At 42.0% G+C, this 72,089-nt stretch overlaps 2 protein-coding genes across 17 annotated transcripts in view; both read left to right on the forward strand.

Moving 5' to 3' along the window:
* The first annotated feature begins 4,173 nt into the window (after window positions 1-4,173).
* On the forward strand, window positions 4,174-49,219 carry CAPRIN2 (caprin family member 2). 15 transcript variants are annotated; one of them, XM_054718485.1, is made up of 19 exons: window positions 4,174-4,362; window positions 5,963-6,025; window positions 17,379-17,465; window positions 21,665-21,903; window positions 22,475-22,528; window positions 23,843-23,925; window positions 25,923-26,084; window positions 27,335-27,378; window positions 28,324-29,001; window positions 31,816-31,938; window positions 33,092-33,173; window positions 34,468-34,523; window positions 37,068-37,172; window positions 38,449-38,595; window positions 41,786-41,954; window positions 43,970-44,152; window positions 44,913-45,013; window positions 46,993-47,056; window positions 48,297-49,219. In XM_054718485.1, exons 1-19 carry the CDS (start codon window positions 4,189-4,191, stop codon window positions 48,863-48,865), a joined length of 3,183 nt encoding a protein of 1,060 aa, XP_054574460.1. In that variant the 5' UTR covers window positions 4,174-4,188; the 3' UTR covers window positions 48,866-49,219. The 15 variants fall into 15 exon arrangements, with proteins under 15 accessions (XP_054574460.1, XP_054574461.1, XP_008138750.3 ...); XM_054718486.1 differs by lacking the exon at window positions 22,475-22,528 and having other exon boundaries at window positions 23,810-23,925; XM_008140528.3 differs by lacking the exon at window positions 22,475-22,528.
* Window positions 49,220-69,752: 20,533 nt separating this feature from the next.
* Window positions 69,753-72,089, forward strand: part of IPO8 (importin 8) — a 59,665-nt gene continuing 57,328 nt past the window's right edge. For both annotated transcript variants that reach the window (XM_008140526.3, XM_054719183.1), the window contains exon 1: window positions 69,753-69,905. In XM_008140526.3, the coding sequence (XP_008138748.1) occupies window positions 69,822-69,905 (84 nt within the window). In that variant the 5' untranslated portion in view covers window positions 69,753-69,821. The remainder of the gene's footprint in view (window positions 69,906-72,089) is intronic.

Raw genomic sequence — 72,089 nt, forward strand, 5'->3', positions numbered from 1 at the left:
AATGGGGATAACAATAGTAACTAATACATAGTTGTCATGAGCATTAAGTAATTAAGTACATGAAATAAGTACATAGTGCTACTTTTGCACTTGCTATTTTACCGTATTATATAGCAGGGCAGATGTCACCTTGTTATTTAGTTTTAGCAGGTCAGTAAGTTTATTTGAATAATTGCTACTTTTATTTTTTTATTTTGCTGATTTCAGAAAGGAAGGGAGAGGAAGGGAGGGAGGGAAAGAGAGAGAGAGAGAGAGAGAGAGAGAGAGAGAGAGAGACCAGTGATGAGAGTTCCATTGATCTGCTGCCTCCTGCACACCTCACACTGGGGATTGAACCCATGGCTCTAGCATATGCCCTGACCAGGAATTGAACCATGACCTCCTGGTTCATAGGTTGATGCTTAACTACTGAGCCACACTGGCTGGGCAATAATTGCTACTTTTAAATTTATCAGATTCTTAGAAAGAAAAAATTGGTCTACATAAGCAACATGGAAAAGCATGTTATCTAACTCAAAAGTATTTTTAAAATTAAATTAGTAATTATTTTTAAGAAAAAAGAGGACATTGTCAGCTTTTTAAAAAAGGTGTGTGTGTGTGCGCGTGTGTGTGCAGGTGTGTGTGTGTGTGTGTGTGTGTGTGTGTGTTTAATACAGTGCAAAGCAACGTGCCTGGCCCATCTCAACTCCTTCACTGCCTGGGGGGGAAGGAGTGGGGAGAGAGGCGAGGGCGAGATGCGTCATTTCTCAGCCTTCTCCTTGTCTGAGATGACCAAGATATAAAAGTATCTGCTGCATTCAGCTTTAAACTTCACATTAGTCTTATTTTCCTTAATCTCAACAGACTTGGCATCCTTTCGCTTGGCTGCGAGCAGAAAGTCCTTGATTTCCTCAGTTTTTCGCGGATGGCTACGAGGGGGAAGGAGAGCAACATCTACTGAGACACAATCTCCTACAAATGTTATGCTATGCTTATACAGACTGCAGCTTATTGAGGCTGAAATTTATCTTTGCTTTTACATTCTTTTTTTTAAATATGCTTTTATTGATTTTTTAGAGAGAGAGGAAGGGAGAGAGAAGAAGAGAGAGAAACATTGATGAGAGAGAAACATTGTTTGGCTGCCTCCTGCACGCCCCCTACTGGGGATCCAGCCCATAACCAAGGTACGTGCCATGATCAGTCGATCCATTATTTGGGGCACCTCTTGGTTCAAGGGTGGGCGCTCAATCACTGAGCCACACCGGCCGGTCTTTCTTGATTCATTTCCATGTTTGGAAATAAATCTGTATAGATTTATTCAGAATTATTCTATGTAGTGGAATATCTAGGGTCCATGGCTAGATCTATATGAATCAAGGGGTAGTTTTTTCTGGATTAATTAAAAGGCAAACATTTCATGATTAATATGACTGAAATACCTTCTTTAGAGTCATTATTAAATCAGGCTACAATAGGTATAACCTGTGCTGTGAGTTTGTGCTTACTCATTGATGAGAGAGTTGTCTTTCACATTAAAAAAATTTTTTTAAGCTATGCCCACTGTTTTGGTTTTCCTCAAGGGTCAGAGTACAGCTTTCCTGTCCTCATTCTCATTATCTTCACTTCTTTCTCTGGTTATAAACAATGAAACAAATCAACAATCTAATATTTGCCTGGCCCTCAAGGGCACATCTGGGATTCAAAGCAAAAATGCAACATTAAGGTACGTTATATCACTAGGGACTGAAAAGAACACAGATAATAACTGGAAAAATACCGTATCAAGAAATGTTAAAAGTCATGATGATTTTTGTGTGGGCTCAGCCAACACTTTTGAAACTTGGACCTTTGTTTTCTTGATTATAGTTCTGAGTTTTCTCTGTTCTTCTCTTGCTAGTCTAAATAATTTTTATCAGCCTCAGGGACAGAACCAAAACAATTCTATTTGGTGTAATAGCTGGACACATATTGGGGCCCAAGTATTGCTGGGTGGTGCTTCCTCCCTCCCCCTCTTATTCATTCGGTATGAGAAACACCATCCCTTCCTTCAGAAACACTGATGTATTTCCAGACTTTCTCTTAATTTTATGCAACCTTCACAAGATTTTTATCAGTTTTTTTTTTTTTCCCTCTGAGTGCCAATTCCTCTGTTTCAAAGCAGCAAATGAAACGGCCTCCCACTCCGTGTTTATGGCAATATTGGGGCATTCTGCTCTTGGAGGCTGAGTCTTTTCTTTGGACACGTGGCTTTCCCCCATCCTACTGTCAAGGATGGACTGACGGGGGTGGTGGGGGGGTGGGGGTGAGGGTCAGAGGTGGGGGCAAAGGCACCCTTGCGTTTCAAGAGTGCCTACCTACACCACCAGAGGCTCCAGCTCGGTTTAACTGGCAATTCCTCAAAGGGCCTGCGACCTTTATCGAGTGATCGAAATCACCTGTTCAAGGTCGCACATGCAATTATTCCTGTTTGCAATCAGCAAGGTCCCACAGGACCTTGGCGGGGAGGGGGGGTCTACGGCGGGTCGGCTCTTGGCTTCACACCGGCTCTACCTCGCGCCCCGAAACCTGCGCAAACGCGGGGAGACCGCGCCCTCTCGCGATCGCGTCCCCGCCGCGGCTGGACCTGGAACCAACGCTCCCCCCCCCCCCCCCCACCCGCCCAGGCTGCTGCGGCGGCCGCGGCGGAGGCACCAGAGGAGGTGGTGTCGGACCGCACGGGGCTGCGCGCGCGGGCGCGTGGGGGGCGCGCGCCTACATAAGCCCCGCGCGGCTCAGCGCGCCGGCCTGGGAGGGAGCGCTGAGTCGGCGAGCGCCCGGCGCCGCAGACGCCGCCAGCTGGCCCGGGAGCCGAGAGGAGGGAGCCGGTAGGAGACGCCGGGGCGGGTGGCGCCGGTCCACGGACAGAGCTCTCCTGGCTCCCGCCCGTCTTCGAAGGCCGGCCCGGGCTGCGGCACCCGCAGCGGCCTGCGGAGGTGAAGCCGGGCTGCGGCGGCTGGAGGAGGCGGCTGGCCGGGCCGGGTGGGCAGGGCTGGGCGGCTCCAGCCGCTGTGAGGTCGGGGGCGGCTCGGCATCCCCCGGGCGGGGCCCTCTCGGCGGTGGTCCTGGGTTTTTTTCTCCGGGTGCTCCCCTGGTGGGGCGCCTGCAGGAGTGGCCCGGGCTGGTGCCTGGGCGTCCCGAGAGCTGGGGGGAGGGCGGGGGTCGGGGTCCCCGGGGCGCCTGGCGGCGGCGGGTGGAGGAGCGCCTCGCGCGGGCCCCCGCGGGGGTTTGGGATCAGCGCCGACGTGCCTGCGGCTGGTGATGCCCTGAGTTTGGGGATGCTCCTGGGGGTGCAGACACCTCCGATGCGCGGGGCGAGGCGTGTGCGAAGGCCACTGACCGGGGCCGCGTCAGGCTCCCCAGGATGACCCCGGGAAGCGGAGGTTGGGTGTAGTTATGGGTTCGTTTCTACAAAGCAGAAAACCAACTTGGGGCACTCGTAGCCCGAGAGAGTCAGTACCTCGCTGCAAAAGTGCGGTGGCGGCGGACTTGCCTGGCTGGCCCCAGAGCAAGCAAAGGGAAGTTAGCCTTGTTCCAGAAGCCACTTTTCAGTTAGGGAGTGAGAGCTCTAAAAAAATTGTGTGTTGTGGGTTGTTTTTTTTTTTTTTTCGGCCTTCCTTCCTTCCTTCCTTCCTTCCTTCCTTCCTTCCTTCCTTCCTTCCTTCCTTCCTATATTGTCAGTGACTGGGCTTCAGGCTGGTGGTGGGGGATAACGTGAAGAGGGGAAAGCCCGTTTTCTTTGTGTCATTAGAAAGTCTTCAGAATGCAGACTGCTGTCCTGAGAGGAGGAGCTCTTGCTTGAGCAGCACTTCTTCCTCGCGTGTGGAGAACTGAGTTTCTGGAAACGTTCCCCGTGTTGTCGATTTTGCTAGTAAAAAGGTGCCGGTCCTTGGCGCTGATTGCCTTCGGCGCAGGGAGACGGAGGCACCCACGGCCTCTGAAGCATCCCTGGGCGTTGGGCTCGCTCGCTTCTGTGGAGGAGAATTTCCAGGGAGTGGGTCCAGATGTTCCCGGGAGGGGAAGGCCCGGATGTGCCCCTCTCGTCCCAATGTACTGCTTAACTTTCCCCCCTTCCCTCCTTCAGGATCAGCTGTTTCAATGGTGCAGTTCTCTTCGTCGCCTTTTGGTTACCAGTCACCTTCGGGCCATTCGGAGGAGGGAAGGGAGGGGACCATGAAGTCGGCCAAGCCCCAAGTGAACCACAGCCTTGGGGAAAGCCAGCGGGCTCTGAGCCCCTTGCAGTCTCCTCTCCGGTCCGCGGCCTCTCCTTCCCAAGCATATGAGACCTACATTGATAATGGACTCATATGCCTTAAACACAAAATTAGAAACATCGAGAAAAAGAAGGTAACTTTTTTTTTTTTCTTCTTTCCTCCTCCTAGCCAGGCATATGCACCATTTCAGATAAGGGTTAAGGAACTGGCATTTTGGCTTTTAATCAGGGCTCATAGATTCCTTCCCAGAGACTTAACCTTGGGATCTAGCTGGCTGAAAACATAAAAGCAGGCTAAATAATGGATATATTAAACATGTTCTGTTTGTCAGCATGACTGAATACAAATATTCTTCATAGTAAAATTATGCATGCTACTGTTGAAATATTGGAAGAGCTAGCTACTTTAAGTCAGATTAATTCCTTGAGTGTAGTAGTAATGTTTCTTTTCGGAGATTGCCTGATTTTTTTAGCTCGTTTCCCGTGTGACTTTCTGCAGCAGTGGGCATTGCAGTATAGATGCTGCAGCCACTGGAAGCTTTAACGATGGTGGAGCCAGAAAATGTTTCAGCACTAATTTTTGTGTTGCTAGGTGATCCTTTAAGATTGGTAGGTGAAAGCATTGTAGAGAGCCTTGCAAAGGGACTCTGAGGTTATACTCAGCCTCACGTTACAATAGATGCTGATGTAAAGATCTCCACATCATTCCTCATTTCCTGAGTCATGTAGCCTGTGGAACAGTTGCTTTGTTGTGTCATGATTTTCTTTGCTCGTGATGATAAGGTGAGTCATTCACTCTCTGACCTTGGCATCAATATTTTTATGCCAAGACCTAGTTACACCTTAGGAAAGTTGTTTGTAATGGAGGAGTGAGAAGAGATTTTTTTTTTTTAAAAAAAAGAGTCTGATTGACTTTGTTTCTTTTCCTTCTAAAAATGTTTTTTATTTTAAAAAATATACCAAGGAACGAAGTGAAGAAGGGCCAGTTATGAGTAGCTTCTCTGTAGCCCTAGCTCTTGCCAGTTGTCCTTTGAATGCATCGAGTTGATCCCCCGTGTGATAAGGTGAGCGTGCCTGCGTCAGCACAAGCACAAATTCCCTGCCACAAAACTCAACAGGTGACTAACGGTTTAAGCATGAGGTTCGAGCAGGGTTTCTCAACCTCAGAACTATTGAGTTTTTTTAAAAAAAATATTTTTATTGATTTCAGAGGGGAAGGGAGAGGGAGAGAGAGATAGAAACATCAATGATGAGAGAGAATCATTGATCAGCTGCCTCCTGCACACCCTATACTGGGGATTGAGCCCACAACCCGGGCATGTGCCCCTGACTGGAATCGAATCTGGACCCTTCAGTCCGCAGGCCGATGCACCATCCACTGAGCCAAACCAGCTAGGGCCAGCACTTTTGAGGCTGGATAATTCTTTGTTGTGTGGGTCTGTCCTGTGATTGACTAGTTAATTCTCTGTAGTCTAAATATGTAGAGAGGCTATTAAGAGAAAAAACTTTTATTACTTAACTTTTGTAATACCAGACAAATGTTCATTCGTGTGTGATATTTTTCCCCCTAACTAGAACTCATGTACTCAGTTGCTGCGTGCTTTGTAGTAAAGTGATATTTTTGCAGATTGATGGATTACTTTAGTAACTGTTTTCATAAGAAACAAAGTCTAGTATTTATTTCCTTGAGAATTTTATATCAGACTATAATAGATGCAAGTTTCTCTTTTGTAGCTCAAATTGGAAGATTACAAGGATCGCCTGAAAAATGGAGAGCAACTTAATCCAGACCAATTGGTAAGCGATTTTATGATACTTTGGTCAGACTTGCTGGTTTCCTTTTCTAAATAAAACTGTAGATAGACTTGATGAGACCAAACATTTGATAGGCCAAAAATGATCAGTGAAATCTGGCTTTTTTTTTTTAACCTAACTATAAATATTAGACTATTTATAACTTTTTAAAATATTGTTTAACTTGTCCATGGTATACTTGGTAATTGCAAGTTTTATCTAATTTAGAGGAGGAGACTTTTTTGCAATATGGAAATAAAAAAAAAACCCACAAAAAATGTTTCATTGATGTTTACCATTTTGACTTGATCACATCTCCTGGCTAAGAAGGGACAAATTAATCTAAAAGTTATTTGCCTGGCTAAGAAGGGACAGATTAATCTAAAAGTGATTTGATCTAGCTTGTTCATCTATTGTCCTTTATCTTCTCCACGAAGGTTTTTGGTTGTGTGTCATAGATACTGGCATTCAAGGACTTCTCCCTGGCCACACTGACTTTTCTTCACTGGCTTGAATTTTTGTGATGTAGTAGATTATGGTTTTGATGAGGCACAGATTTGAATGGTGTGAGCTCTGACAATGATGTGCTCATGTACTATAGCTGGTGAGAGGACTTAGCTGGACATCCAGCATCTCAACACGGGTTTAAGTAGTCATAGTATGTTCAGTAACGTTTAGAGTGATAAACTTTTTCTTTGTGTAAATAGCTGTAAAGAACGTGTTCTGATAAGGTAGGGTTGTTAATTTGGGGGAAATTTGGGGGGTAAGGATGATGGTTCTCATGATAGCTCTCTATACAATATCAAGGACATGGTTATATTTCAGAGCTCCAGCCAGACAAACTTGAATTGCAATAATTCTTACCATCTTTATTTTTCTTTTCTTTTTAAATTTCTTTATTGATTAAGGTGTCACATATTTGTCCTCATCCCCCCATTCCCATCCCACCCCCCTCCCCACGCATGCCCCAACCCCCTGTTGAACTTAACCGTTGGATAGGCTCATATGCATGCACACAAGTCCTTTGGTTGAACTCTCCCCCTCCCCCCCACCCTCCCCTATCCTCCCTCTGAGGCCCGATAGTCCGATCGATGCCTCCTTGCTTCTGGTTCTGTTCTTGTTCCTCAGTCTATGTTGTTCATCATTTCCCCTAGATGAGCGAGATCATATGTCACTAGATATATACTTATGAGAACTGAATGTGAGACGAGCAATAATAGTTATGCTGACAGGCAAATGAATCAGTCTGTAGTGAGTTTCTTTCTGGACCAACAGTTCTTTTGAGACCCAATTTCAATGTCCACCAGTTCCTTATGTGTACATGTCAGCACTGACCCCTCAGCTCTGGATGGTGGACAAATGGTGGTAACGGAGGTCCGACTCCCTCTGCTTTGGTCTCGGCCGGACCCAGGGGCACGGCTTCACCCGGACTAAGGGGCACGTGGCCTCACCCAGACCCAAGGGGCGCGAGGCCTCACCCGGGCCCGGGACCCAGCCTCACCCGGATGGATCCAGGGGCACACGGCCTCACCCGGACCCAGGATCCGGCTTCACCCGTACCCAGGGGCGCAAGGCCTCACCCGGACCCAGGGGCACATGGCCTCACCCGGGCCCAGGGACTCAGCCTCATCCGGGTCCAGTGGCGCGTGGTCTCGCCCGGACCCAGGGGCGCGTGGCCTCACCCGGGCCCAGGGACCCAGCCTCACCCGGGTCCAGGGGCGCAAGGCCTCACCTGGACCCAGGGGCGCGTGGCCTCACCCGGGCCCAGGGACCCAGCCACACCCGGATCCAGGGGCGCGTGGCCTCACCCGGACCCAGGGGCGCGTGGCCTCTCCCAGACCCAGGGGCGCGTGGCCTCACCAGGACCTAGGTGCGCGAGGCCTCACCCGGATCCAGGGACACATGGCCTCACCCGGACCCGGGGGCGCATGGCCTCTCCCAGACCCAGGGACACATGGCCTCACCCGGACCCGGGGGCGCGTGGCCTCTCCCAGACCCAGGGGCGCGTAGCCTCACCCGGACCTAGGTGCGCGAGGCCTCACCTGGATCCAGGGACACATGGCCTCACCCGGACCCGGGGGCGCGTGGCCTCTCCCATACCCAGGGGCACGTGGCCTCACCCGGGCCTAGGTGCGCGAGGCCTCACCCGGATCCAGGGACACATGGCCTCTCCCAGACCCAGGGGCGCGTGGCCTCACCCGGACCTGGGTGTGCGAGGCCTCACCTGGACCCGGGACCCAGCCTCATCTGGATCCAGGGACACATGGCCTCACCCAGACCCAGGGGCGCGTGGCCTCTCCCAGACCCAGGGGCACGTGGCCTCACCCGGACCTAGGTGCGCGAGGCCTCACCCGGATCCAGGGACACATGGCCTCACCTGGATCCAGGGGCACGTGGCCTCTCCCAGACCCAGGGGCGCGTGGCCTCACCCGGACCTAGGTGCACGAGGCCTCACCCGGATCCAGGGACACATGGCCTCACCCGGACCCGGGGGCGCATGGCCTCTCCCAGACCCAGGGGCACGTGGCCTCACCCGGGCCGAGGTGCGCGAGGCCTCACCCGGATCCAGGGACACATGAATTCTTACCATCTTTATAACCACTTGTTGCTCTATAATATTAACTTTGATTTCTCTTTTGAGAAATATGCTGCCAACTGCCAATTTTATATTTGCCAATAGATTAGTTTTGTGAACTCTAGATTTCTTTGTCCAGTTGCCTGTTTGACATCGGATTTTACCCTGCCCGCCAAAACCCATATCCCCTTTATCTTAGCTATGTCAGTTAATGGCTTGATGGACTAGAAGGATGGAGTTGCCAGAAAACCCTGGAGAATTTATCATCTTGCTCTTTATATTTTACATCTAGCCCATTAGCAAGTCTGATTAGTTCTTCAAAATAAATTTAGGGACTGACCATTTTTCATAAATTCTGCTTCTGTTATCCTGGTCCAAACCACATCATCTTTCATCTGCATTACTGTAATAGCTTCCTCAGAGGTTCTTCTGCCCTGCCCTCTCTCTTCAAATCTCTTCTCAATATCGTAGCTTCTGTAATCCCATTCACATGCAGGTCAAATGGTCATTCCTCTGCTTAAAAGTCCCCATTGGTTCCCATCAGGGTGGCAGCGTGTCCTTGCTGTGGCCTGCAAAGCCCTATAAAATAGGCTCCCTGCTTCCTTTTACATCTATTGCATCTCCCATCCTTCTCTCCCTAGTTACCTTCAACCCAGTTACACTGGCCTTCTTGCTGTTCCTCAAACATCCCAGGCACACATCTGCCTCAGGGCTTTTGCATGTGTTGTTCCTTCTGCCTGGGATATTCCCCCCCCCCCCCCCCCCCAGATGTCTAACTATTGGGGGTAAGGATGGGGAGCTCAGTTCCCACCCTCCTTCCGCTTTTGGTTGGAAGGTCATCCAGTAAGCCTGTCTTGACAACACGATACCTCTGTTTTCCCATTCACATTCCTTAGCTACTTTCCTTTCTTAAATTTTCTTCATAGAAGCACTTCTCTGACGAGCTGTAAAGTTTTGTTTGTCCTTCCCTTACAGTGTAATTTCCATTAGAAATTTTGTCTGTTCACTGCTGTTTTCCTAGTACTTAGGATAGTGTGTAGTATATAGTAGGCATGTAGGCATGTGGATTATTACATACTAGAGGCCCGATGCACAAAAATTCATGCAGGAGTAGGCCTTCCTTCCCCCTGCTGCTGGCACCAGCTTCCCTCTGGCACCCGGGACCTGGGCTTCCATCCTCCAGCCACTGGCAGGCACCTGGGACACAGGCTGGCTTCCCTTGGGCCCTGGCTTGGTCAGGGAGGAAGTCCGGAATGACATCCGGAAGACGTCCGGTCTAATTAGCATATTACCCTTTTATTATTATAGATAGATTTACTAAATATAAGATGATTGAATATTAGGTTTCTAGATGTGATTAAGCATATGACTTGTGTTACTTTTGAGAAATAACATCTCATACAAGCATTGTATATTTAAGGTAGAGATTTAGAAAATGCAGATAAGTCAGAAGAAGAAAAACCTATAATCTGACCTCTCAGAAAATAGCTGTCCATAGTGTAGTATTAAGAAGCTCTAAGTTTAGGTTTTAAAATTGGTACTAATTTACATAGTTCAGAAATTAGGAAAGATTAAAAAAGATGCAGTTTTTATTCACCCTGCCCTTCCTCTGTTCAGTTTTCATTTTACAAAATAATAACTGCTAATAGATTCTTATATATCTATTCAGAGTTCCTTTAAGCCTATATAAACAAACATATATTCTTCTTCCTGCCTTCTCTTTTTCCATTTCCTATATAACTTAGTTTAATATAAATACTTAGGGGGTCTTTATTTTTGCTTCTTCCTTAAAAAAAAGTAGACTATTTTTTGAGCAGTTATAGGCGCATAATAAAATCGAACAGAAAGTATAAAGAAATTCATATACCCCTGACCCCATGTTTGCACAGCCTCCTTCACCATCAACATTTCCTTACTAGAGTAGCACATTTATTATAATTATAATTTATTATAATGAAACCTATGTTTATGCCCTGACCAGGTGGCTCAGTGGGTTGAGTGTCATCTCATGCACTGAAAGGTTTGTAGGTTTGATTCCCGGTTAGGGCATATACCAGGTTGTGGTTTCTATCCCTGGTCAGGGCACTTACAGGAGGCAAGCAATCCATGTTTCTCTCTCACATCGATATTTCTTTCTCTCTCTCACTCCCCTCCCTTCCTCTCTCTCTAAAAATCAATAAAAACATTTAAAAAATGATTCAGAGGGAAGGTGGGGGTTGGTGGGTGGGTGGGCAGAGATTAACCAAAGAGCTTCTATGCATATATGCATAACCCATGGACACAGACAATAGTGTGGTAAAGGCCTGGGGGGGTGCAGTCTGGAGGGGGTCAATGGGGAAAAAAAGGGGGACATCTGTAATACTTTCAACAATAAAGATTAAAAACAAAAAACCCCACAAAACCAACCTATGTTTACACATCATCATGACTCCAAGTCCATAGTTTACATTTAGGGTTCATTCTTGGTGTTGTGCTTTCTATGGGTTTGGGGAAATGTATGAAGGCATGTATCCCACCGTTATAGTATTGTACAAAATATTATCCCTGCCATAAAAATCCACTGTGTTCTACCTACTTATTAACCCCTTTTAAATATCATGTCAGTGTTTCCATAATGCATGGTCTTTAAAGTTTGGTTGAATTGTTCTGTGAAACAGCCTGTTTTTTTGGGGGGAGGCATGGGGCTCGAGTTTTTTTTTGTTTTTAATATTCTCTACTTTTTCTTTGGAAATTGTTATGTTTAGATTTTTTTGGAGTCAACTTTTCAAAACTTTCCTTGAAATTTACTTATTTCATTCAGTGTCAAAAATTTATTTGCAAAGACTGGGACAAAGTAATTAAAAAATAAATAAAATTCGGGGGATGAGGAAAGGGCAATGGGGGAAAAAAGGGCATATGTAATAATTTCAACAATAAAGACTTATTTAAAAAATGAATGAAAAGTCATACCTTTAAAAAAATAAAGATGAGTAAACAACAACAAAAAAGAAATGGAATCATAAAAAAATAAAATTATGTTTCTGTGTTACTTTGTGTTTGTTTCTAATTTTTTGTGTGGTTGTAATTTCCTCAGTTTACTTTTAAGTTAGTGGTTTTAAAAAAATTAAGCCAGATTTTAGACTTATTGTATTTGTCTCTTTTTCTCTTATCTTTATGCTTTTCTTGGTTTATTTGCTTCATTTTCTGAGTTGAGTGCTTAATTCATTTCCTTCTCACCCCCCCCACCCCCACTGATTTGTATTTAAGGCTGTAAATTTTCCTTCAAGTATTGCTTTCACTGTGCATTATGGGTTTGACACTATAGTTTCAATATTTTTGGCTAGAAATGTTATAATATTAGTTTGTAATCTTCTAATCCAACAAATATTTGTAATGTTGCAAGTAAAGCTTCCTATAATCTGCATGGCTATTGTAACCTCTTTTGGTAGTGTAACTCTTTTTTTTTTTTTTTAATGAATCTTTATTGTTCAGATTACAATTGTTTCTCCTTTTTCCCCACATATCTCCCCACCACCCAGTTCCTACCCCCACTCTTCCCTTACCTCCCCCCCCCGCTGTCCTTATCCATAGGTGTATGATTTTTGTCCAGTCTCTTCCCATACTCCCCACACATACACCCCTTTGCCCCTGAGAATTATCAATCCACTCCCATTCTATGCCTGATTCTATTAAGTTCACCAGTTTATTCTGTTCCTCAGATTTTTAATTCACTTGACTTTTAGATTCACTTGTTGATAGATATGTATTTGTTGTTCATAATTTTTATCTTTCTTCTTCTTTTTCCTCTTTTTAAAGAATACCTTTCAGCATTGCATATAATACTGGTTTGGTGGTGATGAACTCCTTTAGCTTTTTCTTATCTGTGAAGCTCTTTATCTGCCCTTCAATTCTGAATGATAACTTTGCTGGGTAGAGTAGTCTTGGTTGTAGGTTCCTGCTATTCATCACTTTGAATATTTCTTGCCACTCCCGTCTGGCCTGCATGGTTTCTGTTGAGAAATTAGCTGATAATCGTATGGGAGCTCCCTTGTAGGTAACTGTTTTTCTCTTGCTGCTTGTAAGATTCTCTCTTTGTCTTTTGCTCTTGGCATTTTAATTATGATGTGTCTTGGTGTGGTCCTCTTTGGATTCCTTTTGTTTGGGGTTCTGTGTGCTTCCTGGACTTGTAAGTCTATTTCTTTCATCAGGTGGGGGAAGTTTTCGGTCATTATTTCTTCAAATAGGTTTTCAGCATCTTGCTCTCTCTCTTCTTCTGGTACCCCCATAATTCTGATGTTGGTTTGCTTGAAGTTGTCCCAGAGGCTTCTTACGCTATCTTCAACTTTCTGAATTCTCTTCTCTTCATGCTTCTCTGGAAGAGTGTCCTTGGCCTCTTTGTATTCCAAATCTTTGAGTTGATTCTTGCAATCCTCTAGTCTGCTTTTGGGTCTCTGTATAATATTTTTTATCTCAGTCAGTGTATGTTTAATTTCTAGTTGCACCTCATTGAATTTATCGGCCTTTTCCATGAAATTCTTGAAAAACCTTATAACTGTGGTTTTGAACTCTATGTCCAGTCGCTTGTTCTCCTCCATTTCTTTGGTTTGTGATCTGTTTCCTTGCCTTCTCATATTCTCTGCTTCCCTAAGTTGGTAGGGTAGTTTTGTGTACTAGGTGTCCTATTGGTTCAACGGGTCAGCCTCCCAGTTACTTGAGGTGGACACTCTTGGTGTACCCTTGTGTACTGTGTGTCCCCCAGCAGGAGCTACAGCAAGGGCTAGTTTTCTCCTCCTTTGCTTGGGCGGTTTTGGAGCAGTCTGACTGGAGCTGCAGTTGGTTAAGCTGCTCCAGAACTGGCCATTTATATGAAAAAGCCGCTGTGTGGAGCCTGGGCGGGTTTGTTGAATGTGCGGGGCGGGGCCTCTGGGTGGGGCCTCAGGGCTGGGTGGGGTCTCAGGGCGTCACTAGGCTGGGGTGTGGCCAACGGCGATGGCTGCCGTCAGCCGTCTCTGCCTTTCGTTTCCAAGTCCCTGCGCCCCTCGCTCCAGCGCAGTAAACAATGATTGCTGGGTGCACCACTGCAAAAAAGTCACTCTCACTTTCCGACCCGATGGCCGAGAGTCCAGCTTCTCCCCGTAGGTGCCTGGGTCCCCCGAGTGTCCCCAGAAACTGGATTTCAGAGCGATTGGGAGCTTGTCTCCCTGCGGGTTGAAGAAAAGCCGCGCACCCAGCCGCCCGCCGCCGGCCCGATTCGAGTGCCTCCGTACCTCAGCTTTTCAGCGATTGTGCTTCTTTCTCTTCTTAGTTGTAAATCTTCCACTCAGCCAGCTTTCCCGTGGTTCTGGGTGGTAGACGTTTTTGTCTTTTAGTTGTATTTTTGAAATTGTTGTGTGAGGCAGCAGATTAGTTGTTTAACTATGCCGCCATCTTGGTTCCTGGAGTCTGAGTCTGGTAGTGTAACTCTTAAGTAAACCTATAAAGACTAAGCTATAGACTGTTATGATTTCACTAAGATTGCACACAAGCCTATATTTCTCATTTGAAATAGTAAGAAGAATGTCTTAATGATGTTTTCTAGAGTCCCATTTGTAACTTTAGTATCGATTTTGGTTTTTGTCTGGATTTGAAATGGAGAACCGAGATTCAAGTAAATGCTTGAGCAAAGAGAGGGGTACTTGATGCTTTCGGTTCCGACGAAGTTTTTATTGTTAAAGAATTAGGATTTGGTGACCATCCCTTGCTGCTAAACTCTGACCCTACTTTATATTTAATGCATAATGCTAAGCTCGTTAAGTAATGTGGAATCTTTTCTATAGTCTCACTGCTATTGGCCTAGTCAAGGCAAGCCACCTAAATGTTACATAATCTTCCTAATTAATCTCCTTGTCTTGAGACCTTCTTTTCCAATTCACCAGCTCTCCTTCTCCTAGTGTTCTTTTCTTGAAACAGAAATCTCAGTATTTGATTCTATTGAAACGTTTACATTCTGTTCAGAATTTTTAGTATATTTGAGGCTCTCTGAGATCATGTTCTGAACTACTTTTTATTTATTCAACAACAATATACTAAGTACCTAATCTGGGAGATGCTGTGCTTATTGCTAGGGTTATAATACCTAAGGTACAAATTTGATTGCTTGTCCTCATAGATATAATGTGATGGGGAAGAGAGGCAGGAAATAAGCAAATATACATGTGATGGACGTGAAGGTAAAGTACAGAATGACAGTAGAGTGTAATCAGGAATCTAACCCAATCTGGAGAGTTGAGGACAGCTTCTTTGAAAAAAGAAGTGCTTTAGTTAAGACCTAAAAATTGAATAGCACTTACTTAGCCAATTAAAGTGGGGAAAGAGAAAGAGCAGTGTCGGCAGATGCTAACATGTGTCAAGGCCCTACGAAGGAAAATGTTTTTACAAAGGGCCGTTCTAAGAAGGCCAGTATGGATGGAAGGATGAGCCTGGATGGGGAAAGACATGTTCTGTAGATCCTTGTATGGCATTTAAACACTGCTTTTTCCTAAGGGCATCAGAAATGATATAGATATGTTTGAAGCAGAGAATGAATGACTGCAAGGATCTTTAATTTTGTAGTTAAAAACTTCCCTTTTCTATGTGAAGAATGTTTTAGAGATGGTAAATATGGATGTAAGGAGACCAGATAAGGGTTGGCTGTAGTTTAAGTCAGAGATTTATGAGAGCTGTTTCCTAGGTGGTGGTAGAGGGGTTTGAGTAAAGTTTTGGGATTTGAGAGGTAAAATCAACATAGCTTGATAACTGGATGTATGAGTAGAGGGACGAACCAAGCGTGGTTTGCAAGTTCTTGAACAGTTGGATAGATGACCAAACCATTGATGTATTGGGCTTGGAAATACTAGGAAAGAAGAATGTTTTGGAATGGTGGGATGCAGAGCTCAATTTTGGACCACTGGTTTTTAGAGAGGAGAGAGTGGAAAGGCAGGGAGGAAGGAGGAAGGAAACGAGGGAGGAAGATGAGAGAAAGAGAGAACATCAATGTGAGAGAGACACATTGATTGGTTGCCTCCCACAGGCGCCCCAACCAGGGCTGGGGACTGAACCTGCAACCCAGGTACGCTCCCATGCATGACCAGGAATCAAACCTGAGACCATTTAGCAACAGCTGCCGGGGCTACTTTGATGAATCTTATATATGTCAAGTGAGACACAAGTGCCAGATTTTTTTCAGGGTACATACTTATAATGAACTTCATAGGTAAAAATGGCCAACTGTTTTCCAGAATTATTGTACCATTTAGTCAAATACTGGAGTTCCTATTGCTCTATCTCTTTGTAAAGACTTAGTATTATCAGACTTTTTAAAAACAGCATTAGTGAGTTATCATATACATAACAGAAAATTAACCCATTGTGAGTATAGAATTCAATGAGTTATAGTAAATTTGTAGAGCTATGTAACTGTCCCGACAGTCTAGTTTTAAAACATTTTTATAAACCTTCTAAGTTCCCTTTTGTGCCCTTGTTTGCTTTCTATCTCTCTAAATTTTACTTTTCCTGGGTATTTCTTTCACATCTGGCTTGTTTGACTTAGCATTATGTTTTTGAGGTTCATCCATGTTAGAGCCTGTATTTTCATTTTTTTAAATTGCTGACGAGTATTTCTTTGTATGCTTTATACCACATTTTTGTTTATTCACTTACCAGTTGCTAGATATTTGGATTATTTTTATTTTGGGCTATAATAAATAATGCTGCTATATAAATCTGCATATACATCTTTATGTGGACATAATGTCTTCATTTCTTTTAGATACATATCTAGAAAGGGAGTACTATGCTATTTTGATTATGGAGGCTTTATAATATACTAGAGGCCCAGTGCATGAAATTCGTGCATGGGAGGGGTTTGGGGGAGGTCCCTCAGCCCAGCCTGCACCCTCTTGCAATCTAGGACCGCTGGCTTCTAACCGCTCACCTGCCTGCCTGCCTGATCGCCCCTAACCACTTGCCTGCCTGCCTACCTGCCTGCCTGATTGCCCCTAACCACTCTGCCTGCTTGATTGCCCCTAACCACTCGCCTGCCTGCCTGATTGCCTTTAACTGCTCACCCCTAACCACCTCTGCCTCAGCCCCCGTCACTGCAGCTTCGTCCAGAAGGACATCCGGAATGACGTCCAGAAGGTCGTTAGGCTGTCCGGTCTAATTAGCATATTATGCTCTTATCATTATAGATCTTTCTTTGGTCGGACATGTTTCTTGTTCTGTTTCATATTGGCTCTTAGTTTTTCCATATGGATTTAAGTTTAAGTCCTATGAAAAACCTACTCTTCTAATTATCATCTTTATTCATCTGTGAAATCTTTAAAAAAATTGTCTCTTTTAATTTGCAGTATTTCTGTAACAATCTTACTTAATTTTGCCTGTCATAGGTAATTGTTTACAAGTCTCTTCTACCATAATATACATTCCTTGAAGTTTCTTATCTATCTGTGTGATCCTAGTTTTGCTACTTGTGTAATATATTTGAGTAGTAAAATGAATATTGACAGGAATCCTGTTGGCTCAGTGCTCTTAAAACCCCAAGGTTTCTCTGACTTTATAGATATCATCAACATTATTATTATGGCTCAGATTTCTAGTATAAAATTTGAATTTTTAAATTTAACTTTATATACCTTCTAAATACTCTTTCTACTTTTTAAATTAGATATAGTAAATGTCTAATCCATAAAGTCTTAAATCTCTTACGTTTTTAAGGAACACTTATTTTGACATATGTGTACACAGAAGTTCACAGAATTGGTGTTTTCTTCTCCTATTTGGTAGGAAGCAGTTGAGAAATATGAAGAAGTGCTACATAACTTAGAATTTGCCAAGGAGCTTCAGAAAACCTTCTCGGGACTGAGCCAAGATGTGAGTATGTTTTCCTTAAAACCTGTTCCACCACTGATCTGGAAGAAAATGTCAAGAGTCTGCTGATGGTACTTCGTTACCATCCATCTCATTCCTGCTGATATTTTATTGTGGATGTGGGTTGAGCATAGCTACTCCAGAACTCGTGTTTTCAGATTTCTGGAGCCTCCGGAGCAGCGGTTGCCAACCGGTGGTCCGCAGATCACTGGTGGTCTGTGAGGTCCGAAAGGTTGGTGACCGCTGCTCCAGAGAACACAAATGACATCTGAATGTGAGACACTGTGGATAAAGTATTAGTTATCTGATTAATGTGTATTATTTCACTGTGGAACCATAGAAATCACTGAGAAGGGAATAAAAACTATTTTTATGGGTACATTTATTAAGTATATTTTAGGATTTAGGCCTGTACATTTATACATGATAGACTTTTAAGGTCAGCATTACTTAATGTATTAGGAAACATGGAATTGGTAGCCTCTTCTGGAGACCAGGGCAGTTATTATCAGGAAGAATTAAGATTCATGTTAGAGTTAGTCTGGTCTCACCTGTTAGGTTCTCTATGTTGACAATTCAAACTTTTATCTCTGGCAAATTGAATCAGTAAATAATGTGAAATCTTAAGCATTCATTAATGGAGTATTCTTCACTGTTTTAGAATCTTAGTGAGAAGGCCCTTGTAAGATCATGTTCTAACAATTGAAATTTAAAAAAAAATTTATTTCTGTGTTGGGGAGCATACCGCATAAGATAGTCTCTTCTACTTTCTGGTTATTTTCTTCTTGTACGGTGAACTGAAATTCTCTTCTCCATTTCTCTGGCATCAACCACCAGCATACCCTGCCCCTCCAGAAAAAAACCTGCCAAAACCCCAAAACATACTTTCTAGGCTGAAGACATCTACCATCTTAATCTTTGTAACATAGTCCGGAGTTCTCTCTTCTGGATGTCTGCCTTCATTAACTCTCAGAGGTAGTGTGTAATCTAAAATAGCCTAGTGTAGAGCCACTACCTTCTGTTTTCTGGATATTTCTGTTAATGTAAGCCTAAGATGATATTAGCTCTTTTTGTCAACCATAACATATTTTAACTCATTGTTACTCATGAGTTACTTCATTTTAGTAATTACTGTTAATTCCACAGTTATTAAATATTTATAGTCTATTTTAGATACAATACTTTTAAGTCAATTTGTTTTCTTGTATGATCGATTCTCCACTCCCTCCACCCCCAAATATGTTAAGTTTATTTCGTTTTGGTTCATTTTACTCTAAAACGATCATATCAACCTTCTGTTTGGATGGTTGGAAGTGTACTTTTAATACTTAAAAATTCTCCATTGACACTCTTTACTCAGAGTTACCCTATCAAATTTTAATTTTCCATACAGGAGTTTATTTTTTCAATATATGGTTTTTTGTTTTTAGATATACATCTTTTTTTTTTTAAAATACTTTCCATGTGCCAGGCACCTACAAAAATCCACTTGTTTTTATAGCAACCCAGGAAGTAGATATAAGTTGCCCCCATTTTTCAGATAAAGAATCTGAGAATCAGAACAAAAGGAACTTCTTCAAAGTCATATGGCCAGGAAGTGGTAGAGTGAAGGTAAAGCTCTAATACTTTTCACTCTTAAAAACTGTGTTCTTTACTTTACTTTTATAGATATGGTACCTGTATATTCACTTGTTTTTCCACTGCTATGGTCAAGAGGTAGCTTCCAAACCGCCAGATTTTGTTATGTGTGGGATTATTTTTCTTTATTTGCACTAAAGGTGAGGTGCTAAAAAGTACTTGGGAATGTACCTTAATGAATCGCAACCATAGAAGTGCTTGTCAGTACCTTCCAGCCCAATAATTATTGGGCTCTGCTTTTACTAAAGTGTTTCTTTTGTCAAATCTCTTCTGTGATAGCCAATTTTGCAGCTTGTGTAACATTTTCTTCTTTCCCTTCAGCCCAGCCACACCTCTCTTAGTCTGCGTGATAGGAGCTCTATCCCTTGCTGGGGATTTATCATTTTGCATCATGGTTCAGAAAATAAATTTGATTATTCAAGACTGTTGGTTGATAGCAGTTTATCCTTCTTCTTATTTCCAACCAGTCCCCTACTGGAAGAAGAGAAGATGATGTAACCTGACTTCTTAGCTTCTATATAAATAAGGAGAAAGAGGCTGTTGTCAGTGATGTTTGTGACAGGAGCATCTGATTATAATCTAGGAAACAACATGCTTTCTTACTTGATACTTGATTGACTCAGCAAATGTATGAAGTCTGTCATGTGTCCAGCTCTGTCCTGGGCACTAGTGATATATTGGTGAACAGCGGACATATAGTCTTTGTCATCATGGAGTTGAAGCCCAAGGGAGGGAGGGGGAATGGCAAATAAATAAAAAGATAACCATTTAATGTAATAGATACTTGGATAGAGGAAGTTCAGGGTAGCATGAACCCATAAGAACACCTAATCCAACCTTGGGAGATGGCTAACTAGAGATCTGAGGTTATCTTGTGATACCATCTTGAAGATGCCCTTGGCATCAGTTGCCTTTCCCTACATCATCATGAGACTGTGTCATCATGAGACTTGGATAGTTCGACTTGCATCTGCATATTTTTTCCTCCTCTCAAGCGGAAACGGAAACTACTGTAGTAGTTTGGTTAATTAGTATTGCAGTGAGTCCACATTGAAGTCTTGGGAAAGATTTTCTGAGCCTTTGCCATCCTGAAGAAAATACCCTTACCCATTAACCCCAACCAGCCTGTGCCTCATTCTCAAACTTTTATCTTCATCCCTTGTCTCCTGTCCCTGAGAGTAGCACAAGTCAAGTTTATTAAGTTGCTTTCCTAACCTCTAGAAAGTTAATTAATAATGCCATATGAATATTTTTCCTGAGTTTTTTTCCTCAGTCTTTATCTGTTAGGATTTATGAACATAAACATTTCTTTTGTAGAGTTTTAAATACTGATGCTGTATCAAATAATTTAACCCACCTACAGGAGAAAGTTTTTAGACTTTAGTTGTTGTTGTTGTTCTCTTGATCTTTATATCTTGGAAAATACCCAACATGAAGCAAACATTACAACCAGAAAAACAACTATGGAAAGAAAAGAACTTTTAGGTTTCTTAGTGGAAATAGTACTTTTTATTGTTTGTTGTGTTATTATTATTTTTTAATGGGAAGCCATGTATTATGTCAGACTTTAAGGCAGTGATGGCGAACCTATGACACGCGTGTGTAGCCATTTCTGATGACACGTGGCCGCTGAGGCGGCCGCATGCCGAGGATGAAACATTTGCTGCTCCTGAGGATGAAACATTTGCGACTAGAGTCTTGGAGTTAGTTTTTTCCTCAAAGTGACACACTACCCGAGTTATGCTCAGTTTTTTGGCGAAGTTTGACACACCGAGCTCAAAAGGTTGCCCATCACTGCTTTAAGGTGCTGCAGTTCTGAGCTTTAGAGTAGACAGTAATTTTCCGTATGTGTTTTGTCAGCTAAATATTGGAAGATACAAGCTCCATCAAGACTGGCACACAATTCTGAAAATATCTCTTTACTTTTCAAACAAGCCTGTTGGCTGTGGCTGTTTTCCCCCCATTACATTTGTTAGGCATTTTATTCCTGTTTGGCTTCCAATTCCTCGTGCTTTAGCCAGTTGGTTGTCTTTGGTTGGTTGAAAACTGACTATTATAGTTTAAATATTCTTCTCCTGGAACATGAGATTAAAAAAATAACCCAAAACAGAGTGAAGCATTTTCTTAAAATATTTGGTCTAAGAAGGCTTGATAATACCAAATATGGAAAAGTAAAACCTTGGATTGATGCGGATATCAGCGGTGGGTGCTTGCTTCTCATGGTGATATTGGGAGGTACTAGGTAGAGCCTGGAGTTGGAGGCGGGTAATCTGGACTCCCTGGGCTCTGGTTACCTGAGACAAACCAGTTTATTACTCTGGGACTTCTTCAGCTGAAGGAGGAAGCAGGGTTAAATGAATGTATCAGTTTCATAGTCAGTGCTACAGCCAGGGCTGGGCACAAATAGGTTTACAGTTGTAATATAAATAAATAATACAAGAATAAACTCTGTGTTTTGGGTACTCACAACTATCAACTTACTTTTGCCACCCTGTATATGAGTTTTATCTTCTAATCTCCAGTCTCTGGGATCAGTCCATGTTAATTAGCGTTTGTTTTAACAGCTACTGAAAGCTCAGAAGAAGGCCCAGAGAAGGGAGCACATGCTAAAACTTGAGGCTGAGAAGAAGAAGCTCTGCACCGTCCTCCAGGTTCAGTATGTATTACAGAACTTGCCACAGGAGCATGTGCAGAAGGACTTGAAGGAGGGCTTGAATGGTGCAGTGTGTTTGCCTTTAACAGAACTTGACTACCTCATTAAATTTTCAAAACTGACCTGCCCTGAAAGAAATGAAAGTCTGAGGTAAGCTAATGAAAACATTTTTCTGAAATAGAACACATACCACTTTAGTCTAGCTTTTGTAAATATAAAAAATATACGTATGTAGTAATTAGGAAAACATTAATTTGATTCAACACGGGAAATGTTGGCCTGCCTAGACTCTGACAGGGTGGATAGACTATTAGGAGGAAAGTGAATTTGAATGACCTCATTAACCTACTTCTTTATTGTAACACGGATTTTAAAAAGTAATGACCGATCACCACGTTTTAACCTTGTGCAAGTGTTAACCATAATACTAGTTCTGCATATTCTTTTTAAAAATATATATATTTTATTGATTTTTTACAGAGAGGAAGGGAGAGGGATAGAGAGTTAGAAAAATCGATGAGAGAGAAACATCGATCAGCTGCCTCCTGTACACCCCCTACTGGGGATGTGCCCGCAACCAAGGTACATGCCCTTGACCGGAATCAAACCTGGGACCCTTCAGTCCGAAGGCCGATGCTTTATCCACTGAGCCAAACCGGTCAGGGCAGTTCTGCATATTCTTAAAATTTTTTTTTTAAATTGTTTTTTTAAATTATCTCAGGCTGTTGTATTACCTGAGAGTCTTTGCCTTTTTACTGCTTTACTTAAAGTGGAGGTAAATAAAATTTAACTTGACCAGTATCATTAACATTTTAAAGGGAGAATTATTTGGTGTTTTTGTGCTGCGAATAAATACTGAGAAACAAACCTGATGATTAAAAATACCAAACCAGCAAATGGAGGCTGCTCAGTCTCCGCCCCTCCTACCCCTGTCCCTACAGTTAACCATTTTCTGCTCTTTCTTTGAAGGAATAAATTAGCTAATGAACAGCTCTCTAAGCCTTTCTTTGTTAGCTATAGGCTATTCCAATGTTGTGTCTGTTAGCCATGCTAGCTAGACCCAACATTGGAATAGTCTGTATCTAACTAAGAGTTAAATTTCAACTGCTATAGGAAATCAAACTTGTATCAGGAAACCTAATAAAACTCAATTACCTATAGACAGCCACATATATATATATTTTTAATTCCTATTCTGATAGTCTACTCCATCACCATTCCCTGTTTGTTGTCTTCTTTCTCCTACTTCACTTTGGTGGGTTCAGGGAACGTAGCTTACTTTAATATGTGAAATGCAAGTGATTATAATTTGAAAAATAAGCTGCTCTCTTTAAAGTTAAATACAGCTCTTAATATTTTCATTTCAATGTTCTTTCATGTAGAGCATAGGCTTGATAATGAATGCTATGGCATTGACAATTTTAAGCTCTTTTTGGATTATTCCTTAATAGCTGTATTTGGCAAAAATCCTTATTTTGGTTGTTTTGAGGAAAGGTACTTACAGTAGAAAACCATAAATGGGCAGTTAGTCATCTTTTGTAAAGTTTCCATTTTCCAAAGAGTAAAATGATAAAATGCACATTGAATGTCTTGACTGTTTATGGGTTAATTGTATAAATTGCACTGCTCTCTCTCTCTATATATATTAGAACGCCGGTGCATGACATTCATGCGCTTGGGGATGGGGGTCCCTCAGCCCGGCCTGTGTCCTCTCACAGTCCAGGAGCCCTCGGGGGATGTCCGCCTGCCAGCTTAGGCCCTCTCCTCGCGGGGAGCGTGCCTAAGCCGGTAGGTGGACATCCCATGAGGGGTCCTTAGCACTGCCGTGGAGGCTGGAGAGGCTCCCACCACCGCAGCTGTGCTTGCTAGCCATAAGCCCGGCTTCTGGCTGAGCGGCGCTCCCCCTGTGGGAGTGCACTGACCATCGAAGGGCAGCTCATGCATTGAGAGTCTGCCCCCTGGTGGTCAGTGCATGTCATAGTGACCAGTCATTCCACCGTTCGGTTGATTTGCATATTAGCCTTTTATTATATAGGATATATATGTATCTCTAAAGCCACTTTGTTCTGCTGCTGCTTTTCCTCATCAGTATTGAAGACCAGATGGAGCAGTCATCCTTGTACTTTTGGGACCTTTTGGAAGGTAGTGAGAAAGCAGTGGTAGGAACGACATGTGAGTTTTCTCTACTCTGGACTTTTGCAGTAAATACTAAACTTTATGTGTAGACATTTAGAATGATATTGAGGGCTGAAACTGCGTCAGTCCATCAGAACTTACTTGTCTGCAATAGTATATTCATGGGGAGAATGATCTCTTTGTTTAGTTCTGCTAAAAGCAGCTGTTGTATAATTGCACTCATTAAAACGAAACCTGGAAAGTCACTGTGATTTGGGAACAAGAGCTAACTAGGGTCTAGTGCTAGCTTTAACACTAACCTGACCCTTTTGGAGTTCGGTCCTCTATTCTGAATAGTTGTACCTCTTCTATTTAAGAATTTTAAATCTACACATTGTTAATATCAAGACTTATCTACCAGATTTGCCTAAGATATATATGAATGGTTTGGTTACATAGTCTACTGATGTATTGTTGTCTATTGATCTGGAAATGAGCTGGAGAGAAAGAGTTCTTTTGGCTTCTTAAAAAGATGTTGGCCCAATGCCCAAATACAAATGGCCAGACATGAAATCCTAGCTTAGGATAATGAAAACTCATTCGAAGCTAGCAAACATTTTTGTTAATAGTGGTTGCTTCCTTTTTAAAAATACTCTTAAGTATGTATAACTGTCACAAACTTTCTAAGTCCTTTCAAGTTTCGATCAAATAAATTTATTTCTTGGTTAGAATGCAAAATTATACAAATACTTTGGAAAATCGTTCGGCAGTTTTTAAAAATAAAATTAAGTGTACACTTACTATATAACAAAGCAGTTATACTTTTAATACCCAAGAGAACGGAAAACATATGTTCGCATAAGTATTTGTGCATGAATGTTCATACCAGCTTTATTCATAATAGCTCCAAACTGAACACAGCCCAGATGTACATCAGTTGATAATTGATAAACAAAATGTGGCATATCCATACAGTGGAATCTACTCAGCAATAAAAAATGGAATGAACTATTCATATATGCAACAGCATGGGTGAATTTAAAAATAATTATGTTGAGTGAAATAAGTCAGATAAAAAATGAGCACATATTATATGATTCCATTTATATGAAATTCTAGAAAAGACATAACTAGAATGAGAGCAGGTCAGTGGTTGCCAGGGAGGGGGGGAAGGGGGTTGATTAAAAGAGGGATATGAAGGAACTTTTTGAGTTGATAAAAATGTTCTATATCATTTGTTCTGGTGGAAATACCAGAAATAACATGGCTTTCTGTGCACTTCAAGTGGATGAATTTATTTGTTTGTAAATTATATCTCAAAGTTGATTTTCTTTTAAAGAAAGACAAAAATCTATGTCATAGTACTCCTATGAAAGGAATAATAGACCCAAATCAAGTATGGGAACTCAGCTTAATTTGGTAATTACGGTTTTAGTGGATATTAAAAATGAAGTGACTTTAACATCATTTTAAGATTTTTCTTGATCATCAAAGGGTGATGTGCTAGGAGTGACATAAAGCACAACTCGAGTAAAGTCTTAATCATGGAATTTTGTAGTTTAAAAATCTTTTAGAGATTGTCCAAGATAGGGTTTTCTGATGGTTATGTTTGAGGAGCTTTTACTTCTATAAAGCCTTCATGACTTGGGGAAGGTAGAGTAATTGCTAGTTATGATATCTGGGAAGCAGATGGGAGAAATGACTTTTCCTTAAGCTCAGGGAATAGTGTGTACTTTTGTAACATATTTGAGATTTTGATAAGGATCTCTGATTTTTAGTCATTTTTCACATAGTGGAAATGGAGGCCCGGAGAAACTTCAGTGACTTGCTGAATTTTGGGATTCTGATTGTTAAAATTTATGTTGACTCAGCCTGACATAAAGATGGGCTGCATAATTATTTTTCATGGTACTGACTGGTTCTGTGAATCCCCTCTAATGTAGAATGTTGTAGTGACACTATAGGATGAAATTATGTTAGGATTTCTATTCCAAATAATTTCCCATGACCTTTTAAGGTTATATGATAACTAAATCTTCATCACTTTTTCTTAGACAAACATATGAAAGATCTACTGTCTAAATTGCTGAACTCAGGCTATTTTGAAAGTATCCCAGTTCCAAAAAATGCTCAGGAAAAAGAAGTATCACTGGAGGAAGAAATAAAATCAGAGAAGAGAAAACAGTTATTGAAGACTGAATCTGTCAGCGAGTCAGGTTTGTTGTGCTTTCTGAAATTCTGTATAGTGGTTGCATCCTTAATGCCCAAATATGAGACAAATCACTGTGAAATGATTGCCATGTTTTAATTTGTTCGTGTGTACATGCATGGAAATCTTTACTTGTTGCAGGATAAACCTCACTTTAGGAAATATCACTAGGCTTTATTACCGTGATTTACCTTCTATTAAGAGTGAACCTTACTAGAAATGTTAAGTTACACTTTGTTACAAGAGCGTGCACTGTTAAAATGAGACATAATGGAGTTTGAATTGCTTTGTTTAACTAGTAGTAGGATAATTTCATTTGAAATGGTTTAAAATGTAAGTGATAGTACAATCCAATACTGGAGTAGAATAAGAGTGTAAATAACCTAAGGTTAACGTATTGATTAAGGAAAAAAGTGCCCAAATAAATATAATAATTCCAATCAGGGAAATATGCTCTTCAAAATTCCACTTTACTTGGGAAATAAATACTTTGAGTAAATGGCACTTTTGCTTTTGTTTGTTGAAGCTGGATTTATTTAAGAAATATCACTTCTGCCTGGCTGGCGTGACTCAGTGGTTGAGCATCGATCTATGAACCTGGAGGTCATGGTTTGATTCCTGGTCAGGGCACATGCTGGGGTTGCGGGCTCTGTCCCCAGCGAGGGGCATGCAGGAGGCGATCGCTCAATGATTCTCTCTCATCATTATTGTTTCTCTCTCTCTCTTCCTCTCTAAAATCAATTAAACAAATATATATAAGAAATACCACTTCTAAGGAGGTAGTCCAGGCAGGGTTCTGGAAGCCACTTCCTCTTAGTTTCTAATACGAAATCCAGTGCTTCAATATCTTCACTCCCTCACCCTCCTCCCGATCTTAAACTGGCTTGTAGGAGGCCTTTAAGGGCTATATTTCAAGCTGAGATGATTAATTATTACCCCATGGATACCGGAACTGTAATTCCAGCTTGAAATAAGCCGTGTTTGTGGGTAAGAGGAGATAGTCCTGTTTTCCATCAGAAATCCATTTTTAACTGTAACTTGACTTTAGAAAAGGACCTTACATGAGGCGAGCTATTAGCTTCAGCTAGCCTCGGACCACAAGCTTTTGACTAACAAACAATAGAGTTACTCCTGCTATGAATATACTTAATTTTACTATCTTTTTTTTATAACTCCTCTGAAATATGTTGCTAGAATGAACTGGTTGTAATCTGTCTGAAAACATATAGTTTACCTATATTTCTTTTATCTTCCCAGAGTCTCTTATGGAATTTACACAGCCAGAGATACAACCACAAGAGGTAAGGTACTGAAAGGTAATTTGCTGATTTTGGTTTTTGAGCTTTTGTGTAGCGTTATGGTTGGAAATTCCTGTCCTGGAGGTATACTACTTAAGCCTGAATCCTGGCTCTGCAGTTTACTAGCCTAGTGACTGTGGGCAAGATATCTATGTCTGTTATCCTTATGCATAAGGTGGGGATGATAGTAATGCCTGCCTCATGTAGTTATTGTGAGGATTACAGGAGTCAGCTTAACTTCTACATTACTTAGAATTTGGCCTGGCACACAATAACTGCTTGTGTTAGCTGTTATTGTTGTTGGCCCTTGTGTTAGAATTTAAAAATGGGTAGAATTTTGCTCTCTCCAAAATTTACTCAGATTAGTAATAGAAGAGGGTATTTGTTCTTTTCGAAGTGACCTTGAAATTCATAGAAACTAGAAAGAATGGAAGAGGCAACATCACAGTATTGACAGATACATAATGAAAATAAAGAAAAGTCTGGTAATTTAAGAAACATAAGGCTTAAGGTTGAACAATATAACTTTGTTTAGTTGGACTGTCCTCTGCCTTTATGATTAAAGGTGTCAGGTGGGTAGTCAGAAATATAAACTTTGATGTTTCCAAAGTAGCGATCTATATTTCACTCACCTAAGACTACTAAGAACTGCACATCATGGTGCCACATTTACCTGATTCAGGCTCTTTTAGCAAGGTTATTCAGACTCTGCCAGTCAAATATAGATTGTTACTTTTCACATATCAATGTTTGTATTCCTGTTAATTGAGAGGGGAAAGGAATGGACAAAAAAGTAGGACAGTCTTTTCAAGTAGAATAAGAATAGAAATTTCCTGTAAGTAGAATGGTTCAGACCAATGGACATAGGGATACTAAGAGAGTTCACTATTCCCCTCAAGGTCTTCTATGCATTTAGTGACTCGGCACATTTTTTTCCCTCTGGTCTAGTTTCTTAACAGACGCTACATAGCAGAAGTAGATTATTCAAGCAAGCAGCATGAAGAGCAATCTTGGGAAGTAGATTATGCTAGAAAACCAAACCTCCCCAAATGTTGGGATAAGCTTACTGAACCAGCTGGTGAGGAGAAGAAACAGGAATCCTTCCAGTCCTGGGAGCCTTCTGTTAAGCAGCAGGAGCTGGCACGGCCTGCGGTTTCCTCAGGACAGAGGAAGCAAGAGATGGCCAAGCTCAGGTCCACGCTGCAGGAAGAACAGAAGAAGCAGGATGTCTCTAAACCCAAGCTAACTCCTAGCCAGTGGAAGCAAGAAACTCCCAAACCCAAAGCAGGATACGTTCAAGAGGAACAAAAGAAGCAGGAGACACCAAAGCCTTGGCCAGTTCAACTGCAGAAAGAACAGGATCCAAAGAAGCAAACTGCAAAGTCTTGGACACCTTCCCTGCAGAGTGAACAGGACCTCAGCAAGTCATGGACCACTCCCATGTGTGAAGAACAGGATGCAAGACAGGCAGAGACTCCCAAGTCCTGGGAGAACAATGTGGAGCATCCAAAACACCCTTTAACACCACAGTCACAGATTTCTCCAAAGTCCTGGGGGGCAGCTGCAGGAAGCCTCATACCAAATGACCCGCTCCTGCCCAGGAAGTTTAATGCAGAACCCAAAGATGTGAGTTAATCTCTATCAGCCTGTGCCTGGCAATGTAGACATAAATAAGGAGTTGTGGTAATGATAACTTTAGTTTTCTTAAAAAAAACACAAAGAGCCGAAACCGGTTTGGCTCAGTGGATAGAGCGTCGGTCTGCGGACTCAAGGGTCCCAGGTTCGATTCCAGTCAAGGTCATGTACCTTGGTTGCGGGCACATCCCCAGTAGGGGGTGTGCAAGAGGCAGCTGATTCTCTCTCATCGATGTTTCTAACTATCCCTCTCTCTTCCTCTCTGTAAAAAATCAATAAAATATATTTTAAAAAAAAAAGAAAGAAATCAACAAAACCCATGTTAAATTAATGTATACAGTATTTCACTTAACTCTTTAATGTGTAATTTATTGTTTTCCCTTGAAAATTGGAAGTAGACCTAGTCAGTCTGTTGAGCCTAACCTGAGATGAAATTTCCCCAATGAGGAAATACTGTTTTAATGCCAAAAATTTAATGACATGGTATGACGTCAAGATAGTGGATAGTTGAGACAAGACCATAATGTGAACAAGTGAGAGATGTAAATGCATGTCCCAGGTGGGAGACTTGTTACCTTTCACCTGGTCCATGGGTGACTTGTGTTCTCTTCCTTCTCTTTCACTCATTTGTAGTCACTCAGATTAGCCTGTACTCGTTGAAGAAGGTCCATAGTGGTTGCAGATATCCTGTAGTTGGAGAAAGGAAAATAAGAAGAATTATGATGTATAATCCTTTTATACAGTGCTAGTTAGCATTATATTTTTATTAAATTATAATTTATGTTCCACTATTTAAATGCAAACTTGGCCCCACCTCATTTGCTTAAGCAGTGTGAACGTTTTATCCTCGCAGTGTTCTTCCTCTCTAGTACTGTTCCTTACACTTCCGTGCCATTTTAGCCAAAAGTTTTCGGATAAACCTTTGGTCCTCCAATGGTGTGAAAAACATTTTGCTTGGGGAAATCAAAGCATTGCATTTTATAAATAAATTACCCCTACCTCCGTTCTACCCACGAAGGGAATTTTAGAGTTTACTTGTCTCCTTTTGCTCTCCTCTCTTCCTCTTTCTTCAGGTGCTAATATTAATTTTCACATCTTTCTGAGCCTGCAGAAGATTGATAGTGTTATTTCACTAACCAGATATCACACACAGTAATTGTAATATGTCATTTTGAGAAACTTATATTTAAAAACCCAGTGTTGTGTTTTTTTTTGGCCCAGCCAGCATGGCTCAGTGGTTGAGCGTCAACCTATGAACCAGGAGGTCCAGGTTTGATTCCTGGTCAAAGGCATGTGCCCGGGTTGCGGGCTTGATCCCCTCTGTGTGGTGTGCAGGAGGCAGCTGATCAATGATCCTCTCTCATCATTGATGTTTCTATCTCTCTCTCCCTCTCCTTTCCTCTCTGAAATCAATAAAAATATATTAAAAAAAACACACAAACCACCCAGTTTTATGCCTCAATGCTGATTTAAAACACCCAACTTAAAATTCCACTGGGTATAGCAGTGCTGAGCCTTTACCATACCAGAATATTGATACTATGACATTTGCAGAATAATTTGAAATCAGGGGTGTTTAGTTGTAAAGGTCAGAACTGATTTAATTTGCTTTTATGGCACAGCATTATACTGAATTTGCAAGGTCTCTCAGTGGCTGACAGGACACCTCTGTGTATAATTCAATATTTGTTTCTGCATCTGTCTTGCAAGCTCAGCTGTCTAGAACATGAGTAAGTACAGTCAAGGGCAAAATAGGGTTCAAAGACAAAAGACTAGATAACATGAAATGAAACACTAATGCTCATACTTTTCTCCTAAAGGAGCTTTTCATTCATTCACTTAGGGCATGTTAACTCTTATTTTATGGGATACTTTGATCAATTGAGCTGTGTGACTACCGAATACATTAAAAGTTGGAGAAGAGGTGCTGGAAGGGAGAGGCATGCTGACAGCTGTAAGAAGTAACTCTAAACAGGTTGAATTCAGGGTGTGCAGCAATCTGAAGCAATTTAGCATGAGGGTTAACCACCTTATAAACACCATTAGCCCCTCAAAGTATACTTACTTTTTAACAAAACATTAATAGTATATTTCCTCAATTCTAGGGTACATGTATATATTTTTACATATTCGTGTTTCTGAAATCAGATACATCTTAAAAATGGGATGTATATTTAATGTAGTAGTAGTAATTTTTTCCATAGGAAAAAAAATCATTGGTGTGTCTTAGAGCCAGTGGCATCTTGGCCTAGAAGACATACAGTAACTGAAGTCCACAATGAAAGAACTTCCTATCAAGCCCTGTTATTTTGGGTCTTCTCTTTATTTTAATTTTTAATATTTTTATTGATTTCAGAGAGGAAGGGAGAGGGAGAGAGAGAGAGAAACATCAGATGAGAGAGAATCATTAATCGGCTGCCTCCTGCACGCCCCACACTGGGGATAGAGCCCGAAACCCAGGCATGTGCCTTGACCGGAATCGAACTGTGCCCTCCTGGTTCACAGGTTGACGCTCAACCACTGAGCCACCTCAGCCAAGCCTTGGGTCTTCTCTTTAAGAAGAGGATGTTTTAGAAAGATTTCCATTAAAGTTATTCGGAAGGGGGTGGGGGGAAAAGTGTTTAAAGTTTGATTAGATTATTTAGAAAATGCATTTAGGTGGAAATTCTTTACCTGAGATAAATATGATAAATGAGCATTGCTATGTGTTTTGATTTCATTTAGATGTAATGACAGGCCAAGATTCCTAAATTAGGGTATCTAAGTTGAATTTTACCCTTAATACTTTATGGGTTTGTCTTGTAGGTGCCTAAGCCCATGCATCAGCCTGTAGGTTCTTCCTCTCCCCTTCCAAAGGATCCAGTATTGAGGAAAGAAAAACTGCAGGATCTGATGACCCAAATTCAAGGAACCTGTAACTTTATGCAAGTATGAGTCATTATTGAATGAATCTTAAATTATATTCATGGGGCTACTCGCTTCTGACCCACAGCATTATAACGAAGTTGCTAAGAGCATAGATTCCGGTGTTCCGGAATGAGTATGAATCCTGGCTCTGCCACTTTCTAGCTCTGAGAGTTTAGGCAAGTTACTGCCTCAGTTTCCTTTAAAAGTAAGGATAATAGTTTCTGTTTCTGTTTGTTGTTACAAAATGAATTAAACATGTAAAAAGCGTATGGTGCTTTTTATAGCTATAGATCACCAGTAGTTTCCACTGAGATTGTGAGAACCTACTCTTGCTTGGTATTCTGATAAGAGCCCTTGTGTAGAGAAAATGATAAGACATTCATTGCCTTTAAGGAGTTTAGATCCCAGTTGTATAAGATTGTGAACATGTGTTAAGCCAATAGTTAAATGTTAAATTGTATCATACAGACTCTTGCAGAATTTCAGAATAGTGTGATATTATAGACAAATAAGATAGTCTTGAGTACTAAAAAGATCTTGAGCTTGGAATTAGGTCCGTGTTTAAATCACACTCCTACCAGTTTACCAGCTGTAGAATCTATGGCAAGTTATTTCGCTTCCACCCCTCTACTTATTTGTACAATGGGGGAATTGCTTATCCTTCATATTATCTAAAGATAAAGAACTAAAATGATCACTACAAGTGTGTAGCTTAAGTATTCAAAATGTTGGAAACATTTCTGGGAGAACCAAGATAGGCAGATGGCAGGGGAGAATGGCTTCTCATCATGAAAGTATTTAATGCCATGAGCTAGTTTAGTGGTTGAGACAAAATAATTAGACCCTCTCATTGTTTGGGTGTAATAAAAACGAGGGTTCAGTCTCTACTAGGATTAATGCCTTTGTTTAAGACCTCAAGTCAGGAGGTTTTTTAAGGCAGGCCTTAAAATTAATATTGTAGTTTTATTGCAATTGACACAGTTTTAAAGTTTGACAATTACTTTAGTTTTTCATTTTAACTCTTAATTTCTGCTTCTGTAAAGTCTTTTGAGATAGTTATTAGCTAGATTCCTATGCCTAATAAGCTATGGACAACATCATGAATCATTTAATGGCAGTAGCTCTTATATGAATAACCTTTGTTTCTATTCATTATTTAAAAACTTGGCTTTAGGAATCTGTTCTGGATTTTGACAAACCTTCAAGTGCAATTCCATCCTCACAGTCGCCTTCTGTTACGCCAGGGAGCCCAGCAGGTATGTAATCATTCTTGAGACCTGGAACAAAGATCTGTAGGTCTAGCATTTATTTCTTTTACAAGCAATTTTATTCTAGATATCTTAATGGTTAATCTCTGTCCATGTGTTAATTTATTCTAAGTATCCATATATTATTGGTTATATATGGGTAAATTCCCATTAGGATATTTGCATTTTAGAGAAAGTCTCCGGATGGGTGAATGGAAATGCACAGTAGCTGTTTTTGCAATTTTTTTCTGTTCTTGGAGTGAATTCTCACTAGAACTTGCTTGACTCCTTTCAACTGTATAAATCTAGCATTGAGGCTCTTGGATCCTGACTATAAGTGAAGTTGCCTCAGAGATAATTAGTATGCTGAGTAATGTAGTAATTAATGATGGAGCCTAGATTTGAATCTGGTCTGATGGTTCCAACTTTAGGCCTTTTGCTCTACACTAGTTTATCTCAGGGGAAGGGTGATGTAATCAAAGACATAGCCCAGCTGTAGTAAGATTATACAGCAATTCCTGGCTGAAGTAAGGAAAAACTAGAGTAATTAACAAAACTGATGGACGTTAACAAGGAAAAACCAACTGAAACCAGGTAACTGAAAAGTACATTAATATGCATGAGCAAAGAGGAAAAAACAACAACCCTCAAGAGACAGATGACCCAGCTAAGATTTACTTTGAAACTTGAAACTTACATGAATAAATTACTATTCATGATAGCTCAGATTTTATCTTTTCAGATTACTACTACCTGTTATTTATTTTAATTTATTTTTTTATAAGCATTATTTTTAAAAAATATTTTTTATTGATTTCAGAGAGGAAGAGAGGAGAGAGAGAGATGGAAACATCAGTAATGAGAGAGAATCATTGATGGGCTGCCTCCTGTATGCCCCACACTGGGGATCAAGCCTGCAACCCGGGCATGTGCACTGACCCACGGGAACTAGAACCGGGACCTCCTGGTTCACAGGTTGACACTCAGCCACTGAGCCAACTATTTTTAAAAGTTGTATTTCTGTTCGTTTGGCGGCTTTGATATGCTGCTTTTGCCCATTTAACCTTGAAATATTATGTATCATAGATAGAACTAGTATCCTCCTCCTCTACATTTTCTCTGACTCTTTGTAGCGCTCTAATAGAAAACTCATGATGGACTTGAGACCTAGTCTTTTCAGCTACTGTTTTGTTTTTATTTTTTTTTTATTTTTTTGTAAAGTATAAACTTTAGTTCCACCCAGTTGATATGCAGAAACTTTTCTCCTCCCTCAGTGGTTTACTGTTGATTTCACTCTCTGCAGCAACTACAGAAGAAAATCTAACCAGTCAAAATGATTTTCTTCAAGAGCCATTACAGGTAACTTCTCCAAATTAATATTTCATTTACTCTTCTTTGCTATTCAGGGAAAAAAACTTTTACTTTGGCAAGAATGAGCAGACTTAGTGATTCTAATATACATGTCTGGATTTTAGATTAAGTACAACCAGTCCTCAAAAGATTCCCTAGTGACCATGGGAAGACATTTTATACATATTAGATAAATATGCTAATTAACTGGGACGCCATAACGGGTCAACTGGACAGGAGGAGGTTGCATGTGCAGCATTGGGGGTTGGGCGGCAGGGACCTCCAAGCACCTGTGCTGGGGGAGGGCCTGATCAGCAGGGGCCATGGCTGCTTCAAGGGCTGGAGAGGGATGCAGGGCCAGACCGGCGACTCGAGGGTGGGTGACACCGTGCAATTTCGAATCACGCTCTGGGCTCCTAGTAAATTATAATGGAGAAAGCTAGTTGACTTAGTAAGGAAAGAGCACTCCTGAAGAATCCAGAGGTACCTTGTCTGGGAATTTTCCTTTGCTACTGAGCTACCTAAGTAACTTAATATATCAGCATAGTAAAGGGTCTAAAAATTCTTTTTAAGAATTCTTGGTTAGCCGTTGCTCCTTCCCCCAAATAGTTAACATTCTGAGGAACTAATTTTAACAGAACACACTTAGAGATATAAAGGGACCAGATCATTGAGGTCTGTAAATGCCACATTGCATTTCCATCAATGGTAAGCTCAAGTTTTCTGGTCATTATCTTTTAAGAATATTTTCTCTGGATCCCTCTGAAAGCCTTATTGGCAATTTTCTTGATAGTAGCTACTTTGACAGTATGTTAAATATTTTAACCAGGTGGGTCAATAATTGTCTTTCTTCTCAAAAACTTCTGAGAAAATAATATCATTTGCTTACAGTGTTACAGTGGTTTCTATTTATTTTAATAAGGTATGGCTCAATTTTCAAAATGTGTTTGTTGGGCAAGGTCTCTCACCCCAGTCACTGCTGTAACTAACGAGCTCCATTTTATCTGTTCAGCTGTTAGGGTTCAATTGACAAATTAATTACTTTTTTTTTTTTTTTTTTGGAAAGCCACCGGCCTGGTGTAATAGTTCTGGTCTGTAACATGATGTTTACTCACCAATACTTAAAACGACCTTCAGCTGGTGTACTTAAAGAGCAATAATTTGGAATTAAGAATTGCCTTAATTTCTAAATAAATACTAATACAAAAAATGTTTCTTTATCTTTTTTGTTAAGTGAACCTTTTAACTAAAATTCAAGTCTTTTAAATCTTAACTATCAAGTGGCCTGAGTCGCCTTCACTTAGCATCTGAGAATCTTTCTGTGGCTAGAGCCTCCTTATGTCTCCGCCATAATCAGTCCTACTTACTTAGGGCAGTTTCTAGGAGAGGGCCAGAAGAACGGCCCCATTTTAGAAACTCTCCAGTCTCATAATAGTTCTAATATTTTGGTCAGATCCAAATTGTACCTATTTATTTAGTTATATAAAATGTTGTAAAGGATATAAATTTTTTTCCCCCGTAAGGCCTTTTGTAAACTTGGACCCCATCTCCTTCCCAAGAAGTGTTATATCATGGTGACTCCTTCTAGAAGGTCACTGAACCATAACTGGTTTGATATTGGTTACCGTTAATTAGTTTCCAATTCACCCATTTTATTGCTTGGGCTTCTGAGAACTGCATCAATGCATTTAGATAAAAGGAGTGGATTCACTGATATGTAAGACCTTGTGGGTCTCTCTCCATTATATCTAATACCTGTTGTACCATAGAATTCCTAGCCACTCTATTAGTTTTTTATTGGTTACAGTTGTCACAGCCTTAATTCCTACTATGCTTTTTCCTAATTTTTTAAAATAAATATTGTTAGCTTTAATTTTTTGTTAGAATTTTGATGCCATTGTGATTTATACAGAGTTTATCCTTTCTATTTATATTCCTACCTACCTCTTTAAGACCCTGAGAGTACTCAGAGTAAAAACAGTTACTATGATCCCTGGCAGAGCTATGCCTAGAGTGTTAAATGCGCCCTGAGCTCATCTTCCAGTGAATTGCTATTGAGTGCCAGAGTGAAAATCTAGCCCCAAGTTTCCAGGGCCAAGAATCTTGATAAGTGAGGATGGGATTAGATGTGTCCTTTGGTGACCAGGCCTGGAAAGGCAATGTAGCTGACTGCTTGGGTTTGAATCTCAGCTCTGCCACTTAATTTTGTGTGATCTTGGGTAAATGACTTAATCTTTCTTTGCCTCTGCCTGATTGTCAATAAAATGAGGATAGTAGTGTTCAAAATCTTCACACTATCCAGGAAGTGGGAAAAGTACTTATTCATATTGAAATTTTAATCGAGGGTTCATGTTAAAAGTCTTGGGTGACCTCTAAAAGAATAGTAAACAAACAAAACTAAAAGCTTACTGTTGGATTAAATGTTAGAGAGTGTGAAGTATTTAGCATTAATGAGCTCTCAATAATAATAACGTATTAGGAAGCCCAAGGCCCAAGAAATATAATGTGAACAAAATGTGCCTTTTATAAAGTTTTATGTCTTCCTGTGTCCAGGCTGCTGTTTCTCCAGTTACCAGTAGCTCAAGTGCTTGCTTGGTTACTACCGATCCGGCTTCTTCGGGATCTGAAACAGAGTTTATGCCTTCAGAGACCCCTGAGGTAATGAGAGACTAATGGTCTTGATTTCTTTTCTGTCTTGGAGAATAGCAGAACCAGCTTATTTTGTGAATTACACGCACGACCCATTGAACAATGTAACATTTATACTGTACTACCGTATTGCTTTCTGTAGATGTTGTGGTCCTGACACTTACACAGGTAACTTTACTGTGGCTTTGCTGTAAAGTAGGCTCACTAGAGTCTTGCTTTATCAGATGCAATAAATTTGTCCAAATTGCTACTGTTAAAAAAGATGAAAAGTTCTAGGTAGGATTAGGTCAAGTTTCCTCGCCATATTTATATTGAAGAAATTCTGAGAAGAAAAATATTTTTATTCATATAACTGTGAACACTCAATAACTTTATAGTGATGCTATTAGCATTTATTCATCTGGAATGGTTTACATTCTCTTTTTGCCTAATTTTGTCAAAAGTATTTTACAATATTTATGCTTTCAATTCTAAAGTGATTTTTTTTTTTTTTGCTAATAGTTTCAGTAAATTCTTAAAATAGATATAGCAAGATAGGATGATTTTGGTTTTTTTTGGTATTAATATATCAACTCTTAGGTTTCATTGTGGATGTGTGTTTTTTAACTATTATATAAGAATGTATATGTTTTACAGAATATAAGAAAATATAGATGAACTTTAGTTTTTGTGGTACTGACTTGGTCTAAATTGAAATTACTTGCTTCCTCATTTTAAGAAGAGAAAGTATTTGTTACCAAGCGAGTCAAAGCTTTCTGCTTCAGAACCTCATTGGGATTGAATTTTGGTAATTTTTTTAAGCCTTCCCTTAGATAAGGATTATTTAAATTAGTTCAAGCTTGATTCTGTTAGGCAGCTGACCTAGAAGTCCACTAATAAGATTTTTAAACAGGAAAATGTTAACAACTAACTCAGGAAGTAACCCAAGCTTTTCTAAAGCCTAATTCTACTGTATGAATTTGATACAATTGAGACTCTTAACTTAATGGAAAATACCATTTCAGGGTTTGAAAAGGACTAGATACTCCTGAACAGTTCAGCCCTCATCTGTTAGACTGATTATTGGTGAGACTCTTTCGCTTCGTCAGCAAGCTGGGTAAACAGACGCTAGTGTGCATCCTCAGCAGCTGAGGTTTGAAACTGTAAGCAGAAGCTATTCTTTTGCATTCCTGTGTCCAGTTGTCATCCTGTGGAACTTGCTGACTTACGCTAGCCTGGGTTTAGGGGATGTGAACTGCATGCTATACGGTAGGTGATTGGCTGATGCTGCATTTCTCCTCCCCAGGCAGCAGATCCCCCAAACAAACAGCCATCTTCACTGGCTTCGCCAAACCCTCCCATGTCAAAGGGCCCTGAACAGGGTTTCCCGTCACCTCCAGCAAGTAGTAGTTCAGGAACCATTGGCACAGCGCCCTTTCAAGCCATGCAGACAGTGAGTACGAACCGTGAATGATGACTGCAATGCATTATTCCTGTGAAAAAGCCACTGTTTCTCTTACATCTGTTATTGGTTACCGTGTGAATACATCTGCCATTGGGTTACTCTTATTCGGACTGGTAGAATTTACATTTGTCCGGTGGAAATATTGTTTGTGTTGGTAGAGGAAAACCTCAATAATTTTGATGCGTGTTTTATAGGAGCATTGCCCCGTGTGAAAATTAGTAGCAGGCAAAGCTGAGGACCCTTCGAAAACAAATGAACGGTGTGAGTGAGAAACATAATTTTGTATGAACATATGAATAATATTAACCATTTATTTTTTTAAAATATATTTTTATTTAAAAATGTTTTTATTGATTTCAGAGGGAGGAAGGGAGAGGGAGAGAGAGAGACAGAAACATCAATGATGAGAGAGAAACATTGATTGGCTGCCTCTTGCATGCCTTTTCCTAGGGATGGAGCCCGCACTCTGGTCATTGCTCTGACCGGGAATTGAACCGTGACCTCCTGTTCATGGATGGATGCTCAACCACTGAGCTACACTGGCCGGGCCTATACTGACCATTTCTAATATCACACTAGTGATGTTCCATTGCATCAAAACCAGACACAGAGGACACGTACCTGGTTGTTCTCTCATTGTTGAAACTTTCATTTGATCTAATCTTGATCTCATGTGTAAGTTTTTAGACAATTATTCAGATATGTGTGGTATTTTGGATGACAAATTGTAATCTAAAAATTTTCATAGTACTATTACAACTAGGTTTCTATGTTCTTTAAACACAGAGTAGTATAAAACAGTTTTAGAAAAAAACCCCACAGAAAGTCTTAGGCAATAAGTACCTTTCCTGATGGTGCTTAATGTCCAATTCCAGGTACTTTGAGTGACAGTAATGAGGCCAGTGGAGTGGCAATGGAAAATAGGCACAATGCAGGGAGATAGGCTGGTGAATTCAGAGACCTGAATTCACTGATCTTATGACTTCCTGCGTGGCCACTCAGAACAGCTTAGTTTCTTTGCTTTCTCTCTTTCCCTGTCAGCCCATCTTGCATAGAATTGCCACATTGGTTTTACAATCTTTTTCCTATTCCTAATTAAAAGCAAACAGTGGTCCATTACAGAATGAAATGGAAAGTCCTTTGTCCGACACTCAATAACTTCCGAAGTCTGGTATAACCTGTCAGACTAGTCCCCTGCGCTTGCCTTGTACATTCTTGCCACAATACCTTTTTGCTCATGCCAATCTGTTTTCTCCACCTGTTTGAATTCTATCTAGTACAAATTGGTATTCATTTGTTCATTCATTCACTCACTCATTCATTCATTAAAAAACAGGTATTTTATGGAGCCAGCTTCTGGGGTTATAACAATGAAAAAGAGACAAGTCTTTGTGCTCAAGAATCTTAACATTTCGTTTTGTTTTTTTAAGAAGGTGGGGGGCTGGAGAGAAAAGTATATATATAAAATGCATCAGGTGCTATGTGTTGTGAGGAAAAATGGAGCAGGATAAGGAGGCTAGAAAGTAAGAGAAGTGCTATTTTAAAGACAATGGTCAGAGTCTGGATAGGTCATGGCCTGCCACATGATAGAAATTCAGTACATTGCAGATTTTTCCCCCCACTCATCTTTATAGTTTTTGAAAGAGTACCACTTTCCCCTATATAGCTTTCATTCTCAGTGAGCATTATTATGATAGCACAGTAGCAGGAAGATTAACTTTTGTATATGGGTTTAAATTCTGTCAGCAATCAAATAGAAGTTTTTGTTTTTACTATGGTAAAATATGCATGACATAAAATTTACTGTTTTAACCATTTATAAGTATATACTTCAGTGGCATAAAGTACATCCATAGTATTGTACAACCATCATCACTGTCTATTTCTAGAATTTTTTCATCATCCAAACAGACTCAATAATGCCTTATTTCTCCCTCTTTCAAGCCCCTGGTCACCTCTAGTCCACTTTCTATCTCTATGAATTTACCTATTCTAGGCACCTCATATAAGTAGAATCCCAATATTTGTCCTTTGTATCTGGCTTGTTTCACTTAGCATAATGTTTTCAAGGTCCATCCATGTTATAGCATAGATCAGAATTTCATTCATTTTTATGGCTAAATAATATTCCACTGTTTGTATATACCACATTTTGTTTACCAGTTCATCTGTTGATGGACACTTGGGTTGTTCCCACCTTTTGGCTATCCTTCCTATATAATAAAAGCCTAATATGCTAAGTGTCCAGTCATCTGGTCGTCCGTTCAACCAATCAAAGTGTAATATGTTAATGATATGCTAAGGCCACTCAACGGCTCACTATGGCATGCACTGACCACCAGGGGGCAGACAGTCAACTGGTCAACCAGTCGCTATGATGTGCACTGACCACCAGGGGGCAGATGCTCCGACCAGTAGGTTAGCTTGCTGCTGGGGTCCGGCTGATTGGGACTGGAGGCTGGACACACCCTGGAGCCCTCCCGTGGTCCCTCCCCAGCTAGCCAACCTCCCGCATCCCTCCCTGGCCCCAGTCATGCACCAGTGGGGTCCCTCAGCCTGGCCTGTGCCCTCTCGCAATCTGGGACCCCTCAGGGGATGTTGGAGAGCCGGTTTCAGCCCGATCCTGCAGGCCAGGCTGAGGGACCCCACTGGTACATGAATTCGTGCACTGGGCCTCTAGTTATAAATAGTGCTGCTGTGAACATTGGTGTACAAATATCTACTTGAACCTCTGCTTTCCATTCTTTTGGGTATATGTCTAGAAGTAGAATTATTGGATCATATGATAATTCTATGTTTAGCTTTTTGAAGAACCACCATACTGCTTTCTACAGTGGCCGCCCCATTTTACATTCCTATTAGCAACACACAAGGATTCCAACTTGACCACAACCTTGCCAACACTTGGATTTTCTATTTTTTAAAAACAATAGCCATCCTAATGGATATGATGAAGTAGTATCTCAGTGTAATTTTGATTTCTATTTCCCTAATAACTAATGATGTTGAGCATATTTTAATGTGCTTATTGGTCATGAATCTTCTTTGGAGAAATGTTTATTCAAGTCCTTTGCCATCAATTAGAAGCTTTTGAATGTTGCAGAGTTTTGCTGGATGCCACCCTTAATTATTTTTTATGAAACTTCACAAATGACTCAGCATACCCCTGTCTTTTAAGGTATTTAATGTTAATGCACCTCTGCCTCCACGGAAAGAACAAGAAACAAAAGAATCCCCCTATCCACCTGGCTACAATCAAAGTTTTACTACAGCGAGTACACAAACACCACTCCAGTGCCAACTGCCAGCCATCCACGTGGAACAAACTGTTCTTTCTCAAGAGACTGGTAAGGCCTTGGTGTATGGTCTTTGAAGACTTAGATGACAGCTAACTGGAAAGCAGCTCTGTAGTGATACTTTAGCGGTTCTTTCCCGAACAGTAAACATTATCTCTTTACATGTTCAAGTGTTGACAAATATTTGATGCTTTTTCCTCTGTTAAGTTTACCATTTTAACTTTTGTAGAAGTGGAAATTAGATAGTTGACTTAGTTGAATATATAGGCTCATATTTTTAAATCTGATTGCTTTGATTGCCATCGACCGTGGTTGTGGTAGATAGGGCATTGTCCAGTTGCTTCTATGAAGGGTTTGAAACCATTCTATTAACTCTTTTAGCACAGACAGATGGCTATTTGGCCTTTTCTCTCTCCTTTTGTCTTACAATAAAAGCATTGGTTAATCTGACAATATAACTTGGTATGCTTATTCTACTGTTTGCTTAGAGATGAGAGATTATTTTGATCTTTCATACTATTGTAAATCATGAAAGAATAAGCAACTTTGTAGTTATTTCCTATTTTAAGAAGTACTTATAAGTTTTTAGTGTTGGTATTTTAGACCCCTAGTGAGTCTTCTAAAACTTAAACCTGAGCAGATGAACTGTGTTTTCTGGGGACCTGGTCACAGAGGTAGTAAATGTAAATCCCTGGACCTAGCCACAAATGACCTCATTCTGTTCTCACCTGTACTGTGAAAACACAGGGCAGGTAATTTCCTGAGAGGATATTTTTGTCATATGCCTTCTCAATTACAATAGTGGTGAACATTCATTTTCTTTTACTCCCTGATCTGGAATAGTTAGCTTTTTTTTTCTTTAACTGTGGTAATGTATATATATATATATATATATCTCATAACATTTATAAATTTAATCATTTTTATATATTGAGTTCTGTGGCATTAAGTACATTCAGATTGTTGTGCAGCCATCACCATCCTTCATATCTAGGACTTTCATCTTCTCCAACTGAAACTCTATACTCATTTAACTCCTCATTCCCCTTTCCTTCCAAATGCTGGCAACCACCCTTCTACTCTGTTGTATGAATTTGACTACTCTGGGTACTTACCTTATGTAAGCGCTATCACAGTACTTATCTTTTTGTGATTGGCCTGTTTCACTCAGCATAGTGTCAAGATTCTTCCGTGTTGTAGAATGTGTCAGAATTTCCTTCCTTTCTAAGGCTGAATAATGTTCTATTTAAATACTAGTGCCCTGGTGCACAGATTCGCGCACATTGAAAGGAAATTAATTAGAAGGTGGCCGGAGGGGTGGGACTGGGCTAGACAGGCCGGACATGCCCTGGAGCCAGCCTCCCAGGGTCCCTCCCTGGTCCCTCCCCATTAGGCTGCATCTGGGGCTGCGCTGTGGCTTAAAGGGCATCTGTGGAGTGAGCAGGGTCCTTCTGGCAGGTGGGGTCCCTTTGCCTGGCTTGCGAGGATCAGGCCGAAACTGGCTCTCCGACATCCCCCTAGGGGTCCCTGATTGCGAGAGGGCGGTCCTTGGGTGATGCACCCTGGAATCAGGCTCCCTCCTCTCTGGTTCCGGGGTGTGTCTCCTGAGAACCACCACTGCCAAGTCACCGCAGTTCAGCAGCTCCGCATTGAGCATCTGCCCCCTAGTGGTCAGTGCACGTCATAGCTACCGATTGGAGCGTCTGCCCTCTGATGGTCATTGCACATCATAGCTACCAGTTGGATGGTCGGATGGTTGCTTAGCCTTTTATATATATAGATATAGGTGGGGCAAAAGTAGGTTAACAGTTGTAAGTACTTGAAACACAGAGTTTATTCTTGTATTATTATTTATTGATTATTGTATTTTCCATATGAACAACTGTACACCTACCTTTGCCCCACCCTGTATATATAGAGAGATTTCACACATACATAGCACCTGCATTTTTTTTAAAGGGAGAACATTGTATTAAAGGTTTTGATATATAGTGACTTTTTTAGTGTAAAGAATATTGAATCTTTATTACAGTTTAACTCTTGGACTTTAAAACTGTTTCTTTAAGCAGCAAGTTATCCTGATGGAACTATTCAAGTAAGCAATGGTAGCCTTGCCTTTTACCCAGCACAGACGGATGTGTTTCCCAGGCCCTCTCAACCATTTGCCAGTAGCCGGGGATCCGTTAGAGGATGCACTCGTGGTGGGAGATTACTAACCAATACGTATCGGTCCCCGGGAGGTTATAAAGGTATGCTCTGGATAACATTGGATTATACTGGATTGTTTTGTCTATGTATGTACTTGACTCAAACTATTTTTTACTTTACCTGTTTCTTTTTGTAGTTGTTACTTATAATGTAGTACTAGTAAATAAGATCCTATTTCTGCAAAGTACAGTTTTTAATATCCCTATTCTTTATAACAGAGAACTTTTTGTATGAAAGGCAGATTCATCCTGCTATTTACTGAAGTGCAAGGTTGAGCATCTTTCCCTCCCCCAGGAATGAATTTTGATTTTCATACTTGAAAAATTTTTTTCTTTTGTTAATTCATTTGATTGCTCAAAATGTGTCATAATTAGACAAAGCCCATTTTCTAGTGATTTGTGTATCAGTGTGTGCCACAGATAAAAACATAAACTTTGAGACTGTAAAAGTGATATTCTTTTTAGTTGTAAATGTAGTTCCAGGTATTCCAGTCAAGCTTGGTGTTAGCAAAGTACTCTACACAGAAGCTTTAACTACCTACTTACCTTACCACTATTTCCACCCCCTCCTGCATTCTAGCAATAGTAAGTTTCTGCAGTTGGCTTATTAGAAGTCAGCAATGTTTTATAAATGTGTGTCTTATTGTGGAAAGCAATATTAATAGAGTTTGCTTAACGAAGGCATAAATTGAATGTTGGCATTATAGGATCAGCTTTACTTTTAAAATGGTATACAGTTAGACTACTTAAAAAGTTTAGTGTAAGTTTGCTCATAATTTTATGTAAGTTGTTTATTTACTAGGTTTTGATACTTATAGAGGACCTCCTTCAGTTTCCAATGGAAATTATAGCCAGCTACAATTCCAAGCTAGAGAGTATCCTGGGACACCGTATTCCCAAAGGGTAAGAATAGTTGTCATAGTTGAACAGTAGTACAGTTGTTGATGCTAAGCTGGTGATTAAATTATAGTGCGGTCATAATATTTTTTGTATAAGGCACTCTTAGTTTTAACTTGTAAGTACTGTTAAGAGTTAAGTTGGAAGCTTTTCTAATAACCCATAACTGTCAACATAGAATGTTTGAAGGATTGTAGTAATCATGTTGTTTGTATGAACTCATTTACTCTTCCACCCTATAAGAGAAACGGGGGTTCAGAAACAAGTTAAATAACTCATCTAAGGTCACTCAGCAAGTAAACAGTAGGACTAAGATTAGAATGCAAATTTCTTAACTTTGAAGCCCATGATTTTAACTTTACTATATGGCCTTAAATTTAACTTTTCTAGATATCAAGTATAGTAAAGTCTTAAAAAAAAATTGATTTCCAAGAGGAAGGGAGAGAGAGAGATAGAAACATCAATGATGAGAGAGAATCATTGATTGGCTACCCCCCCCACCCCCGCCACCGCCCGGCACTGGGGATTGAGCCTGCAACCTGGGCATGTGTCCTGACCGGGAATCGAACCATGATCTCTCAGTTCATAGGTTGATGCTCAACCACAGAGCCAAACCGGGTAGGGCATAAGTATTCTTTTTATGGGTTGTATGGAGGCAGACTTTTACCATACTTGGGAGGTAGTTTGAAATGTTGCCTCTTGAACATTTTTTTCTTGAAGATAATAGATTACATTTCCAGGGACTAATACATTTGTACAATATAATTCATATCAATCGCCTGTCAAGACAAAACAAAGCCCTAACATACTTTGTAATTACCTTTACAGTTTGGTTTATAAATAGAGTAAGATTTAAATAGTCTGTGTTATTGCTTTATTATCTTTTTTTTTTTTTTTTTTGAGATGAGGGACAGAGGATCATGCCATATATTTTTTTGAATAAAGATTTTTTAGAGAGGAAGGGAGAGAGAGAAAAAAAACATTGATGTGAGAACAAAGCATCAGTTGGCTGCCCTTGCATTGCCCTCAGCCGGGGATGGAGCCTGCAACCTGGGCATGTGCCCTGACCAGGACTTCAATCAGTAACCTTTTGGAGCACAGGACAGTGCCCAACCAACTGAGTTACACCAACCAAGGCAGACCATGCCATATTTTTTAATTTCTCCCATTACGTAGCATTGTACCTTTTAAAGAGCGTTCTCTAGATGCTTTATAGTTTTTGCAAGTATTAACCTATCTACACTGAGTGGCCAGATTATTATGATCTCTGAACGCATAATAATCTGGCCACTCAGTGTATATCCTATATAATAAAAGGCTAATATGCAAATTGTCCCCTCGACCAGGAGTTCGACCAGCAGGCAGGCCAGCCAACCTCCCATGTCTCCTCCCCGCTGGCCAGGCTGGCTGGACCCCACCCATCCCCACCCATGCACGAATTCATGCACCGGGCCTCTTATACACACACACACACACACACACACACACACACACACACACACACACTGAGTGGCCACCTTATTATGCATTCAGAGATCATAATAATCTGGCCCCTCAGTGTAGGTCCTGGCTGGGTAGCTCAGTTGGTTAGAGTGTTGTCCCAATATGCCAAGGTTGTGGGTTCAATCTCAGGTCAGGGCACATACAAGAATCAACCAATGAATGCATAAATAAGAGGAACAATAAATCGATGCTTCTCTCTTTCTCCTCCCTCCTCCCCTCAATAAATTTTTTTTTTTTAAAAAGTAATAACTTATCCAATTGGTCAGGTTCATTAACAGATGAAGCAAGTATTTCTACTGTTGCCATTGTTATTTATTTATTTGTGTGTGTGTGTGTGTGTGTGTGTTTGGAGACATCTGATCCTCTTGGGTTGCTGGAGAAGGCCAGATAAAGGGCTTAGAGGACTTTAATCTTAGAGAATGACCAGCCAGTCATCCTGGGTAATAACTAATTATTGTCTTACATTTTTTATGCCATTTTAGGAAAATTTCCAGCAGTGTTACAAGCGCGGAGGGACATCTGGTGGTCCTCGGGCAAATTCAAGAGGTAAGGATAATGAACTGAGTAGTTTATTTGCCCAAACTACCTCATCCTCCGTCACGTTCTCCCCAAATACACTGTTTTCAGCATTTATCTCGTGGTTTTCAGTTTGCTTGTGTCGTAGTACTGAGACCTGAGAAAGATATTAGACTACTTAGAAAGGCTGTGGAAATCAGTTTTCAATTTAATTAAAAGTGTAAATGTGTGCGTTTCAGTTTTCGTGACACCAGGGCATAATTTAACCTTAGATATACAGGGTGGAGCAAAAGCAGGTTTACAGTTGTGAGTATGCGGAAACACAGATTTTATTCTGGTATTTTATTGTGTCATTTTCCATACAAACAACTGTAAACTTTACTTCTCCCCCATCCTGTGCATTCACAGTGCCGACTTCAAATTGTTTCACGGAATGATTCAGGAAGATGGTTCTTGTAATAATGGGCACTTGCAAATACTCTAGTTCCACTACATTGATAGATAGGCGTAAAGATAGGAAATAAGCAACTTAAAATTGAGATACACAATTAAGACTTGAAACAAAAGCAGAATCTTGTGATACTTTTAAAAAATGTGGACAGTACTACTTAAAGATTCAGTGTAACCGAGAAAATCAAGAGTTACTAAAGATTAACTGGCTTTGTCACAGGAAAACAGTTTTGTTTAAAAAAAAAAAAAGAAAGTAGCCAGTATTTGCATTGCCTTTGCCTTACACGTGAGCAGTGTTTGTACTTAAAACATTTAAGTGTAAGTGCTTAAAACTTTTCACAATACCACATTAACTTGGAAATAAAGAACAAGCATTCATCATGGTCCCATATCAAAATATCCTCAAATGGCTAGTAGTTCTAAAAGTTGGTTCTCTTACGCAATCTCAGTTTTCTTGAGTGTTTCTACATCAGAAACTTTGAGTAGGTTTATCACTGAGGAATTTAGAACAGTGAGAATTATGAAAGATAAAGAAGCAAAGAGAATGTTCAAACCTAGGTTTTTAGACTTTGCTAATAATCTTAACAAGGTAAATTATCCAAGCTTTTGGGAGCCTTATTTTTTTTTTAATCTTAGTGGTATAAAAGCCTAGTGCCGGAAAAACCTTGAAAAGCATACTGTAGCTATACTTCATTGCTTTTGTTTTGGAACCTACTATAAAATGTATCCATCTCTGTGTTTCAGTAGCCGACTAATGTTAAATATTGTGTTCAAAGCTAACTGCTTCATTATGAGAAACTCACTGTTGCTAATAAAACAGCAGGGTGGAGCGATTCTTCTCAGGTGAGCAGCCCAGAAAGAGACAACGAAACCTTCAACAGTGGTGACTCTGGACAAGGAGACTCCCGCAGCATGACGCCCGTGGATGTGCCCGTGACAAATCCAGCAGCCACCATCCTGCCGGTACACGTCTATCCCCTGCCTCAGCAGATGCGCGTGGCCTTCTCAGCAGCCAGGACCTCTAATCTCGCCCCGGGAACTTTAGACCAACCTATTGTGTTTGATCTTCTTCTGAACAACTTGGGAGAAACGTTTGATCTTCAGCTGGGTAGATTTAATTGCCCGGTGAATGGCACTTACGTTTTCATTTTCCACATGCTAAAGCTGGCAGTGAATGTGCCACTGTATGTGAACCTCATGAAGAACGAAGAGGTTTTGGTGTCTGCCTATGCCAATGACGGTGCTCCAGACCATGAAACCGCTAGCAATCACGCGATTCTTCAGCTCTTCCAGGGAGACCAGATATGGTTACGTTTGCACAGGGGAGCCATTTATGGAAGTAGTTGGAAATATTCTACATTTTCTGGCTACCTTCTTTATCAAGATTGAAAGTCAGTGCGCAATTGACAGCAAAAGAATGGTGTTCTGTATTAGTGGGATTAAAGGAAAGGTAGTCCTTGACCTTGTGACTAATTGGTTTAGGGAAATGTTTTCATTCCTAGAGGAAGGAGGAGGTCTTTGTTTTTGTTTTCCTCCCCAAAGTGAAAAGTTTCAAGCTGAATGACAATTAGCACTAATCTGGCACTTTATAAATTGTGATGTAGCCTTGCTAGTCAAGCTGTGAATGTATCTTGTTTGCACTTAACCCTTAACTGTATTAAAGTTCAGCTTACTAAACTGACTGCCTCAAGTTCAGGCAAGTTATAATGCCTTGTTGTGCCTCAATAAAAACGTTACATGCACCCTCGGTGTTCTTATTTGATTAAACATTTAGTTGATAGGTAAAATACTTAATTTTTAGTATTTATCATTGGTAACTCTTGAATAAGGGTACTTATGGGTTCATATTATTATGTGAAAATAATGCTCAGTGATTGAGCGTTGACCTATGAACCAGGAGGTCACGGTTCGATTCCCAGTCAGGGCATATGCTCAGGTTATGGGCTCGATCCCCAATGTGGGGTGTGCAGGAAGCAGCTGATCAAGGATTCTCTCTCATCATTGATGTTTCTCTCTCTCCCTCTTCCTTCCTCTTTGAAATTAATAAAAAAAATATTTAAAAAGAAGCCTTTTATATATAACAGTTCTCTTTACAGCTACTTTCCTCTGATATTGTACATGTCACTCATCAAAAGATTTTTTTTTTCTGTTTTCCATTGGTTAAATCACATATTTTCCTTGACGCTATCTTGCAGTAGGACATGTGCTATCCTTTAGTTAGTTATTTTCAAGTACCTAATGCATGGCTAGTAATTCAAGATGTAACAGGAGATACACAGGTACTACTGGCCCACCATTAGTAGATTTATGCTTTCTAGTGGATTCTTACTCTGAAGAGCAAAATATTTGTTTGGAAAGTGGCAGCGTTCCCCAGTATGTGGGGAGACCCTGGGAAGGGAAAGGTACCCAAAGCTTGAGTCTTCAGAGCTTCTGAAGGTTGATTTCAGAGCCTGCTGCCTCTTTAGTCTGAGTTCCCACAACCAGATCCTAATTCACAAATGACCCTGGACAGTGATAAAACTAATAGAAGCCTGAACCCGAACCCTGCCACTGTCATAGGTTCAGTGCTTTGACTTCCTTTTAAGGAGACCTAATGTGGAGAGATTAAAAATGGTGGCAGAGTAAGTGGATGCTGCATGGACGTGCTCCCAGAAACAAACTGGAATTACAACTAAAATACAGAAAAACTTCTGGAATAATCAACAGAAGACTCGCAGGAGAGAACCCTGATACTCGAGGACCAAAAGTGGAGACTGCATAGAGACTGGTAGGAGGGGTGGAGGCACGATAGGGCTGGCCTAGCACCTATAGACAGCAACTGAAGTTCTGGAGAGATATCTCAGCTGTGGCGCGTTGCCACTGAGAACTCTGGGATCTAATCCCCAAGCTGGCTGCCCCCCAACCCCCTCCAGCAGAGACCACCAAAACTGAGGAGGGTACCCATATAACATCTGGCTGTGAAAAGCAACAGGATTGCTGTCTGCCAGGGAGTGACAGTTGAAGATTCAGGCACCCTCGTAAAGGACCAATGCACAAAATTCCCTGTGGAGCCACCTACCTTGTGCTTCAGCAGAGGGAGGGCAGAGTGGACTGGAGCTGTGTGAGCAGAAGCCAGGATTAGGGACTTGGGTGTTAGGGCTCAGAAGACAGACACCCCCAGTTTCCTCTGCTGAGTCATCCCCTCACGCAGTGGAGGACTTCTTTCCCATACAGACATTTGCCTTGCCTAGGGAGAAGACAGTTGACCCACCCTATTGGAAAACACCTTGTCCTGAGGCAACTTAAGAGACTAAAAATGACAATTAGCCTCCAGGCAGAAGCAACTGCCCCACACTGTTGGAAAAAAAAAATCGAAAAGAACCAAGATGGCGGCATAGGTAAATGCCTATACTTGCTGCCTCCCACAACCACATCAGAATTACAACTAAAATACAGAACAGCTATCATCCAGAACTGCAGGAAATCTGGCTGAGTGGAAGTACTACAACTAGAGAGGTAAAGAAGAAAGAGCATTGAGACTGGTAGGAGGTGCAGAGGTGCGGGACAAGCTGGCTCCGGGTGCGCTGCTTTTTTAATCAGGAGGGAGATACAAGCTCCCACTTGCTCTGAGCTCCAGGTCCAGATGACTCTGGGGGACCCAGACACCTACGGGGAGAAACTGGATTGTCTGGCATCGGGGCAGGAACATGGGGGCAGCTTTCTTCCAGACGAAGGTGCTCGCAACGGCCATTGTTCCTATGCTGGGACCTCCCCACTGCAGGGCTAACTGGCAGCCATTGCTGTTTGCTCTGCCTTGGAGATTCCCTGAGACCCCACCCCACCAAATTTATAACCCCACCCAAGTTGTGCACAATGGTTTTTGCATATGAATGGCCTGTCCTTTCTCAGCCCAAAACCTGTCAAACAAGCTGCAGCTGAGTCAGGGAGCCACAAAGCTATCAAAAGAAGGCCCAAGGCTGGCACCAGCAGCAGCCTGCCTTGCTTCACAGCTGGGCCTCATCTGGGCACTTCCAAACCCGATACAAAGAGGAGGAATCTACAGATCTCTCTGTAGCTCCTGCTGGGTGGCCCCAAGTAGTGGCTGACTTTGCACCTCCTTGGAGATCCAAGAGCCAGTGTACCCAGTGGTCAGTGCAAGACCATACCAGATTACAGCTCTTCACATCCATAAGTGACACACTCAAGGGGCAGATGCAGTGAGCACCAAAGCCCCACTGAAGCAAGTACTGCCCCAGAAGGGTGTCTCTTGCACAGCAGCTTTTCCATTGTAGACACAGCTGGTTCTCACAGCCAATTGGCCTGGATGTCAATTCCTCCCAGTGATACCAACAGCAATCAAGGCTCAACTACAACAAGACTGTGCACACAGCCCACAAAGGGGTGCACCAAGAGTGTCCACATCAGGTGACTGGGGAGGCTGAGCCACTGGGCCCTATAGGACACCTACTACACAAGGCCACTATCAACTCAGGGAGACTTAGCAGCTACCCAATACATAGAAACACAGGGAAGCAGCCAAAATGTGGAGACAAAGAAACATGTCACAAATGAAAGAAATGGAAGAAAGCAAACTACTGGATATAGAGTTCAAAACCACAGTTATAAGGTTACTCAAGAATCTTCTAGAAACCTCCAAGGAACTTAGTGAGGCCTTCAAGGATCTTAGTGAGAATGCCAAAAAAATGGAAAAGGACCAGTCAGAAATTAAGCCATACACTGACTGAAATAAAGAATAATATACAGAGATTCAACAGTAGACTAGAGGATCCCAAGAATCAAGTCAAAAGGTTGAAATAAGAGGAAGCAAAAAACACCCAATTGGAAGAGCAAAAAGGAAAAAGAATCCATAAATATGAAGATAGTGTAAGGAGCCTCTCGGAAAACTTCAAGCGTACCAACATCTGAATTGTGGGGGTGCCAGAAGAAGAGAGCAAGATATTGAAAACCTATTTGAAGAAATAATGACCGAAAACTTCCCCTACCTGGTGAAAGAAATAGACTTACAAGCCCAGGAAGTGCAGAGAACCCTAACCAAGAGGAATCCAAAGAGGACCACACCAAGACACATCATAATTAAAACGCAAAGATCAAAAGACAAAGAATCTTAAAAGCACCAAGAGAAAAACAGTTAGTTACCTACAAGGAAGCACCCATACGACTGTCAGCTGATTTCTCAACAGAAACTATGCAGGCCAGAAGAGAGTGGCAAGAAATATTCAAAGTGATGAATATCAAGAATCTACAACCAAGATTACCCAGAAAAGCTATTTAGATTTGAAGTTCAGATAAAGAGCTTCACAGACAAGAAAAAGATAAAGGAGTTCATCCCCACCAAACCAGTATTATATAAAATGCTGAAGGGTATTCTTTAAGAAGAGGAAGAAGAAGAAAAAGGTAAAGATAAAAATTATGAACAACAAATACATATCTATCAACAAGTGAATCTAAAAATCAAATGAATAAAAAATCTGATGAATAGAATAAACTGGTGAATGTAATAGAATCAGGGGCATGGAAATGGAGTGGACTGACAATTCTCAGGGGAAAGGGGTGTGGGGGGTGCGGGAAGAGATTGGACAAAGATCCTATATGCATGTATGCAGTACCTATGGACGTGAACAGTGGGGTGGTGAGGGCCTGGGGTGGGGTGGGAACCGGGTGGAGGGGAGCTATGGGGGCAAAAAAGAGGAACATCTGTAATAATCTGAACAATAAAGATTAAAAATACAACAACAACTCTCACCACACCTGAGGACGATTGCCTGGGACCATTCAAGTTGGAATCTTATCAGTCTGTAGGCAGAGGTGGACTTTGGAGGCTTTGAGTCTTTGCCTGATCTAATTAGTCAGAAACAGCATTTGACACTGTCCTGCACTAGAGATTGAGAGGTGTAGAGGATTTACCTAATACATAGTCACAAACCCAGACAGCCAAAATGAGGAGACAAAGAAACAACCCCTAAATGAAAGAACAAGATAATTCTTCAGAGGAAAAGATAAATGAAGCAGAGATAAGAAATTGATCTGAAAAAGAGTTCAGAGTAATGATGGTAAAGATTCTTTTTTTAAAAATATATTTTATTGATTTTTTACAGAGAGGAAGGGAAAGGGATAGAGAGCCAGAAACATCGATGAGAGAGAAACATCGATCAGCCGCCTCCCGCACACCCCCCACCGGGGATGTGCCCGCAACCAAGGCACATGCCCCTGACCGGAATCGAACCTGGGACCCCTCAGTCCACAGGCCAACGCTCTATCCACTGAGCCAAACCGGCCTCGACAATGGTAAAGATTCTTAACAGAATGAAAAAAAGATATAGTAACTATGAAAAAAGAACAGTTGGAAATAAAGAATGACATAAATAAAGAACACATTGGAAGGAATACACAGCAGATTAGGGGAAGCTGAGTATCGAATCAGTGAATTAGAAGACAGGGTTGGAAAAAAATCAGAGAACAACAAAAAACAGAAAACAGGAGGACAGCTTAAGGGAGCTGTGGGACAATGTGAAACATAACAATATTAGAATAGCAGGTGTGCCAGAAGAGGCAGAAAGGGATAAGGGGATAGAGAATGTGTTTGAAGAAATAATGGCAGAAAACTTCCCTAACCTGGTAAAGGAAAAATCACACAAGTTCAGGAGGCAAGAGAACCCCAAGCAAGAAGAACCCAAACAGGCCCATCCCCAGACACGTCATAATTAAAAGGCCAAAAATTAAAGACAAAGGGAGAATTGTAAAGGCAACAAGAGAAAAGCAAACTGTTACCTACAAAGGAGTTCCAATAAGGCTGACACCTGCTTTCTCATCAAAAACTCTACAGACCAGAAGGGACTGGAATGAAGTACTCAAGGTAATGGAAAGCAAGGATCTGAAACCAAGATTACTATATCCAGCAAGGCTGTCATTAATAGATGATCAAATAAAGAGCTTCCCAGGCAAAAAAGGCTATAGGAGTACATCATCACCAAGTCAGCATTACAAGAAATGCTAAAAAGATGGCTGTAGTGAGAAAAAGAAACAGAGAGAGAAACCTAGGCATACAGAATTAAAATGGCAATAAATACCTATCAATAATAAGCATAAATGTAAATTGATTAAATGCTCCAATCAAAAGGCAGAGGGTAGCTGATTGGATACAAAAACATGGCCCAACTATATGCTGTCTACAAGAGACCCACCTCAAAGACAGCACACACAGGATGAAAGTGAAAGGATGGAAAAAAATTTTTCATGCAAATGGAAAAAAAAAGCTGGAGTAGCAATACTCATATCCAACAAAATAGACTTTAAAATGAAGGCCATCACAAGAGACAACAAAGGTCACTACATAATACCAAAGGGATCGATCCAACAAGAGGATATAAAGCTGGTAAACATATATGCACCCAATATAGGAACACCTTAATATATAAAAAAACTTCTAGAGGACTTTAATGGAGAGATCAACAACAATACAGTCATAGTAGGGGACTTTAAAACCCTCCTGACTTCACTGGATAGACCTTCCATACAAAAACTTAACAAGGAAACAGTGACTCTAAAGGACACACTGGATCAGGTGGATTTGACATTTATAGAACATTTCACCCCAATGCAGCAGAATATACATTATTCTCAAGTGCTCATGGATCATTCACAAAAATGGACCACATGTTAGGACACAAAACAATCTACAAGTTCAAGAAGATTGAAATCATATCAAGCATCTTCTCAGAACACAGTGGAATGAAATTAGAAATCAACTATAGTAAAAACACCCCAAAATATTCAAACACATGGAGGCTAAATAGCATGTTATTAAGCAATGAATGGGTTACCAGTGAGATAAAGAAAAAAATAGAAAAATTCCTGGAAACAAATGAAAATGAACACACAACAACCCAGAATCTCTGGGACACAGCAAAAGCATGGAAAATGTTTTTCCATCCCTTCACTCTCATCCTGTGTGTGAGGGAAGTTCATAGCACTACAGGCCTACCTCAAAAAATAAGAAAAATCAGCAATAAACTATTTAACCCTATAACTTAAAGAACTAAAAAGAGAACAAGAAAAACTCACAGCAAGTAGAAGGAAGGAAATAATAAAGATTAGAGCAGAAATAAATAACATAGAGACTAAAAAAACAATACAAAAAATCAATGAAATCAAGAGCTGGTTCTTTTAAAGGATAAACAAAATTGATAAACCAATAGCCAGACTCATCAAGAAAAAAGAGGACCCAAATAAATAAAATCAGAAACAAAATTGGAGAAGTAATCACTGACACCACAGAAATACAAAGGATTGTAAGACAATACTATGGAAAACTATATGCCAACAAACTGGACAATGTGGATGAAATGGACAAATTCCTAAAAAATATAATCTCTCAAAACTGAATCAGGAGGAATCAGAAAACCTGAATAGGCCAGTAACTACTGATGAAATAGAAGCAGTAATAATAATAATAATAATAAAATAATAATAAAAATAAAAACTCCCAGCAAACAAAAGCCTAGGTTTGAATGGCTTCACAGGGGAGTTTTACCAAACATTTAAAGAAGAACTAACACCTATACTCCAACTATTTCAGAAAATCCAAGAGGAAGAAACACTTCCAAACTCTTTTTATGAGGCCAAGCATTATCCTAATTCCCAAACCAGATAAATACACTACAAAGAAAGAAATTACAGGCCAATATCCCTGATGAATAAATATGCTAAAATCCGCAACAAAATATTATCAAATTGCATCCAGCAATATATTAAAAAGATCATACACCATGACCAAGTGGGATTTATTCCAGGGATGCAAGGCTGGTACAATATTCACAAATCAATAAACATGATAAATCTCATAAACAAATTGGAAGATAAAAAAAAAATCATACCAATAGATGAAGAAAAAGCATTTGACAAAATTCAACAACCATTTTTGATAAAAACTCTCAGCAAAGTGGGAATAGAGGGAGTATATCTCAACATGATAAAGGCCATATATGAGAAACCTACAGCCAACATCATACTCATTGGGCAAAAACTAAAAGCATTTCCCCTAAGAACAGGAGCAAGACAGGGATGTCTGCTTTCACCACTCTTATTCAACATAGTACTGGAAGTCCTAGCCACAGAGATCAGGCAAGAAGGAGAAATAAAAGGCATCTAAATTGGAAAGGAGGAAGTAAAACTCTCACTATTTGTAGATGACATGATATTGTACATAGAAAACTCTAAAGACTCCACCAAAACTACTAGATTTAATAAATGAATTTGGCAATGTAGTAGGATACAAAATCAACACCCAAAAATCTATGGCTTTGATATACACCAATAATGAATTCTCAAAAATAGAAACTAAACAAACAATCCTATTTACCATTGCAACAAAAACATTAAGATACTTAGGAATAAACCTAACCAAAGAGGCAAAAGACCTGTACTTGGAAAACTACAGGATGTTGAAAAAAGAGATAATCATTGAGATAAACAAGAGGAAGAATATACCGTTTTCATGGATTGGTAGAATCAACATCATTAAAATGTTCATACTACCCAAGGCAATCTATAGATTCAATGCAATCCCTATTAAAATACCAATGGCCTATTTCACAGAGCTAGAACCAATACTCCAAACATCCTATATAATAAAAGCCTAATATGCTAAGTGTCCAGTTGACTGGTCAGCCGTTCAACCAATCAAAATGTAATATGCTAATGATATGCTAAGGCCACTCAACTGCTCGCTATGACATGCACTGACCACCAGGGGCAGACAGTCAACCAGTCGACCAGTTGCTATGACGTGCACTGATCACCAGGGGCAGACGCTTGGGGTAAAGGTAACACAACCCTTGATATTTTAGAATTACAGCAGCATATTGTACAATTATCCCAGGCAAACTTACAAACTAATTCCTTGGATGCCTGGCAGCAATTTAAAAAGGACATGAAATAATTTAATCCCTTCCATTGGATCTCCTTACATTTGCCTCTCAGCATAACCACTATTTCTTTTCTCATTCTTGTTTTTACATGTTTATTTCTAGTCTACAGATGCAGAATGAAGAGTCTTGAAAGGACTCGAACCCTTCAGGCAGCATTCACTTTTCAAGATTTATTAAGGAAACAAAAAGGGGGAAATGTTGGAAGATACCCATTGTCTTCACTATCAGAAAAGTATAAACAAGGAGCCTGGAATGCTGGTGAACCTAGAGCTCTGGCAAGGGCCAAAGCTATGCACCGATTGTTTAGTCGAGACAATGGTGGCTCAAGCAATTTCCTGACCAAATAGTCTCAAAGTAAATCTTTACTAATATTTACTGACCTTTAAGATAGTCTGTCTGCTACCAGAATTGCCTGCCTAACTAAGGGCAATATGTGTATCTAAAATTGAATAAAAGGTTGACAGGGCCTGGACACCAGCGAAGTCCTTCCCCTAGAGTTGGACTCTCCGCCTGGCCCCCCATGATTTCCAAATTCATATTTCTTGTCTAGTCTTGTCATTTGCCCACCTTCTCCAGGTCCTAAACCCTAAAGCACACGGAATGTGGCTTTTCACAGCAGATGCTTTGACCGGTAGGTTAGCTTGCTGGTGGGGTCTGGCCGATCGGGACTTAGCAAGACGGGCCAGACATGCCATGGAGCCCTCCCACGGTCCCTCCCCGGCTGGCCAACCTCCCATATCTCTCCACCGCCCCAGTTGTGCACTGGTGGGGTCCCTCAGCCTGGCCTTCACCCTCTTGCAATCCAGGACCCCTTGGGGGATGTCAGAGAGCCAGTTTTGGCCCAAACCCACAGGGGGAGCACCGCTCAGCCAGAAGCCAGGCTCACAGCTGGCGAGTACAGCGGCAGTGGCAGGACCCTCTCCTGCCTCCATGGCAGCACTAAAAATGTCTGACTTTCAGTGTATGCCCGCTCCCACCGAGGGCTCCTGGACTGTGAGAGGGTGCAGGCTGGGCTGAGGGATCCCCCCCCCCCGAGTGCCCGAATTTCGTGCACTGGGCCTCTTGTCTATATATATAAAAGCCTAAATGACCATTCGACCATTTGACCAGTAGCTATGATGCACACTGACCACCAGGGGGCAGATGCTCCAACTGGTAGGTTAGCTTATGGCTGGGGTCTGGCCGATTGGGACTGGGTGAGATGGGCCAGACACACCCTGGAGCCCTCCCCGGCCAGTCAGTCTCCCATGGTCCCTCCCTGGCTGGCCAGCTCTGATAGGCCCCAATCGGGACTGGACAAGACGGGCCTGACATGCCCTGGACGAATCCATGCACCAGACCAATTTTAGCCTGATCCCTGCAGGCCAGGCGAGGGACCCCACTGGTGCACGAATCTGTGCACTGCGCCTCTAGTTTATATAGAATAAAAAAAGACCCCAAATAGCTCCCACAATTTCAAGACAGAAAAACAAAGTTGGAGGAATCACAATACCAGATTTCAAGTTATACCACAAAGCCACTGTAATCAAAACACTGGTAATGGCACAAAAACAGGCATATAGATCAATGGTACAGAATAGAGAACCCAGAAATAGACCAAAACCATTATGCTCAATTAATATTTGACAAAGGAGGTAAGAGCATACAATGGAGTCAAGAGTGTCTCTTCAATAAATGGTGTTGGGAAAATTGGACAGATACATGCAAAAAAATGAAACTAGACCACCAACTTATGCCATACACAAGAATAAACTCAGATAAAAGACTTAAATGTAAGTTGTGAAACCATAAAGACCCTAGAAGAAACCATAGGCAGCAAAATCTCAGACATTTCTTGTAGCAATATATTTACAGATACATCTCCTAAGGCAGTGGTCGGCAAACTCATTAGTCAACAGAACCAAATATCAACAGTACAACGATTGAAATTTCTTTTGAGAGCCGAAAACCAACTTCTGCACATGGGCCATGAAGTTTCAATCGCACTGTATGTGAGTGCCCGCATGTGGTATTTTGTGGAAGAGCCACACTCAAGGGGCCAAAGAGCCGCATGTGGCTCGCGAGCCGCAGTTTGCTGACCACTGTCCTAAGGCAAAGGAAATTAAGGAGAAAATAAACAAATGGGACTATATCAAAATAAACAAATGGGACTACATCAAAATAAAAAGCTTCTGCACAGTAAAAGAATCCATCAACAAAATGAAAAGAGAGCCCACTGTATGGGAGAACATATTTGGCAATTATACCTCTGGTAAAGGGTTAATATCCAAAACATATAAGGAACTCATACAACTTAACAAAAGGAAGACAATCCAATTAAAAAATGGGCAAAGGTTCTAAATAGACACTTCTCCAAAAAGGACATACAGATGGCCAAGAGACATATGAAAAAATGCTCAAAGTCATTAATCATCTGAGAGATGCAAATCAAAATGACAATGAGGTACCATCTCACATCTGTCAGAGTGGCTACCATCAATAAATCAACAAATGACAAGTGTTGGCAAGGATGCAGAGAAAAAGGAACCCTCATGCACTGCTGGTGGGAATGTAGACTGGTGCCACCAATATGGAAAACAGCATGGAGTTTCCTCAAAAAATTAAATATGGAGCTGCCATTTGACCCAGTGATCTCACTTCTAGGAATATATCCTAAGAAACCTGAAGCACCAATCAGAAAGAATGTATGCATCCCTATGTTCATAGCATCACAATTTACAATAGCTAAGATCTGGAAATAGACCAAGTACCCATAAGTAGATGAGTGGATAAAAAAGCTGTGGTACATTTATACCATGGAATACTAGGCAGCAGTAAAAAAGAAGAATCTCTTACCCTTTGAGACAGCATGGAAGGAACTGGAGAGTATCATGCTAAGTGAAATAAGTCAGAGAAAGACAAGTATCACATGATCTCACTCATATGTGGAATCTAAGTAACAAAATAAACGGATGAACAGAGTGGATCCAGAGATATGGAAGCATGGAACAGAGTGCGGAATCTCAGAGGGAAGGCAGGGGAGGGTGGATGGGTGGGAGGTAATCAACCAAAGACCTTTTATGCGTATATGCATAATGCATGGACACAGACAATAGGGTGCTGAAGGCCTGGGGTGAGGGTGGGGGGCTGGAGGGGTCAATGGGGGAAAAAAGGGGTCAATATGTAATAATTTCAACAATAAAGAATTATTTTTTAAAAAACAAACTGTGGTCATACAATGCTATGTTTGAGTTCTGATTTTGCCACTTAGTAATTGCTCTTGGGCAACTTATTTTTTACTTCTAAGATCTCTCTCTCTCTCTCTCTCTCTAAAAGACCATTTCCCCAAATGTACCAGGGGGATGATGATGGATCACCCTCATACGGCAGTTGTGAAGGTCAACTAAGAATATATCCAAAGACTCAAAGACTTAACACCGTGCCTGGCACATAGAGTTTAATAAATGTTAGGTGCTTTAATTTTTTTCTTATTCTGAAAACGTGAGTGTTTTCTCTGTGTATATAGTGTCTGACACAGTATAGCGGCATGGCCAGAATTTTGTATTTATTCTAGATGTATATTCTCACACTTCACAATGTAAGCTTCTTTGTTTCTCATTAGTAAAAACTTAATATTTTACTTCTCAATTACTTTAAAGAATATATTCTTTTTTACAGTAAGCATTTTGATTGCAATAATCTGCAATATATTAAGGGTTGGAGAAGTCCATTCTTACTATGCATCCAAGGCAAGTCACTTGCTGAGGCAGGAAGTTCTTGTTCTGATCCTCCTGTCTCTCTGAGGTGTTAAGTAACTTCAGGAAGATGGTATAAGAGCATTATATTATTACTAGAGGCCCAGTGCACGAATTTGTGCATGGGTGGGGTCCCTCTGGGTGGCCTATAGGGATCAGGCCAAAACCTACAGTCCAACACCAACTGCAACTCCTATCTGCCACTCCCACTCATTCCGGCCCCACTGGGCCTGCTGCAGGCTCATGCCCAATCAGTCCCAATTGGGAGAGGTTCGCGCTGCCGCAGCAGCACTCGCCAGCCTTGAGCCCTGTGTCTGGCGCCCTCCAAAGGGGAGTGGCCTGTGGGATCGGGCTGAAACCGGCTCTTCGACATCCCCCGAGGGATCCCTGATTGTGAAAGGGTGCAGGCCAGGCTGAGTGAACCCACCGGTGCACGATTGGGGCAGGGAGGGACTGTAGGAGGGCTCCAGGGTGTGTCTGGCCCATCTCACTCAGTCCCAATTGGCTGGACCCTAGCAGCAGGCTAACCTACCAGTTGGAGCATCTGCCCCTGGTGGTCAGTGCACGTCATAGTGACTGGTTGACCAGTTGACTGTCTGCCCCCCCCCCCCCCCCCCCCCCCCCCGTGGTCAGTGCACATCATAGCAAGCGGCTGAGCAGCCTTAGCATATTGTGCTTTGATTGGTTGGTCGGTTGTTCTGCCGTTCAGTCTATTTGCATATTATCTTTTTATTATACCCGGTGCATGAATTTGTGCATGGGTGGGGTCTCTAGGCCTGGCTGGTGATTGGGGCCGATCGGGGAGGCTGGCTAGCTGGGGAGAAGAACCACGGGAGGTTGGCTGGTGGGGGGAGGGACCATCGGAGGTTGGCTGGCCACGGGAGGTTGGCTGGTAGGGGGAGGGACCATCGGAGGTTGGCTGGCCACGGGAGGTTGGCTGTGGGAGCGCACTGACCAGCAGGAGGCAGCTCCTGCATTAAGCGTCTGCCCCCTGGTGGTCAGTGCACGTCATAGCAACTGGTTGACCGGTTGTTTGGTTGTTAGGTCATTTGGTCCTTTAGGCTTTTCTATATATAGAATAGCTAATGCTTTTGAGTAGGGTGTGGGTTTAGCAATGAAACCCTGAAGACATATTTAACTTTCCATGGTGTTAAGTGTTAGTGTAGTGTTGTCAAGATAGAGGATGTAACGTGATTCACTATTTAACAGAACCTTTTCAATTCATGGTAGGTACTTTGTGGACTAAGGATATTAGTATTCCAGTTAAATAAATTAGTTATTGCTTTTATGTCTAGAACACAAACTAAAAAGTATACAGAAATGCAGAAATATGATCAGATGATTGAGGGGAAAACTTGATGTTTAGAAACTGTTGATCAAGTTCAATGATGACTTTCAGCCATTTTTACCCATTATGTTTTGTACTACATTAGTGTCTTTCGCTTAGTCTTTTCCCCTGCACCCAATCAATGTTTATTTAAAAGTGTGAGTGCCTATCTATTTTTTAAGGTAAGTGTCACAACCAAGAAATTCATTAACTAAGGTATCTTCTCATAATAATTATGTTCTAGGCGAGTATTTTGAATGAAATAAATACTGGTTTGCATAAAGACAGGTAGAAATTAATCTTAGGCTTATGAGAATGAAAAGACAAGATCTTTTTTTAAAAAAAAATGTTTCTATTGATTTTAGAGACAGAGGAAGAGAGAGATAGAAACATCAATGAGAGAAACAGCAGCATCAGTCAGCTGCCTCCTGCATTCCCTTGGAGAGGGTTTGAGGGTTTGTTTTAATTAAGTCTGGGATAATACATGGAAGAGTGTTACTATAAAAAACCTAAAAACCTGCCATCTTTTACTAATATTTGCATTTCACCTCATAATTTAGAGAGTACTCTTATCTATGTTTTCCTATTTGCTCCTCACGCGGCCCTTGTGAGGTCCACTCTGTTTTCGGGGATAGAAAATGGAGACTCTTGGAGACAGACTTTCTGAGCCCACTAGCAGACGTGCCGGAGCCACCCACACTTGGCTCTCTCCAGTCCAAACACAGCCCAGCGTTTTCTGCAGTACTTTCCCCTTTTCTTTAGTTCCGACCATATTCCCATTGCCACTGTGCACACACAGGTTTCCAGCGCACTACTCAGCTCTGCTGGGCAAACCGAACCCTGCGAACTGGAGAAAGTGGACTCACTTGAGTCTGTCATAAGGTATAGACCCTGAAGTTGAGGTAGGATGACTCCCTTTCTTTTTTTTTTAAAAAAATATATTTTATTGATTTTTTACAGAGAGGGATAGAGAGTGAGAAACATCAATGAGAGAGAAACATCGATCAGCTGCCTCCTGCACAGCCCCCACTGGGGATGTGCCCACAACCAAGGTACATGCCCTTGACCGGAATCGAACCTGGGACCCTTGAGTCCGCAGGCCGACGCTCTATCCACTGAGCCAAACTGGTTTCGGCGGATGACTCCCTTTCTAATGGGAAATGTGGAAAGCCTGAGGAAACGAGGAGACAACATGTGGAGAGGGGAAAAACACACTAATTTGAAAGTAGGTATTTCTTTTTTAGTTCTAGTTAATGCTCCTATTTTTAGCTTCTATCCCTGCCCACAACCACTACGTTTTTGTCCCTTGGTGAAGGAAGTTACTGTTCAGAAACTTCCTAACCCTCTATTATTTTAGCTTTCCTAGCACTGGTTTGTTTGTTTCTTTTAAAATTCCTCTTTAACTGTGAGGTCCATCTCATTCTTCTCGTAAATCCTAATCGGAGCTTTTGGTTACATGTGACGTCTTAAAGGAGAATACTGTTGACTTCTATTAACAAGATACTAAAGATCTTACCCTCATAAGATACATGTCTACACTCTTGCATACATTTCAGGTGCTATGATGTAGAGCTCTGCCAATATAGATGCTTTCTGAGTGGAAGTATTTAATCACAAACCTTTCAGCATCCGCTTACAGTTTATCTAGCATGGTCTAAAGGACAAACTGTTGAACTAAAGGGAGGGATTTTTGTGCATTTGCTCCCATTTTCTCTTTACCATGTGGACTAAATTCAAGCCTCGGAACAGAGACCAGCAGATGAGCTGCTGCCCACAGATGGGGAGGCCAGCTGTGCTGTTCCGTTTAGATGACTAAAGTGTTAACTCTCAAAAAAGGCCACTGTGGCAGTGCTTACAGTAAAAAATCATGTTCTGTCATTTTGAGCTGTAATCATGCCAGTTCTTCTCACTGTGTGCTATATTTCCAGGGTCATGGCATCCACTTCTATGGTGTCACCTAACCTGTATGCACAGGTGACTCACGGTTTTCTAACTCCAGCCCTTTCTTCCTTCTCCCTCTGCCAGAGCTTCCTGCCTTCTCACCCAGCTCTTTTGGGAGGGCCAGATGTGGCTGTCCAGTGGTCACTGGAAATCTCTAGCTGTATGACCCATAAATAATTCTAGTTCAACATGTCCACAGATAAATTCATTGTTCCTTCAAAATCTAATACTACTTCCATTTTCTCTGGTTAATGATTTCCATAGGCCATCAAAGCTTGACACTTGGGTACCAATCTTGACTTCCCTTAGTTACTTTGCATACCTAGTCAGTCACAAATTACTGTTTACTCAACCTGTGAAAGGTTTGATGTCTGTCTGTCTTTATTCCCACTGTAGATATCCTGTGTTAGACTCCTTATTTCTCTCATATGCTTGCATTTATTCAGTACTTATTGATTGCTTATTATGCGCCAGGCATAGTGTGAGACTATCTTACTATGTCACTTTCATCAAAGCCAAATAAGGTTTCTTTTAACTAGAATACACTGATTACATTGTACCATGAACAATGTGCTTATCTCATTTAATCTTCAGAGCAGGTCTTGGAAGCAGATGAGGAAACAAGCACAGAGAGGTGAGGCATATGCAAACCACGGCAATACAAGACAACATAGCTGGCTCAAATTCTATCTTACCGTAAACAAGGTGAGGAGATCATACATATAGACATCCTTTCATGTTATGCAAAGAAATGAGAAGAGGGGACTCATAAACAATGGACCAAATATAAGCTAAACATAAGTTATAGTTTAGGGAAAACTACTTTAAAACACTTGCAAAGAAATCTGAGAGCAGAATCAGATGCTTTTTTCCTGTTGTCTTGGACAATAATTTGACAGCATTGTTTTTTAGTAACTTCACTGAGTCTAAAGCCTATGATGTTTTCATGGGAGCGTCAACTCTCTTTTAAAAAAAATATTTTTTAATGATTTCAGAAGGAGAGAGAGAAGGAAAGAGAGAGAGAGAGAGAGAGAGAGAGAAGAGAGAGAGAAACATCAGTGATGAGAGAGAATCATTGATTGGCTATCTCCTGCACACCCCATAATGGGGATTGAGCCTGCAACCCGGACATGTGCCCTTGATTGTGACCTCCTGGTTTATAGGTTGATGCCCAACCACTGAGCCGTCATGGCTCAGTGGTTGGGCATCAACCTATAATTATATAGGTTGGTAGTCAAAATTTTTACTTTGAGATAATAGTATGTATATATATATATATATATATATATATATATATATATATATATATAACTGAGAAATGGGCTAATTAACCGGGATGCCTTGACGGGTTGACTACACAGGAGGAGGTTGCTTGCGCAGTGTTGAGGGCGGGGTGGCAGGGGACTCTGAGCGCCTGTGATGGGGGAGGGCCTGATCAGCAGCAGCAGCAGCAACAGCAGCTGCTTCAAAGGCCGGAGAGGGAGGCAGGGCTGGACCGGCGACATGAGGGTGGGCAGCGCTGTGTGATTTTGAATCGCGCGCTGGGCTCCTAGTGTAGTTATAAGAAATAATACAGATTGATCCTGTGTACCCTTTATTCAATTTGCCTCAGTGGTAACATCTTGCAAAACTGCAGTACAGTGTTACATTCAGGGTTTTGAGACTGATACTTTCCAGATACAGAACATTTCCATCACCACAAGGATCCCTCCTGTTGGTCTTTTATAGTCACAGCCACTTCCCTCTTCCCTCTCATCTCACCTCCACTTTAACCCCTCACCACCACACATCTGTTATATATCATTTATTTTAAGAATGTTATATATGAAAAGTTACATGAATGGAATCAGTATGTGATCTTTTGGGACTGGCTTTTTTCACTTAACACAATTCTCTGAAGATTTATCCAGGTTGTTGCATGTGCCATTCCTTTTGATATCTCAGAAGTAGTCCATGGCATAGATGTCCCACCGTTTGCTTACTTCCTGTTTCCTAGAGAGGTTGTACTGTTTTACATACCTGCCAAAAATATATGCGTGATCCAGTTTCTCTGCATCCTCACCAGCATTTGGTGGTGTCACTATTTTAAAAAAATCTATGTTCTCCTTTTATGTTATTGGAATGACATTATCAGGTCTCTCCCTACTCCAAACCATCTTTAGTGCTACCAGAGTTCAGTTTTAGGCATGTGCCTTAAAAGATTTGGGTCCGTTCAAGTAGAAGTTTAGTAGGCACTTGGATGCCTTGACGGGTTGACTACACAGGAGGAGGTTGCTTGCGCAGTGTTGAGGGCGGAGTGGCAGGGGACTCTGTGCGCCTGTGATGGGGGAGGGCCTGATCATCAGCAGCAGCAGCAACAGCAGCTGCTTCAAAGGCCGGAGAGGGAGGCAGGGCTGGACTGGCGACTCGGCGACTCAAGGGTGGGCAGCGCTGTGTGATTTTGAATCGCGCGCTGGGCTCCTAGTGTAGTTATAAGAAATAATACAGATTGATCCTGTGTACCCTTTATTCAATTTGCTTCAGTGGTAACATCTTGCAAAACTGCAGTACAGTGTTACATTCAGGGTTAGAATGTTACATTGAGGAAAGACATCCTAGTTAGAAGTAGTTTTGTGAGTTGTGCCTGTTGAGTAGATGGTTAAAGTTATATAAGTGGATGGAATGATGAAACTAGAATGGGTGGAAGAGAAAGAGAAGTGGGCTGAGAAGAGAGTTCTGAGAAGCACTAGTGTATAAGAGTTGGGTGATCACGTCACGAATCAAAGGGATGCATTCTTTAAGAGAAAACAAGGAAAGAGAAAAAGAAACAAGAGCATATAATATCGTGTCAGATACCAGAGAGAGACTTTTTAAGATGAGAGCTGAAAATGTCTCTTGCATTTAGGAAGATATTTTCATGGGAGATAGAAATATCATAAAAACATTGTGAAATTGATGAAAAATCAATGTTGATTTTTGCTTGGCAATTTCGGTGAGGATAGCTGATAGAAGCATGAATAGGAAATGTGGAAGCAGAGACAATGAAGACTCTTCTTTGGAATGTAAAGTGGAAAAGAATGAGCAATAATTAGAAAGCATTACTGAAAAAAATATTTTTTTTTAACTGGGGAAATGTGTTTAGGCGGAGGTTGAATCAATGGAGAAAAAAGTTTTACAAATCACCAACAATGAGCATGCAAGAATACCCAAAATTTAATGCAAAAACATATAGAAGAGAGGCGAGATATTTACGGAGCAAGGTCCAAGAGGAGGTGGAGAGGGATTGGGTTCTGATTGAAGGGAAGAAAATTAATTTGTGTTTGTGTGAGTTGAGTCTGATGGCTTTGCTCATTTTTTTGCAGGGCTCGAGTGAGAGGGGGTAATTGATGAAGGAGGGGGAGATGATGCTGATCAAAGACATGGAATAGGATTGTTGAGATGGATAAAGCAACACACATTTGTAATGGTCTCAACTTGAACAGTGGGTCATGGGTAGACTTAAGAGTGAATGTGGAGTTTAATAGCAAAGAAGGATGTTTAGTCACGAATATATAGACTAAGGAGAACTAAAAAAGTGATTGAGTTGGAAAACAGGTGTGGAATTAGAGAGAGAAAGAAAGAAATTTCAGAGGTCAAGGAGTTTTTTGTTGTTAATCCTCACCCAAGGATAGTTTTCCAACTGACTTTTTAGAAAGAGTGGAAGGGAGGTGGAGAGAGAGAAACATTGATGTGAGAGAGAGACATCAATTGGTTACCTCCTGTACTCGCCCGGACCCTGTGAGTCTGCAACTGAGGTACGTGCCCGTGCCCTTGAATGGAATCAATATTGAAGATTCTCCAGTCCCCGGCCAGTGCTCTAACCACTGAGAAAACCGGCTAGGACCAGAGGTCAAGGAGTTTTAGATTAATTACCATGAAGTCCAAGAGAGTGGGCTAAAGGAATAGTGTGGAGATGAAAGGCACTGTGTTTATTCTAAACTCCTGGAGTGCCAAGCAGTATGTATTTTTATATCTTGAAATTGATGAAAAATCATCAAGCAGGGGACATGACATTATTAACCTTTAAGAGACATGACTCTGGCCCTGGCTGGTGTGGCTCAGTTGGTTGGGCATTATCCTGTGCATGGAAAGGTTGCTGGTTCGATTCCCAGTCAGGGCACATGGCCAGGTTGCGGTCCAATCGCTGGTAGGAGGCAGCCTATCCATGTTTGGCTCTCACATCGTTGTTTCTCTCTCTCCTCCCTTCCTCTCTATCTAAAAATCAATAAGATGTTTAAAAAAACGAAACATGACTCTGACGGCAGTGTGGAGAAGGGATTAAAGAGGGGCAAAACTGGAAGCAATCAAAGACCCACTTCCTGGGCACTTTTGTGCCCACTACATATATTCTAGCCTCTTAATTGAACCCAGTCAATTGAACCCATCTATCTCAATTATCTGCTCCTGGAAAGATCATATCCCTGATGTATTTGTCCACTATAAATATATAATCAGAACTCTCTTTTCTGGTTAACCTCAGGAAAAACTAGCTCCTTACTATTTGCATGAAACTGTGGGACCAGATATGGCCATAATGCGTGGAACAGTATGACCCTTTAGTGCCTTTCACTACTTTTCTGAGGTGGTCTGGACATTTTTCAGAAACTCAGGAGGCATGTAGTTCATTTCTCTGACCTCTGTATTTCCAGAGTTAATATGTCTTATCTGTTTACATTTGTCTCTTTTATCAGATGGCAAATTCCTTCAGAGTAACCTGCATCAAATTCATGTTGTTACAATGTGGGACCTGAGTATTTCAGTCCTCTGGTTCCACAACCTGTTGGACAAACGTTCAGTGACTGACTGAATGGAGGCTCCCCCAGATCGAGGGGACCCTGCCCTCCTGCGGGCTGATCGCAAGGTCCCTGGAACAGACTCCGTGGTGATGCCCGAAGAGCTCTTGGACTAACAAAAAGCGCCCGTCTAGCCACATAAGCTTAATTTGGAAGCAGCTGTAAAGAGACACCTCGCCCACTGGGAGAGGAGGGCGGGGCTTTCCGAGCGCAGCCGGCGGGGAGGCGGGGAGAGCCGAGTCCCTTCGGGCAGCGGCCGAGGCTGAGCCGCACAGCCCCACGCCGGCCGCCAGGGGGCGCCGCCCTCGCCTCGCCGGGAGGAGGCCGCCGTAAAGCGCGCGTCGCTTCCTCTTCTCCCGCCTCCCGCCGACTGTCGTAAAAGGGTGAATGGAGAGCGAGTTGTGGGGGGTAGACAGGGAGGACAGGGGGCGCGGAGTCGGAGTGGCGCAGCAAGTGGCTGCAGGTGGCGACGGGGGCGGGGGCTGGGGGGTGGGGTAGTGCGGGGGTCACGCAGGAGGCAGCCGAGGGGTCCAGAGGAGGACGAAAGTTGCAGTCCGGCCTACGGGCCCGGGGGCCGCGGAGCCCCCCCGCCGTCCCCCGGGGGAGATGGACCTCAACCGGATCATCCAGGCGCTAAAGGGCACCATCGACCCGAAGCTGCGGATCGCGGCGGAGAACGAGCTCAACCAGGTGAGGCCGGGCCCGCGGCGCCCCCCGATCCCCACCCCCCGCCGGCGCCCATCCCCACTCCCGCCCCGCCCCCGCCCCCGCCCCCCGCCGCAGGGTGCGGGCGGCACCCCCGGGACCTCCCGAGCAGCCCCCGCACCTGTTGGCTGCCTTTGCATCCTCCCGTCCTCCCCGAGCAGTGTGTGCGGCGCCGGGTCCGCAGGAGGAAGCCTCCGGCACCCCTGCGGGTGGCTCCAGGGGGGGACTGAAGTCGCCGCCGCGGGGACGCGGGTGGGAACCTTCACTTCCAGTTCAGCTCAGAGACCAGCTCTCCTGCAGACCCAGCCCTTCCCGGTGCTGCTGGGGAGCCCTGCCCGGCGCCTGCCTGCCTCAGTGGGGTTGGCCGGGCTGAGGGGCGCCGGTCCGCAGAGTTTGGGGGCGCTGGGGAGCGCCGCGGAGAGGGTGCCCTGGACAGCGGAGGCAGGACCCCGGGGCACCGCCTTCCAAAAGGCAAGCGCGAGGATGCGTGTGCGGAGGGCATCTTTTTAAAAGGTGTGAGACTTTCTTTTACCCCCCATCCCCTAAGTCTCACTCACCAGCCTCGAGCTTGTCCCAGCGTCACCACCGACGTTTCGGAATGTCACTGCACCCCAACTCTAGCGTCTGTGTTCCTCCGCACCTGCAGGGGTGGGACCCCAGAGCTCCCACGAGAAGCACGAGTTCAGGTCTGCCCCCAGGAGGCAATGCCAGCTGCTGGGCACGGCGCTCGTCCGTGAGCTGTAACCCTACATGAGGGGTTCTCAAAGTGTCGCCCGCGGGGGGCAGCGCCCCCATCACCTGGGAACTTGCTGGACATGCCACTGACCGGGGTGCACCCCACATTCACCAAGGATCGGGGAGCTGGGGGTGGGGCCCAGGTTTGTGTTAGTTACCCGGCTAGGGGATCCGCGCTTCGGGAAGCGGGAGGAGGACTGGCCGGAGCACTCGTTTCGGGGGGGAGTTGGCGAGGGTTTCCCCTGGTCGGAGGGGGCCGAGAAGTGCCGGCGTGCCCGGCGGATCTTTGAAGTGTTTTGCTTTCGTGGGAAATCTGGGCGGGGTTTGGAGCGAGTGTGAATCCCGGATTCCCGGGAGATCAAAGGGAGGATGGAAAACACTGGCTCCGGAGGGAAGGTGGCGTTGAACTGAAGCCCAAAGTGAATGGATTTCTTTTTTAAAAATACAAAGGACTCCCACCCAGAATAGGAGAAAGTTAAAGCCAGCACCTGGTTGGTTAGAAAAACAGTAATCCAGGGGTTGGTTAGGGGGAGCAGAGCTGGAGCTGAACGGGGGGTGTATTGGCAGGAACAGGAGAGTTTGCCTGTTTGTGACCCCCTCCTCCGCACCGGGGGCAGGATGTTACCGGGACAGTGCCCTTAGGGATCCCCTCTTTGATGTCGCCATGGCGCCCCTGCTTCTGTTAGCATGCCCTCGCTTTGTTTCTGATTCATCCATACATACGTGCAGGCGACTTGATAGACGTGGAAAAGGTAAGAGGGAGATCCTGTAGAACTAGAAGTGATATTTAGATTATAATTTTTTTCATGGTGTTTCAATCCAAATGCATTCCATCCTTGCCCTGCCCGGTATTCACCCGAGTCATCACAGACCGCAGTTTCCTCTGTAACCTCTAAAACTTGCTTATGGCTGTGCCGCTCTTTAGCGTTTATATGTCATATGGTGCTTTGGGTTGTGATACCCGCTAAGTGTTTGTTTTTTAATGGTCTGTAGGTAGAAGACTAAGTTATGTCATATAACCTTACTAGAGGCCCGGTGGATGAAATTTGTGCATGGGTGTGTGTGTTGGGGGGGGGGGGGGGGGGGGGGGGTCCCTCAGCCCGGCCTGCACCCTCTCACAATCTGGGAACGCTGGCTCCTAATTGCTGGCCTGCCTGTCTCCCTGCCTGATCACCCCTAATTGCCTCTGCCTTGGCCCCGCCACCCCGGCTGGTCCGGAATGACGTCTGGAAGGTCATTCGGCTGTCTGGTCTAATTAGCGTATTGCGCTTTTATTATTATAGACAGCAAAACATGGTTATGATGTTGCGTTTTAAAAAAAATATATATTTTATTGATTTTTACAGAGAGGAAGAGAGAGGGATAGAGAGTTAGAAACATCCATCAGCTGCCTCCTGCACACCTCCTACTGGGGATGTGCGCGCAACCAAGGTA

The sequence above is a fragment of the Eptesicus fuscus genome, chromosome 7 (genome assembly GCF_027574615.1).
Source record: "Eptesicus fuscus isolate TK198812 chromosome 7, DD_ASM_mEF_20220401, whole genome shotgun sequence".
Lineage (NCBI taxonomy): Eukaryota > Metazoa > Chordata > Mammalia > Chiroptera > Vespertilionidae > Eptesicus > Eptesicus fuscus.

Coding starts and splice junctions, on each gene's coding strand:
- CAPRIN2 (XM_054718485.1), top strand. CDS start 4,189: ATGAAGTCGGCCAAGCCCCAAGTGAACCACAGCCTTGGGGAAAGCCAG. Junction 37,173..38,448: donor TGCCTTCAGAGACCCCTGAG/GTAATGAGAGAC, acceptor TCTCCTCCCCAG/GCAGCAGATCCCCCAAACAA. Junction 41,955..43,969: donor TGTTCTTTCTCAAGAGACTG/GTAAGGCCTTGG, acceptor TGTTTCTTTAAG/CAGCAAGTTATCCTGATGGA.